At 41.8% G+C, this 72,089-nt stretch overlaps 1 protein-coding gene across 1 annotated transcript; it reads left to right on the top strand.

Moving 5' to 3' along the window:
- The first annotated feature begins 34,107 nt into the window (after positions 1–34,107).
- Positions 34,108–55,690, top strand: LOC124873495 (desmoglein-2-like). The gene is made up of 10 exons (XM_047374183.1): positions 34,108–34,282; positions 34,801–34,935; positions 38,175–38,360; positions 39,112–39,593; positions 39,682–39,824; positions 43,476–43,697; positions 49,177–49,419; positions 52,715–52,845; positions 53,022–53,312; positions 54,130–55,690. Exons 1-10 carry the CDS (start codon positions 34,247–34,249, stop codon positions 55,171–55,173), a joined length of 2,913 nt encoding a protein of 970 aa, XP_047230139.1. The 5' UTR covers positions 34,108–34,246; the 3' UTR covers positions 55,174–55,690.
- The last annotated feature ends 16,399 nt before the right edge of the window (positions 55,691–72,089 follow it).

The raw sequence follows: 72,089 nt of genomic DNA, 5'->3' as shown, positions 1-72,089 counted from the left end.
CACACTCCACACCCTACAACAGGTGGCATACTGGCCTTCGATGGCTCACGACGCCCAAATCTACATCCAAGGATGTTTGACTTGCTGTCAGTTCCAACCGTCACAACCACTCGGTCGGGCACCACTTCAGCGTAGGGGGGTCACATTCCCGTGGTCCCACCTGCAAATCGACTGGGTTGGACCAGTCCCCAAATCGGCCAGAGGTAACAAGTACCTCCTAACAGTGACGTGCAGTTTCACCAAGTGGGTTGAATGCTTACCTGCACCGAACGACACAGCTGTAACCACAGCCGTTCTTCTACTGAACCACGTTTTCAGCCGGTGGGGCCTTCCCCTGTCCATTAACTCGGACAGAGGGACGCATTTCACCTCAAGCGTCATGACATCGCTGTTTGACATTCTAGGGGTGAAAGTAAAATTTCACATTCCCTACCACCCTCAATCGTCTGGTCAGGTGGAGCGGATGAACCGTACCATAGTGGCCATGCTAAAGAAGTACGTTAGCGGCAATGGAAAGGACTGGGACATCAAACTCCCCTTAGTCCTGATGGCCATTCGGTCCACCCCCCAACGCTCTACAGGAGTGACACCCTTTGAGATGATGACTGGAAGGCAAATGACTCTCCCACTCCATCTATTGTACCATCCAGAAGATGTGAGTGTGACAACTGCCTACACAGCACACCAATCTGTCGCAGACCTGAAGGAGCACCTCAGATCAACATTCGCTTGGGCGCAAACAAACCTGGAAGCCAGCGTAGAGGGCGCAAAAGCATATTATGACCGAAAAGCAGCCCACCGTGAAAAAGTCTTTTATTTCAGATTTGCCCTACCAACCGGACGCTCCAGGAAATTTCTCCCAAAATGGGTAGGGCCCTTCGAAATTGTAGGTAAACTCTCACCAGTGGCCTACAGAATAAGAATCTCAAAATCCAAACAGGCCTCGATGTACAAATGGGTTCACGCGAACCAGATCAAACCCTACCACAGACTCTCCTCCACAGAAACAGGGCTCCCTCCTGAAACTGAGGGAGGAGAGGGGAGCGCATAGGATCAGTCAGATCGGTGCATGTAAATAAACTCCACACTAACATGCACTAACCACTAACAACTTCATCCATAAAATTTTCCCTTCTATAATCAGGATTTCTCTGTTGCAGGATGGAGGTCATCTGGATGATTGGCATTCTTATTGGCTCCACACTTGCTCTACCAACCGGCGTAGTACAGATAGGACCACCAACCGGCACAGTCCTGCAAGACACCCCCGGGCTCCTTATTACGCGCTGTAGACTCCACACGCAGAGGGTCTTCGTGCGCCTAGACCCGTGGGACGTATACCGTAAACACATCCGTCTTCCGCCACTGATGACTGAAGGAAGACCTCAGGGGACTCAAACCCCCGACACCATAGACCATGCCAAACAGGCTACAATCTATATCCTCAAACAATTGCAGAAATTCATGGTCACCGAAGAGGACCTCAGCGGCAGTAAACGCCCAAAGAGATTCCTCGGTGGATTGATAGCCTCAGCTGCGGCGCTGGGATCTCTGTTTTCCATTGGCCTTTCAGCAGCAAATTCCGTTAGCCTGAAAACTATTCAGAGACACGTACAAGAATTGGATGACGAAATGCCAGAAATCCAACAAAGACTCCTCCTCCAACAGAGACTATTAGACATACAAACCAAGACCCTCCAGGGCACCGTGGTTACTGTAAACTTAAACTCCACCCTTATTAACAATACCCTGCATGCACTACAAACCCTCACAGAAGTGGTCAGGAATGATTTGATGTACACACAGGTTGTAAGAGATTTGATGCAGGACCTGATTAGGGAAGTTGGTTCATCGGTAGACAGCCTAACTGCAGGACGGATACCCACTTACCTAGTCCCGCTGGATTTGGTGGAGAAAATCCTAAAGTCCACCACAACAGACACCTTGCAACCTCCACAAACACACCTAGCGTATAGCTTAGGCAGTGCAATCCCAATTTTCGTAAATCCGGATAACCTAGAGATAGGATTTATGCTCAATCTTCCCATCATCGAAAGAGCAAACGTATACAAGCTTAAAACAGTGTTAAATGTCGGGTTTTGGAAGGAAAACACACACGTACAACTGAAAACCCCATCACTTTTGGCTTACCACGAGGCTGACCCAAAACTTTACTTGATTCCCAATTTAGACCTGTGCACCAAAACCAAGGACCTCCATTGGGTGTGCCCGAGTAACCCATTTATTAGAGATGTCACCGATTACATGTGTGGGTTAAGGGAGGGAGCTCCCGAACAAAACTGTCAGGCAAAGATAACTCTGAAGGATGTAGGGTTAGAAACCAAGGTTGAACCGATGGCTTGTAAGCACCCCAGTAACAGAAGCCTTGCTATCCTACGATCAGCACGACACCGTTACCAGAATAAAATTACCCAACCAAACAATGTTCGTCTCCGTACCCCAAGGTGCACTCCTACATCTCGGGGACATAAACCTTCATCATCTTAATCTCGACCGATACGATACAGAAATTGAAATTATGGATGCTTTCAAGGGATATAATGTCAGCATTGACGCTAGTATAGAAAAACAACTGATAGTGGAAGGGACCAAACAGATTAAGTTCAACCTCACCCCTGCGGAACTAAGCGTCACACCTTTCCCTCGGTTTCCCCGGCGAACAGAATGGACAGAAACCCACACTATGACCGTTACGGTAGTTCTCCTTGTGATCGGGTGGGTCGTGACGGCTGGAATGGCACTCACCGCATACAGACAGGTTAAGCGTGTACAGGTCAGGATTGATGCCGTCACATTCATTCCCTCACGGTTCATAGCACCGCCTTTGCCAACGACACAACCAGGGTCCAGTGCTTAATAGAAGTTGGATGAATAAGCTATGAACCATGATTTTGTTTGTTCCTTTTATTCTTATATATACATATATATGTACAATATCTGTTATTGTTTCATTTTGTCTCAGGATTACCAAAGCTGATGACCAAAGAATGTAATGATGATGTGAATGTATTGTCCTGTATTTGTCTCATTGAACAATGTAGAAAGGGATGAGTTTAGTCAGAGTTAGTCCTGCCCAGGCTAACCTCTATCCTGCCCAGTCGTAGGTTTTGAGTAACACAGAGACGATTTTGTTTTGTTCTGCTTCGCCACGGATCACTGATTGCTCAGCAAAGGACAGAATGGTCCCAGTAGCTTCAAAGACTGCGATTCATCTCACCCTTTGAACCTAGGGGGGAATGTTGGACCACTTGTTTGCTGAGTATTGGATTATCTGCCCGTTGTTGGACGTCACTGTGCCCCTCCAATGGCATCGGCCATTTTGTACCCAGGACAGCCCGCTCCTACATATCCCATCAAGCATTGCGACTGATATGACTGGGCGTCCCCAGTCTGACGTCACAGGATGCTATATAGGAGGCGCTCATGTTTGAAAAACTGCCTTCCGCTGGAAATCAGATCCAGGATCGAAGAGCGTCACTTTAAGAGAAGAACTCTGTGAAGAGTTTCATTCATTCTCTCTCGTTGGACAACGAACTATTCATAACTGAAGTCTGTGGACTAAGAAGGCCGCAGAGTTCACTTTTGCCGATCGAAGACGTGAGTTAACACGTAACTGGAGACACGGAGCTTCGGAGAGACGAACCGCTACCGTGTTTCATTTTCAAGTCGACTTTGATGGTCAGATCATATTTTTCCTTTTTGTCAAGAAGACCGAAGGACAAAGACTGACCGTTCCCCTGAAGTTAATTGTGGACGCACAATTAACTCAACCCCACGTTTCCTCGCTCGAATTCCCTCGCTCAGGAAGAAGACGACACAAGTAAAACCCATTTCTCTTTTTTATTTCTTTATCAGAAGGCCTGGGCAGGGTCAGAGGTTGTAGAAGCGATCAGAATCGCTGGTTAGGATCTCATGTGTTCTGAATAATATGTGCATGTAACCTTGCTTGTTGAAACTTTGATGTGTTATGTAATATCGGGATCCGCCGTGTTCCCCAGAGCTGTCTGTGTTTACTATCTGAACGCAGGTGCGTTGCAAAACTGGACTGTTAAAACGACCTCATGGTAAAATTCTCCATTTTACCTTTGTCTTCAATCTCACTGTGCTAGCTTGCCGCCAAAAGTTATCAATCCTTTGTTTCAGGAGTAAAGGGGGGAAGTTTTATGATCAGAAGATCATAAAAGACACTCTAAGCTGCGCTCCAAACCCCCACCAGTCATCACCACACCCCCTTTTCATATCCTCTCCTTTCCCCTGTTGTGCCATAAACTGCTGGTTGACTCAATACATACCCACTACCGTTTGTTGATTTTGCTTATTTAGATGTGTTTACCCCTGTGTATGTAGAATTTTGCATGTTGAGTAGGTGAAAATTAATAAATATTCACATAGATAAAGAGAGAGCGTTTGGTGTTTCATTGTGTGCAAAAAGTGATGTGTCAGTCGAAATAAGGTTCAAGTTCCACACGTTTCGGCAGAAACGGTCAATTAAACAGTGACATCTCCGGCAATAGTTATTAACTATTACGGAGTATTTAACGGTTGTAATTGTCAGATTATGATTTGTAATTATAATTATTGATCAAGATTATTCAATCAATAATCATACTCCCAACACAAGGTAGCCTGTTTCTGTTCTTAGTCGTAACATATGACCTATAGAACAATGTAGACATTTTCTCTACAAATAAAAGACTGCTCTGCTTCTTCAGCGTCAGTCATCAAGGCTCACTGAAGGTTATCTAAGTTCATGTTCAACAAGTATTACTTAAGTGTCTTCACATACAGGAAAAAAAAAAATTTCATTAACTAAGGTAACATTTTATTTTTTGTATTTGCTCTGGTTGAGCAGAGCTAATGGAGTCAAAGCTGCATTGACAGGTTTATCTGTTTTTTTTTAATTATGTAGACCATCTGTGGTTTTCCTTGCAGATGAGTCATAGTTGGGAACAGGTGTGTACAACACATTGTGTGTGGTTATAATGGCTGTGGTTTTGATTTCTCTTTTAGACTGGTTGGACTCCATGTCTTCTTAGGGTGTGATATTGCACAGGATTAGCACTGTGAGCTGACTTCTCCAAGCTCAACTGTGAGAAATGTGTTACTTTTCTGGCTCTGGACTCAAAATTAACTTTGCAGTAACGTGCCATGTCTCTTCCTCCACACCGTCCCTATGACTGCGCCATCGACCTGCTTCCAGGAACCCCATTACCCTCTAGCAGATTATACCCCATCTCTCGCCCGGAACATCAAACACTAGAGGACTATATTTCCAATTCCCTAGCTGCAGGCCTCATTCGCCATTTTTCTTCTCTTCTTGGGGCTGGGTTCTTTTTTGTGAGCAAAAAGGACAGGTCTCTACATCCATGTATTGACTACAGGGGGTTGAATGCCATAACCATTAAAAATAAATACCCTCTTCCACTCTTATCTGCTGCATTTGAACCTGTTCAAGGTGCCTCTGTTTTCTCCAAACTAGAAATGCGCAATGCATACCATTTAGTGCGCATCAGACAAGGTGACGAGTGGAAGACAGCTTTTAAAATTCCATTAGGTCACTTTGAATACTTAGTGATGCCTTTTGGCCTATGCAACGCTCCTGCTGTGTTCCAGGCCCTAGTAAACGATGTCTTGCGAGATTTTCTAAACGTTTTTGTTTTCGTTTACCTTGATGATATCCTCATTTTCTGACTGAACACTGGAAACATGTTTGACTTGTGCTGCAACGGCTGCCTGAGAACAAATTATTTGTTAAAGCCGAAAAATGCGAGTTTCAGAAGTCCACGGTGTCTTTTTCGGGTTTCCTCCTGCACAGTGGTCAGTTGTGTTCCGATCCAGCTAAAATAAAGGCGGTGCTTGAATGGCCCGTACCAGAGTCCAGGAAGCAGCTTCAAAGTTCTTTGGGCTTTGCAAATTTTTACCGTCGTTTTATTAGGGACTTCAGCCGAACGGCAGCCCCCCTTACAAGTCTCACCTCCACCAAAGTGGCTTTTCCTGGACACCTGAAGCTGACTCTGCCTTTAGAGCGTTAAAGGAGAGATTTGCCAAAGCGCCAATTCTGCTTCAGCCTGACCCATCCAAACAGTTTGTCCTGGAGGTGGATGCTTCTGAATCTGGGGTAGGTGCAGTGCATGGCATCCCACAAGAGATCCTTTCTGACCGAGGCCATCAGTTCACCTTACAGGTTTGGAAGCAGTTTTGTCTCCCCTTAAATGCAAAAGTTGCTCTTTCCTCAGATTACCATCCTCAAACTAATGGTCAAACCGAGAGAATGAACCAAGAACTGGAATCCATCCTCAGATCCACTCCTACCAGCTGGAGTGAGTATCTCCCGTGGGTTTAATATGCACACAATATACATGTCTCTTTGGCTACAGGATTATACCCATTCGAGGTTTCCCTTGGTTACCAGCCCCCACTGTTTCCTGATGATGAGAAGGAGATCTCAGTTCCTTCAGTCCAACACCACATACATCGCTGTAGGAGAGTGTGGGCTAATACTGTGGCCGCCCTTCACTGCACTGTGGAGCAGAACCGTCGTTTTGCTGACCGACGTAGGGTCCCGGCACCTGAATATACCCCTGGACAAAAGGTATGGCTATCTGCTCGTGATGTTCCTCTTAAATCTCTGTCCAAGAAACTGGCACCACGTTAAATTGGACCCTATGTTATTTATTCCATTATCAATCCATCTGCTGTTTGTCTCCGCCTCCCAGCCTCTTTACGTATTCACCCTACTTTCCATGTCTCGCAAATCAAGCCGATCCAGACCAGTGACCTCTGCCCTCCAGCCGAGCCACCTCCACCCACCCGGGACATTGTGGTTCATCCTGTCTACCCCATCCGCCGTATTGTGGATTCCCGGTGACGGGGTCGCGGATGGGAGTACTTGGTGGATTGGAAGGGTTATGGACCGCACTTGGCTTCTCCGTTCTTACATCTGGGGGGGGGGGGTGTTACTGTTGGGAATTGGGACTGTTTGTTCCTGTGCTTGTCCACCAGAGGTCCTCCTGGAGCCACTACTAACCCTTCTGCAGGTGTTTCTGGTCTTCGGCTGATTGGGCTTACCTGGGAGGAGTATTTAGGAGCCTGCCACCAGTCCTTCGTCGCCTGAGTGTTGTTGCCCTAGTGGTAATCACCAAGCCAGAGAAATTTTGCCAGTCTGATTTTAGCCTGTGCTAATCCTGTTTGTTTTTCGCTGCTTCCTGTTAAAAACCTGTGAGGTGTGAGGTGTGGAATTGGGACTGTTTGTTCCTGTGCTTGTCCACCAGAGGTCCTCCTGGAGCCACTACTAACCCTTCTGCAGGTGTTTCTGATCTTCGGCTGATTGGGCTTACCTGGGAGGAGTATTTAGGAGCCTGCCACCAGTCCTTCGTCGCCTGAGTGTTGTTGCCCTAGTGGTAATCACCAAGCCAGAGAAACTTTGCCAGTCTGATTTTAGCCTGTGCTAATCCTGTTTGTTTTTCACTGCTTCCTGTTAAAAACCTGTGAGGTGTGGGCTATTACCTTCCGGAACTGGACTCGGACATCCTGCACCTTCTACTGCTGTTTGTAAATTCGGATTATTCATCTCAAGACTGTGGTACGATTCCTAACCTCCTTAACACCTGCCTCTGTGAGTACTCTGGCCTACTCTGGACCGAATATTGGACAAGCTTTCTGGATTGACTGACTCCCAAGCCCAGTGGTATGACCCTCCAGAATTACTCTGCTCAGTGATCTAAGTAAGCATTCTCCTGGAACTTTATGGATGTTTCTTCCTCCCTGATCTGAACTAATTATTGCTTCTTTCTTCAGTGGACACAAAGAACCTACCAACCCTTGTTCCGGTGGAACGCTCCCTGTGATTACAAATAAACCTTTGAAAGTTGTCTGGTTTCCTGAGTTAGTTTTGCATGTGGGTCAAACTAATTCCTAAAACAATGATGATGAAGCCATCAGTCTCTTGCAGAGAACCCAAGCCTCTCTCAGTGAATCGAACTGAAGACTGCGGAAGTGTGCATCAAACGTCCTCTGAGCATTTGCACCAGAAGATTGTGCAGTTCTGAAAGACCTTGACATTAGCGTTGACACTACACTAGTGCAGCGCAGTTTGGGCCTGCACTGGGTGACAGCAACAGACACTATCACATTCAAACTGTCAGAACTGTCAGAGGACAGGATTCAATTCACTCGTAGGGGTGTTGTGTCTACAGTCAACAGCATTTTTGATCCTTTGGGCATTCTCGCACCAGTAACCATTGAAGGCAGAAGTCTTTTAAGGAAGTTGAGTCTAGAGAACAGTGAATGGGATGCCCCTCTTCCAGAAGGAAAGCTCAAAGAATGGAAACGTGGAGAGAGGGCAAAATTTGTGGCAGCTGCAAAGAAGCTGGGATTGAGCTACAAAGGTTCAGATGTCGCAATGCAAAGGTTCCTGGGTGAACAGAACTGTTCATGGATGTTCAATCCTCCTTATGCTCAAAGACAACATTCAGCTGACCCATAAAATCTTCTCGTACTCGTACTCGCCGTCTTCCGCTTCATCCGCAGCACCCTCGACAGGGACGCCAAAAAGGCTGGGTACTCCACACTACCGCCCGGCCTGTAGGCCGAAACGACAACAACCTCTCCCCAACCCAAAGGCGCAGGAATGCGACCCTCTCATCCACTGGGGTAAAGCCAACATGAGACGGCTGAGCTGGGGGGCAAACCCAACAAGCAAACCCACCCCAGCTCGCCACCGCTCTCGACGGGCTACTGTAGAGTAGAAGAGAGTCCAGCCTCTCTTGAGGAGATGGGTTCCAGAGGCCATGCTCTGCGTGGAGGTGAGCCCGACTATTTATAGTCAATATCTCTCAAACTCCCGCACAAGCACAGGCTCCTTCCCCCCAAGCGAGGTGACATTCCACGTCCCTAGAGCCAGCCTAAGCATCCGGAGATCGGGCCGCCGAGGTCTCCACCTTTGTCCGCTGCCCAACCCTCTTTGCACCGGTCTCTCATGGTTCCCCCTGAAGGTGGTATGCCCACCAGGGGATGGCCTCGCGTTTCTCATTCGGGCTTGGCCCAGCCAGGTCCCACGAGGAGCAACCCGGCCACCAGGCACTCTCCGACAGGTACCGACCCCAGGGTGGGACCTTGGCTCCGCCGTACCATGCGACGTCACGTGCCTCGATTTTGTGTTCCTCACGAAGGCGTCTTGAACCGCTCTTTGTCTGACCCGTCACCCAGAGCCTGTTTGCCATGGGAGACCCTACCAGGGACATTAAAGCCCCAGACAACATAGCCCCTAGGATCATTCGAGCACTCAAACCCCTGCACCACGTTAAGATGAAGGTTCAATGAGGGACCATGACATCTAATTCAATTCAGTTCAATTCAATTCAGTTCAGTTCAATTCCATTCCATTCAATTCAATTCAAAAATACTTTATTAATCCCAAAGGGAAATTAAATGTTGTTATCGCTCATATTATGCAGGTTTCCTCAAAGAACCGTTGTGGATGCTGATAGCTATGGGCAGGAAGGATCTTACAGCAGATCTGAAGAAACCTCTGACTGTACAACATTCTCATGAAGAGGATGCACAAGCTTCCCCATAATGTTCCTCATTTTACGATGAATCCTTCTTCATACAATGATCTCCAGAGGTTCCAGAGAAGTGACCAGAACAAAGCCAGCCTTCTTTATTAGCTTGTTGAGCATTTTTAGGTCCCTGGCTCTGATGCTGCTACCCCAGACGATGATGGCAGAAGAGATCACACTCTCCACAACAGACTTATAGATGATATGCAGCATCTTGCTGCAAATACCGAAAGACCTGAGCTTCCTCAAGAAGTACAGTCCGCTCTGTCCCTTCTTGTAGACAGCTTCACAGTTGCATCTCCACTCCAGTCTGTTGTCCAGGTGAACACCGAGGTATTTAAACTCCTCCACCACCGCCACTTCTTCTCCCATGATGGAAATAATGTTTGACCAATTCTTGTCTCTCTTAAAATCTACAAGTATGTCCTTTGTTTTATGTATGTACCCTAATGATGGAAGTAGTTGCAGTTATAAATGTTATGCCTCTTTCCCTGTCTCTAATGATCCATAGTCACCCTCCATATTGTCACCTGCTATGATCCTCACTCAGAAAGTGGGAGTTTCCCCCAAGGAGAGTTCACAGACAAGGATTCCTCCCCCAGGAGGTGTTCCAGTCACATCTCACCTGGAGGAGGCCCAGGGGACGACCCAGGCCAAGCTGAAGGGACTTTGTCTCTTGGCTGGACTGGGAACACCTTAGGCTCCCCCCTGAGGAGCTGGAGGTGGTGTCTGGGGAGAGTGAAGTCCGGGAATCTCTACTAAGTCTATTACCCGGATAATAGTTTATAATTTATTTAAATCAGCCTAATGACGTATGGGGAAGTTGTGAAAAAAAAATGCAATCCACCGTCATACCAGCAGAAGGCATTACTCCTTTACTCTGTTCACACTTTAATTTAAAAAATGTTTGTGTCACCTGATAAATAATAAATGCAGTTTTATAGTTATACAGTTGATTAATTCCTTCCATTATTCCTTAAGTTGCACTGGCATCAGAAGCAGGAAAAGTTTAAAATATTTTACATACAATTTTATTACCAACCTGCATCTGGCCAGAGCTGTTGCTTTACGACTGCATGATTAATTTACAATAACAACCAAACACTGATGAACACACTTATTTTTCTGTTATTATCACAGGTAAACTCATATCAGAACTACAGAACATGTAAAACAATTTAAATAGAAAAACTGATAATCAGTCGAGAATTACAGGGAACTGATACATTGACTAATCATAAGCAAATATTTATATAAAGCAGAAGATGATTAGACAGTGGAGTAGAGGATGGCAGGACATGAAGAGGATCAGAGCTTCTGGCATCCAAACCTGGAACTATGATCTCTTCTACTGCAGAGCCATCTACATAAAACTATGAAAATTTTAAAATATAAAAGAGTTCTGTCGGGGATGGACTGTGGGTCGAACCAAAACGCAGAACAGAGCTCGGTAGCCGCATCATAATTTATTCCACACTCCAGGTAGTATGGCAAAAAGAAGCATGAACAAAACATAGTCATGGTACACGTAGCATAAACGAAGCATAGACAAAGCATAGACAGAAACGTAGCGTAGCATAAACGAAGCATAGACATCACCGACATAGAAACAAGGAACCAGCGAGGAACTAAACAAACAGAACAACTAAAAAACACAGAGCACAGGGAGGGGAACAAAAGGCAGGTAATCAAAGAAACCGGGAACAGGTGTGACAAGGAACAGGTGAAACAAATACAAAGACTGAAGATGGGTGAAAGGACTGAAACAGAAAACACAAACTAAGCAAGAGAATAAATCAGAGGAGGAAATAAAGAACTAGAATAACTATGAACTAAAGTAAACAGAGAAACTAGAGGGGAACATAGAAACAATAACTTAAGAAATAAACAAAGAGCCATAAGGAGAATCAAAATTACAAAATAAACCAACAAGTCCAAAATGTCACTCCATGACATAACCCCCTCCTCAAGGTTGGATTCCAGACAACCACTTGGAGACTAAAACAAAAGTTCAAAACAACCCGACCAGGGCGGGCGGAGGGGGCCCCGGAAGGAGGGCAAGAGTCCAAAACACAAACCACCAAACCAGGGTGGGCGGAGGGGGGCCTTGGGAGGAGGGCCAGAGTCCAAAACAAAAATAACTCCCAATAAACAAAACAACAAAACCAAAGTCCATAATCTCCAGGGGCGCATAACAAAATCCAGGAGGCCGATGATCCGGAGGCCGGCAGTGACGAAGTAGCCATCGAAGTGGTTGATGATCCGGAGGCCGGCAGTGACGAAGTAGCCATCGAAGTGGTTGATGATCCGGAGGCCGGCAGTGACGAAGTAGCCATCGAAGTGGTTGATGATCCCGAAGCCGGCAGTGACAAAGTAGCCAGCGATGAAGGAGCCGATGTCTCGGAGGTTTGCGGCGAGGATGCAGGCGCCTCGGAGGTCTGCGGCGAGGATGCAAGTGCCTCGGAGGTCTGCGGCAAGGATGCAAGCGCCTCGGAGGTCAGCGGCGAGAATGCAAGCGCCTCGGAGGTCTGCGGTGAGGATGCAGGCTGCCTGGAGTCCGACAGCGGAGATGCCAGGCAAACCCACGAAGCGAGGAGTCAGGCAGTGTATGACGTGGCGAGATCCTCAGAGACTTGGCCCTGGCATCCAACTTGGACCCAGGCAGAAACCCTGAAGACTTGGCCCTGGCGTCCAACTTGGACCCAGGCAGAAACCCTGAAGACTTGGCCCTGGCGTCCAACTTGGACCCAGGCAGAAACCCTGAAGACTTGGGCCTGGCGTCCAACTTGGACCCAGGCAGAAACCCTGAAGACTTGTCCCTGGCGTCCGGTTCGGAGTCAGGCAAAGAGTCAGGCAAAGAGTCAGGCAAAGAGTCTGGCAAAGAGTCAGGCAAAGAGTCAGGCAAAAAGTCAGTCCGTATCTCCAGTAACACCCCCCAGAGGAAACTGAGCAGGTGCTCAGGACCAGGTCTTGGAGACAGCCCATCCATGGGCTCCACCGAAGCATGGTGTGGGAATGGAGGCAGCCCGCCCACGGGCTCCTCCGTTTCATGACGAGGCTCTGTAGACCCGGCGGCGGCCGGCTGAGGCTCTGTAGACCCGGCGACGGCCGGCTGAGGCTCTGTAGACCCGGCGACGGCCGGCTGAGGCTCTGTAGGCTTAGCTGCATGCTGTGAGTCCAGAGGCATGGCTGCCTTAACGGCCACGAGAAGAGGATCGAAGGGACCTCCAGCGGAGAGTGGAGCTGGAGCGTCTAGCCATCCCTCTGCAAGAAACTCACCTAGTAAGATAGTGTGCACGTCATCCAGATCCTGAGGATTGCTAATCAAGTGAGGAACACACTCTAGGCAACGTGACTTCATAAGTTCCTTCTTGATCTCCTGCAACCCGGCCTGAACCCATGGCGGAGCAGGAGGTCGCACCGACGACCGGAGACCAGCAGAGGGCATGACGAGCTCAGGTGCTGCTACTGCTGCTGCTACTGCTGCGGACGTGGCAAGCTCAGGCGCTGCTGTTGCTGCAGCTGTGGACGTGACGAGCTCAGAAGTTGCTGCTGCTGCGGACTGCTTGCGGCACCGGCAACATCTCCGACGAGATGGGGCAGGCTCCGAACTGGGAGAGTGCGCTGCAGGCAACTCTGGCTCCAAAATCGAAGAGGAAAAGTAGACTGGAGCCAGTGACTTACTCCGGGGATGAGGAAAGGGACTGTGATGCAGCGGACCGGTACCCGAAGAGGCCTAGCCAGTCTTGTGCCCCAAAACGGTGACCGCTGCTCTCGCTCCTCTGCAGCCTGACGTGCGTTCTTCTCCGCGGCACGTCGGAAGTACTCCAACAAGGTAATCATCTCTGGTTCTGCTTGGTCCTCTTTTTGGCTGGTTCCTAATGTCGGGGATGGACTGCGGGTCGAACCAAAACGCAGAACAGAGCTCGGTAGCCGCATCATAATTTATTTCACACTCCAGGTAGTATGGCAAAAAGAAGCATGAACAAAACATAGTCATGGTACACGTAGCATAAACGAAGCATAGACAAAGCATAGACAGAAACGTAGCGTAGCATAAACGAAGCATAGACATCACCGACATAGAAACAAGGAACCAGCGACGAACTAAACAAACAGAACAACTAATATACACAGAGCACAGAGAGGGGAACAAAAGGCAGGTAATCAAAGAAACAGGGAACAGGTGTGACAAGGAACAGGTGAAACAAATACAAAGGCTGAGGATGGGTGAAAGGACTGAAACAGAAAACACAAACTAAGCAAGAGAATAAATCAGAGGAAGAAATAAAGAACTAGAATAACTATGAACTAAAGTAAACAGAGAAACTAGAGGGGAACATAGAAACAATAACTTAAGAAATAAACAAAGAGCCATAAGGAGAATCAAAATTACAAAATAAACCAACAAGTCCAAAATGTCACTCCATGACATAACCCCCTCCTCAAGGTTGGATTCCAGACAACCACTTGGAGACTAAAACAAAAGTTCAAAACAACCCGACCAGGGCGGGCGGAGGGGGCCCCGGAAGGAGGGCAAGAGTCCAAAACACAAGTAGTTAATTATTAATTACCAAAAAAACTTAAAATGTCACAATTTCTGGTGAAAAAATATTCTGTTGTATTTTCTGGTACTTGCAAAAATGTACCTACAAAATGTTTCATATTCACTTTCAGCCGCCACAAACAGTTAACAGGATGTGTGCCGGGCAGAGATCAGGCAGCGGTTAATAGGGAAGTCCCAGTCCAACTGCCTGGTTAGCTTAGTTTAGCGACCAGACCAGCCTGTAAGCAGAGCTCCGCTGCTCCGAAAACTCTGAAAAAATATATGAATGTTGGCTCATTCTGGATTAACCGACTGCACAGATGAAGTTTTGAGGTCTACTATCTCACTTTGGTATAAAAACCCAAAAGATGTATTTGTGCATTAACCTCTGCCATTATTTAAGCTGCTGGGGCCATGCCTTGCTGCACACAGCTTCGCCCCTTTAACAAATCCCGGATAAAGCTGAAAGACCTACTCTAGAGAAACATTTACCCGTGTAAGTAAAGCCCCGGGAAAATGAAATTACCTGGGTAAATCTGTATAGAAACATCACCTGGGCTTTTCAAAGGCCTGGGGCTTTGTGCAGGCAATGCAAAAGGGGCTTATATTAGTTACACCCTGCCCACTTGGCTTCCACATTGCTGATTATGTGGGCTACATCACATGTAATCTTCACAGTACAAAACTACAATTACCTGCTTTGTCAACTATATTTGTATTGATTAAATGTATTTAATACATAATAGAATAATAAATAGGTCCCAAAGTGGGGAAATTTGGGTGTGTCAGCACCAAAGCTAAAGGCAATAAATGCATCCATGTTCAGACTTTTACTAAAACCATGGAAAAAGTTACCAGACTAAAATCTATAAGAACCAATCAGGAAAAACAATCAGGCTGTATAGTAAAGGAGAATAAAACCCCTATATTACTGATACCTGCAATTCTGTGACATTCTTCTTTAATTACTTGCCCACAGTTTTTCAGATTGCAAAGCCATTTATAAATATCCAAGAGGCTCTTGTTTAACATAAAATATAACTAAACATTTTTGGTACTGATTTAACCCACATGCAGAACACACTCAGGAAACAGGAGAATGTTTATAATGTTTATTGTAACTGGTTTGATAAGTGAATCAGGAATCCGCGACAAGGAACAGAGAATGAGTCTTTAACTGCACATGGAAGAGGACAGGTAAGATTAGTAATGATGCTGGAGGATATTGGAAGTTTGAGAAGGGAGAATGTGCTAACAGCGGGGTCTGGGAGTCAATGATCAGCCAGAGGAGAGTGAAGTTGATCCAGGAGGAAGATGAGCTTGGCGCAGCGTATGGGTCTTTGCAGGGCGACTTAGAAAGTGAGCAGGGTTCGATCACAGATGCGTCCAAGGAAGAAGGAGTCAGTTCGCTGCCAGACGGAAATTTAAGTCCAAAGGAGACCTTTTGAATTCATGCAGGTAAGTTCAGGAACCAGGAAACGAACTGCAACGGAATTCAGAACACAGAGGCAACCTGAGGGAGAACGGCGTTAGTAACTGCATTACTTTTTCGGTAACGGAGTAATCTAACTAATTACTTGTTATGACATTTATAATGTAACGAAACGCATTACTACAACTCAATAAGCGGCGTTTAATAGGAGCACATTCTGCTGCGGCAGAGTAATCTGCTTTTCTCCCGCAGCTGCAGTGACTGTTTTTTAAAACTCTTCAAGGAAAAAGCAGGAGATGGGGGACAGGGGGCATGAACCAATGGCGGCATACGTATGCCGAGTGGCTGAGAAGGTATCAGCAGGCTGGTTTTCACCACACAGAGCAAACCAACAGCAAGAAAGAAACATGACGATGGAGAGGAGAGGAGTCTTATATGTCAATATGTCACGTTCACTGAAATTAAAGGCAAAAATGTGCATGTGATTTGCAAGTTATGTCCGGGAACAAAGAAATGATCCACATCTGTAAGCAGCAAATCCAACCTTTGAAGCACCTCGCATCATCTCTAGGGTGACCAAATGTCCCAACATGTGTGAGACTGTGGCGTATTTTTCAATCTTGTCCCCAGTGTCCCTCAAACAGAAACAATGTCCCGCATTTGACTGGGTCAGATTCTGATAAGTCAAAAAACTATCCCACTGGAGCTTTTCTGAAATGTAAAGAAAGCAGAGCTGCAGTCATCATCACAGAGCTGCATCAGTGTCCCACATCATGTCCTAGTGGCACGCAGGTAAAATAAAACAAGAAAATTAATTTCTGAATATAAATTACAGACTATAAAGTATGTCACGGAAAATAAAAGGGATTGTTATTAAGTTTACCAAAGTTAAAGCGGATCATGATGTGAAGCGACACAGTAAAAGTGAGTTGCACAAGAAATGCACAGCTGAAAATCCACCTACTGATCTATGGACTCATTTTTACTCAAACCCAGAGATGACAAGGTAACAGCAGCTGAGATTACCAGTGATAAACTTTAAAAGCTTGTAATGTTTTTTCAAACTTGAGCTAATTCATTGTTTTGCACTAACAAGCAAAGCAGAGATTGATGAATGTAATGAGAGATCTTAGTAAAATTTAAATTTATGACCTCATTGTAGTGTTGATAATGTGTCCCATCATTGGCATCCTTGTTGCCCCGCATATCTGGTCACCCTACTCGTCTCGCCCTTCCACGTTACTTGTGGCTAACAACCCTAACCCTGCTGCGGCCAGTTCCACCATCCTACACCGTGCAAACAGAAAAGGCTTGAATTTTCTGGTCAGAAACTGGTAACTTCGTTTTAGTTTCTAAAAGTAACTGAATAGTTACTTTGCCTAGTAATTAGTTACTTTGATAGTGCAGTAACTGAGTTATTAACAGTAACTAGTAACTATAGCTAGTTACATTTTTAAAGTAACGTTCCAAACACTGACTTAACCTAAGCTATTTGTGTCTGATGATAGTAAAATAAAACACAACTTCATTACAACCTCCGTTGGGGATCGAACTGTGATGGAAATTATTTTATTAAGTGTTCCAAAGTGTGTGACCTTTGGGTTACCTCACTTCTGTGAACATCTGTGTTAGGGAGTAAGCTGTAAAAGCCATTATCAGAAGTTTAATGGTTAAAACCCACAGTTAGGATGATGTGTTGGGAAGGACAGATGGGTTCCCAGATAACTTTGTCACCTCTGAACCCGAGAAGGGTCCGGGGTCTTAAAACACAGACTCTTTGAAGTTGAGATAACACTGTCATGTTCTGGTATAAATACTGTGTGTAAATGTTGATCAGGGCTCTGTTTCACTGACTAACCTCAGTGACAGAGTCATTCAAACGCTGAATGCCTTTGAATAAAACTTATAAAGACAAAATCCGGATTTTCTCTTGTTATGAGTCAACTTCTACCCACTTTGATAAGAAAATTCCACAACAATTTTAGCGTCACGAACCGGATCTAACGTGCCAGAGGAGACCGCAGGAGGGGACACGGACACCTGGCCAGCCTGAGAGTTGTTCTCAGTCCACTTCCATTTTACGGAGGGGAGTTCTGGTGCCCGCCTGCGGCTTCTGGCGGATTGGATCCGAACTATTTGTCTTCAAATATATCTGGGTGAGAAGTTGCTCTGTATGATATAATGTATATTATTATTTTTATTACACATTAACCATCATCTCCTAACTAATTAATTAGGTTCCAGAGTTGCGAGAGGGAGGACATCAGCTGAGGGCCCGGTCACCCTGTTAAGGAATTGTTCTCATTGGTAACGATGGGATAAAGCAGAACACAGGGTTTTGCGGGTGGTTTTTAGCAATTTTCTACACCTCATAAAGGAGAAAAGCCAGACGGCAGACGTGCCGCTGAACGGGTAAAAAAAAAATATGGTTCCGGAACCTTGAGGCATCAGGGGTGTCTCCTTCTTCATACTCTGATTTATAAAATAATATTTCTTTGTGCAAAATCTGAACCTATACTAAACTTTTTCTTCTGCCTCTCACACACATATACACACATATATGGGATTTGAGTTCAACATCTGCGTTTTTGAGTTTGGATTTTAGAAACCTGCCCTTCTCCATGGCTACTCCACCAGAGACGCTTCTCCAGCACGGCCTGAAAGAGAGAGATCTGCCTTCCTGTCTGCCTGTTTGTTGAAAATCGCAGTGTGAGTTTCTACAAAAAAAAACAAAAACGAAACTCAGAAGAACTCTGGACCCACTGAGATGGACAACGATCCATGCTGTTTGCAAGAGCCAGAAGAGTGATACACTGGATTTATATTGAAAGCACATCTTATGCGGGCAGAAGAGAAACCGGAGCAAAGTTTCTTCTTTCTCCCTCCTGGAGAAGTTAAAGTGGACAAAGAATGATTGAATGTCCCACCAACAGACCTGGGAAGGGCCTGGTTGTTTTTTGGACTGATGGAGAACTGTGTGTGTGACTCTGGAGCGATTTAGAAACTGATGGGGGTAACGTACAAACACACACACATTTGCATAAATCTTTTCCTATTTTCTGCAATGAAGAACGCTTATTAACCGCTGCTCATGTGACGCTTGCTTGACATTGACAGATATAGCGGGTTAAAATATTATTTTAGGGTTAGAAAAGTATCTTCAAAAGGGTGATAACTTAACTCATTTGATACTTTCCAGTTAATTCTTTTAGAGAAGCAAGTTCTCTTTCGTCGTGGAATATTCAGGGTCAATTATTATAGTTATTAAAAGTTATTAAAAGCAGAGGAAGTTACAACATTTCCAAAACTCAGCAGTATCCATGTGTTTCTATGTTATTTTCAGGAAAGTTCTCATGAAGGAGCATTTTTATAAAACCCAGTGCATGCGTAACACCTGATGGGTCTCTTTCAGGTATTATTTTCTGTTGTCAGAGTTTGTATTCCATAAATCTAATGGGTAGAGACCTCATTAAAACAGGCTTAGTTCTACTGCAGATGGTCTTCATACAGTCTCTGACACAGTATTTACAGTTTGGTGCAGTTTTTGTCCGCAACTGCTAACTGACGCTTATGGAAAGTACAAATTCATTGTTTTTCACAGCAGCTGCTGGGAAGAGGTTATATTAGGTTTTTCTTCCCTCTTCTGATTCATGCAGCGTGTTGATTTACACTGTACCTTATATCAGGTCCTGACAAAAACTATGAAAGGTTTGGTTCTGCAGGTTCTTTTTTCTCCCTTTGGAGAAGGAAAGAGAAACCTGATCAGTTCTGTGTTGCATAGGAATCTTAAACCACTTGTTGTTTTCTAAGATTTCAGCAGCTAAAAACTTTTAAAACTTTTGAGAGTAATTGGTTTTGTTAAACACATTTTCCTTGGTAAAACAAACCTTTAAAATGAGTATGAAAAATGGGGTTATTTAGAAAGAATCTGATTGGACAGTGGTACCACACAAACATTAAACGAATCTCATGCTTCCTAAAAGACTCTGCATGAAAAGGCCTTCAGAACCGTGGAGTTATTTTCCACCACAGTACCAAGTTTTTTAAGCATGCTTTTTCTTTATTTTAAAACAGATCTGTATTTTTGTTTGTTTTGTTTTTGGCTTTTTAGCATAATGTTTGTCTGAAGCTTCTTATGAACTGGGTTAGAAGCAAATATGATCTGAGGTAAATTAGGAGCTGTGAACTAGTGATTTTAAATCTGATTATTGTCCAAGCAGAAATAATATATTTAGCCAATCCTTCAATCTCTGCAGAAAGTTAACACCATTGTTCAATGCTGTAGTACTCAACTTGTGGTTCCTGGACTCCTGAAGCCCGTGAGCCATAGATTTTGGGTCCATAAAATTATAATATTTAATTAAAGGTAGACCGATTACCTATTAAAATAGATCTAAGCCAATGATGAGTTCCAGTCATTTGGTGGCTTTGAAATGCAATAATACTCAAAATTTCTACTCTGGGGAACACAGATTGGGGTTGAAGAGTTTAGTTTTGGAACCAAGGTTAGGATTTTCATAACAGAATCAAGACAAGTAAAATCCTTCATTTTAGGAAAAGAAAAGAAATAAAGGCTCTCAACACTAAAGAGGATGATCGGCTCAAACTCCAGTCTCCTTGTTTGATTTCTTAGGGTTTAAAGATTAAAAGAATACATAGGAGTAGAAAGGTACACAAGGTGATTTCAGATTACTAAGAGATAAAATATTGGAACATTTATCAGCATTTGGATTCTAAAAGAAGGGTTCTAGTAATAAGTTTTCCCCAACTCTCAAAATGTAAATAGCCCAAATTAAAGAAAATGATGCTTGTTCTTTTTGAAACACTATTTGGGAAAAAGTCCAGTTTGGAGACAAGCTTCTTATCTTAATTTCTGATTAAGTCAAACACTGCAGTATTGTTTAGTTTGGGTATACCATAAAAATGTCAATGCCAACTTTTCTAATTTCCCCTCGGGGATCAATAAAGTATCTTTGAATTTGAATTGAATTGAATTAAAATACTTCTTTGCATTTAACCTGAAATTCTGCAATACAGCTGCGATCAAATTGAGCCAAACAAAAAGAGAATTATAACAATAACTCTCAGGATTGTAGTTATTATTACAGAGTTACAGTACAAAGAATTGGCAAAAGGTTTCAGCATCAGTAAATTTGGATTCATTTAAGAGAAAACTGTTGCTGTGCTTCTAAATACTTTGAGATTTTTTCGACTATGTGCACTCATCTAAAAAAAGGATCCTGACGATTGTCATAACAAAATTGATCAATTATAGCATTAAAAGATATAGTTGAGAAAACATATTCTGAAAAGAGATTGTTAAACATTTCTTTGAATTCTTGAAGCTTCAAATTTGGCCATTTGTTTGTCTTTGATGTTTTGTCTTTGTTTTGATGGAATGAATGTTTGTTTATATGTTGCATGAAACAATAATTCATGTTTAGAATACTGTTTCTAATTCCCAGATTGATTAAACTTTGAGTTTTCAGGAGAGTTAAGAAGCAGCTTGTTTCTTAGGTAGGTGCATGTTAACAGTTTTGCAGTTTAAGGTTCACTAAGATGGGTTGGAATTTAGAAACTGTGGGTCCGCCCATAGGCTGCCAATCAGAGGTTAGTTCTGCCTGACTCCGCCCACCTACCAGGTTGGTTCACGCCTTTACTGTCATGGTAACGCTCAGCACCTCCCTTCCTGAGTTTTAACACTGTTTAAGAGACAATAGAATCAAAATGCTTGTAGTGATTGTTGCCTTAATAACATGTTTTTTTTTTTGTATAATAATTAAGGATGTAGCATGACTTTTAAATTTATGTGTTTTACTATTAAAAGGTTAATGAAATAGTTTAAACTAGTTTGAAGAATTAGTTTTGCATTCAGAATCATTGGTGATTTATTAGATTGGAAGTTTCCCTGGTACCATTAAGCTAGCTGACAGTTCAAGATATGCAAAAGTAAGGAATATATTTTTGATAAAGAATCTGAGTCATGACTTTATAGTTGGTGGGAATTATTTATTAGATTCAAATTTGTAGGGTTTATGCATCTGAATTACATTAGATGTCCATTAATCTAATACTCATCTTCTTACAAGACAAATCAGGATGATATGTGACTAATTTCTAAGTGAGACATTGATGAACTGACTAATTAAAGTTTGTGTTTTGTTGTTAATGGAACTGAATTGCAGTTGAAACATCTGAATTTTTTTTATGTTGCTTTCGTTAAATTCATAGTGACATATAGTTATGTCAGAATTCATTTCTTTGGTTCTATGTAATGTGATCTTGGTTACTAGAACATTTTTGTACAAACCTTTTGCTGGATTGTCGCATGGGTTGGACCCTGCGCCAGGAGAGGGGATTGTCAGAATAAAGTAACATGGGGTTCCAAATGTTTTAGCACTCATGGGAAAAAGGGTAGCTCAGACCTCCAGTGAGGACTTAGAGACAATGCGAAAGAGACATACTTTGTTTATAAATGGTGCATAGCTCCCTAAGACCACATTCTGAAAACCTCTCTGAAAGTATGGTGTAGTTAAGCACTTAGGTTTGAGAATGGGACTTTGAATTGAAAATTAGCCAAGTGTTGTGAAGGCTCTGTTCTCACTTATATGAGATTGAGACAAAGGACACAGGCAAATCTCAGTCCTTTTGAAGTGCTGTGTGGCCGGTCTCCTAATTTGGACATGGGGATATTGCCAAGATAATTTTCTTCCACATTTATGTGTGAAGATAGGATGTTGTTTTACTGTCAAAACCTGTCCACTGTGTTTTCTCAAGTTTCACAGACGGTGAAGGCTGCATTACCAGAAACAGCCACTTCCACCCTCCAGTCCTTTATTCCTGGCGACTGGATTCTGGTCGGAGAATTTAGGAGAAAACACAGGAAGTCCAGGGCTGGTATGGCCCATATCAGATCCTACTAGACACCCAGGAAAGCTGCAGGAAAGCTCCAGCTCCTCCAGCTTCATCTGGCGTCCAGGACACAAGTCATCTTCCAACTGGATTATCCACGGCTTGGTAGGTTTGAGGACAGCGGACCACCACAAGACAAAGAACTGTAAGCTGATCACTGGCGAGTGATTGAAGAGGTGGTTGAAGAACACTGTTCTTACAAGGGCACAATAATCCCTTGGGCAGTGCAACGTTATTTCAGAATCTACTTAAGGCCATCGCATTGCCTGAAAGTTAGAAATCATAAGATCATTTGCCTCACTGCACAAACACCACAGTGAGACACATAGGAAACATACAGGGAAGACCTCTACACATTTGCACATAACCTTTCTCTGGATGATGGACTGGCGACGTCTGCAACAGAGAGACAGTCAAACATGCGCCATGATGCTTATTCAGAATCAGAATCAGAATCAGAAAAGCTTTATTGCCAAGTACGTTTTTGGACATACAAGGAATTTGTTTTGGCGTAGTCGGTGCAATACAGTACAAATTAAACAGTACAAACATATCTACAATATAATATAAATATAAGTGCACAGTTTTAAGTGAGTGAGAGTAAATATAGAGCAGTATAAGATGCAAGAGCAATACAACAGTGCAGATGATCATTGTGCAAGTAAAGCAGGAGTCCAAGCTGAGCGTTAATGTAACGCATAGAGTTACAGGTTACAGGTGTCCTGTCAGCAAAAAAAGGGGGGGTGTGGGGGAAAGGGGGAATGTCAGGGTGGTTTCCGGGCTTTGTTAACCAGGCTGGTGGCAGATGGGAAAAAACTGTTCTTGTGGCGTGAGGTTTTGGTCCGGATGGACCGCAGCCTCCTGCCAGAGGGGAGAGTCTCAAAGAGTCTGTGACCGGGGTGGGAGGGATCAGCCAGAATCTTCCCTGCCCGCTTCAGGGTCCTGGAGGTGTACAGTTCCTGGAGCGACAGTAGACTGCAGCCAATCACCTTCTCAGCAGACCGAATGACACGCTGCAGCCTGCCCTTATCCTTGGCTGTAGCAGCGGCGTACCAGATGGTGATGGAGGAGGTGAGGATGGACTCAATGATGGCTGTGTAGAAGTGCACCATCATAGTCTTTGGCAGGTTGAATTTCTTCAGCTGCCGCAGGAAGAACATCCTCTGCTGGGCTTTCTTGATGAGGGAGCTGATGTTTGGCTCCCACTTGAGATCCTGGGAGATGATGGTTCCCAGGAAGCGGAAAGATTCCACAGTGTCAATTGTGGAGTCACAGAGGGTGATGGGGGCAGGTGGGGCTGGGTTCTGCCTGAAGTTCACAACCATCTCCACTGTCTTTAGAGCGTTCTCCTTAATTTCTTAATATTTGGTGGCTACTAGGGGCTCCTTTGCCTGGACAGTGAGGAGGAGCTTCCTACGACCGCCCACCTGTACCAGACTGGTAACAGGGCAGCTTGAAGCCACTCAGGAGAGACAGCAGGATTTTTGTTTTTTTGTTGTTTAAGTTGTGTTAATAATTTGTTTTCTTTGAAAAAAAACGGTTTGCTTTCAGTACCAGAAGAAAGGACATTCCACTTCAAGGTCACGATGCAGCTATATGGAAGATGGTCTGTTCTGATGCTAATGATTGGTATTGCAAGTATTTTTATAACTCTTGTGTTCATTTTGGGAAAGGTACAGCAAAGACAATGTGTGGTTAATCTGACTAATAATACTCATCAGCGGATTCGAAGAGAGATTCATCACTTTTCTGACTACTATGATCATGCTGATAATGTTTGGTGGCAACTGATGCATCAAACTGTGAGGAAGATTAGAAATGACAGTTGCTTTGTTTGTTGTTTGATTTCACGTGTTATTAATTATCAACCATTTTTAGTACCTGTTCTTATTAATACTACTTTCTTTCCAGATAGGCAACATAACCAGCTGGTGGAGGTAATTTTTCCTTGGGTGAGGAATTATATTGTACGGGAAAGCAGAAATGTTAGTAGATTTTCTAATGAGACTAATTTAACATGTGCTTCTACAGGAACTCTTTATAGAATTCGGGGTAATAGAAATCCGATTAAAGATCCAGATATTTGTATTACACAGGAGGAAAGTACACCTTATTTCCTTGGAAAGACGGTGGGTTGTAAAACTATTATACCAGTTTCATGTGCCTTGACCCACATTAATACATCTAGACCTTGTCTTGTCAAAACTGATCCTTATACTATTTCAGAATCTTTGGCTCCAGATCCCTTTGTGTTAATTCTTAATCTTACAGCCTTACCGGATGGAGGTTAATTGTATGGCATGGCAGGCAAATTAACCAGGGTTCTTGTTACTTTTCCTAGTAGAGATGGGTTTTCGTGTCCTAAGAACATGGGTTGGATGTGTGGAAATAGATCATATCTGTATCTGCCTGCTAATTGGTCTGGAGTATGTTATCTAGCTCATTTACTACCTACAGTCACGACTTATGATTCAATCAGCCCATTATTAGAGAGGAAGACAGTGCTCAAACGGCAAAAGAGAGCTAGGATCCCACATTGGAAAGGGATTTTGGGTACAATTCTTCCTAGTTATGGTGCTGCTAACGCCGCCCATAGGATTAATGAGTTGTCAGTTGAGTTAGAAAATCTTACTGCTTTATCTGAGGAAGGTTTCACTGTTCTAACTACGGAGCAGCAGGCTATAAGAACTATGAGTTTGCAAAATAGAATGGCTTTGCATTATCTGTTAGCTGACTTCTGTGAACATCTGTGTTAGGGAGTAAGCTGTAAAAGCCATTATCAGAAGTTTAATGGTTAAAACCCACAGTTAGGATGATGTGTTGGGAAGGACAGATGGGTTCCCAGATAACTTTGTCACCTCTGAACCCGAGAAGGGTCTGGGGTCGTAAAACACAGACTCTTTGAAGTTGAGATAACACTGTCATGTTCTGGTATAAATACTGTGTGTAAATGTTGATCGGGGCTCTGTTTCACTGACTAACCTCAGTGTCAGGGTCTTCAAATGCTGAATGCCTTTGAATAAAACTTATAAAGACAAAGTCTGGATTTTCTCTTGTTATGAGTCAACTTCTACCCACTTTGATAAGAAAATTCCACAACAGAACCCTGGTGTCCCGCGAGACAGGTAAGGACTCCAGGAGTCCTTACCTGTCAAGTAAGTTCTGGGGCTCATACTTATCCCAGAACTTACTCTTGAGTTCTCACTGACCTTGCTCTCTAAATGAGGCCCTGAAGGTGAATCTTGAATGATCCTTTAAGTATAAAAACAAATCAACTTGGCTCTGCATTGGTTGAACCATGAACTGAAGGATGGGGCCAGTCAGTTCAGCACTTGGCACAAACTGATCGTATCACTAGACAGTGAGCGATTTTAAAATGAAGACATCAATAAAAGAAGCAAATGGATGTCCATGTTCTTTTTACAACTGAAGGTAGCCTGTTTCTGTTCTTAGTCATAACATACGACCTATAGAACAATGTAGACATTTTCCCTACAGATAAAAGACTGCTCTGCTTTTTTGCGTCAGTCATCAAGGCTCAGTGAAGGTCATCTAAGTTCATGTTCAACATGTATTACTTAAGTGTCTTCACATACAGGAAAAAAAAAAATTCATTAACTAAGGTAACATTTTATTTTTTGTATTTGCTCTGGTTGAGCAGAGCTAATGGAGTCAAAGCTGCATTGACAGGTTTATCTGGTTTTTTCGTATTATAGAGAACATCTGTGGTTTTCCTTGCAGATGAGTCATAGTTGGGAACAGGTGTGTACAACACATTGTGTGTGGTTATAATGGCTGTGGTTTTGATTTCTCTTTTAGACTGGTTGGACTCCATGTCTTCTCAGGGTGTGATATTTCACAGGATTAGCACTGAGAGCTGACTTCTTCAATGAGAAATGTGTTACTTTTCTGGCTCTGGACCCAAAATTAACTTTGCAGTTATTGAAAATGTATTTATTGCTTTAAAATAAGATAAGATAACCTAAGATATAAATAGCATATCAAACTGAAAGTGATGTAGTCAGATAAAACAAAAAACTGCAAACAATACCTCACTACTAGTGCTAGATAGAAGCACTGAGGCCTCTTCTGCAATAATGCAGGCACAGCTCCGATATATTACGAAAAAGAAATAGCCGAGCCAAAACGGGAAGCTCTTCATTTACCAGTCTTTCATCATTCTGACCTTCACCTTTGGCCGTGAGATATGGGTCACAATTGAAAGAACGAGATCCCAGATACAGGTACCTAAAATAAACCTCCTTTATAGGGGTGCAGACACAGCCTTAAAAAAAGGGAAGTAAGATTAGTCATCTGAGGGAGCTTCACATACAATTGCTGCTCATCCTTAATAAAAGAATTCGGTTGTGGTGATTCAGTTATCTTTTTAGGATGTTTCCTGGGAAGGTCTCCTTTTGGAAGTCTTCCAAGAATATTCCACTTCGGGGAGACAAGTCCAGTGCCAGAACTCGCTGGAAGGACTATATTTCCCTTCTGGTCTAGGATTCCCCCAGAATAAGAGCAAGTGTATTGCTGAGGAGAAGGATGTCTAGTTCTAACTCCTGGACCTGTTCTCTGATGGACCAGATCTTGAGTAAGTGGAAGACAATGGACTGATGAAGTGTGGTGCACATATATGCTGGTAATGTATATCATCAAATGAATGATTTCATATTTTCAAAGCTCTTTAATCAGTTTGGCATTTTTACACAACATGATCATACAGGCAAGTTGCGTTTCGGTGTCGTTCCAGATATGAAATGGTAAAGCTGGGCTCAAACTGACAGCGGTCCAGCCGGCAGACAACACCCCTTTTGGTACAGTAGTAGTAAAATATTAGTTTGTCAATGATGTTGAAGCTGTATGTTGTCACGTGTTCCAATGAGCTGCACTACAGAGAGTTTAAACCAGGTCAGGGACACAGTCCCTTTTTACGTACTGTTTTTTGACACTGAATGAGGAACTACATCGAAATGTTTTTGCACTTTTTGGTACTTAAATATAATTTTCATTGTATGCAGAATGTATTTGGTAAACTGTTGAGCATCACAATAACCATAATTTATTTGAACTGTACAGTTCATACCTACACACAACATAAGCCCCATTCAGTGTTCTGTGTGTGCCAGAAATACATCAGTCTCAATGAATGTCTCTGTCTACACATTATTGATAAGAAATGTATCTGAAAAAAAATGTTGGAACATTGAAACAAAGTTGTTTTCTTTTTTTTAAATAAACGTTAATAAAACAATGAGCTCTGGTTTTCTGAGAGCTTTATTTCAGAAAATGAAAGCTGTTGTGCTGTCGTAAAATGGGAGTTTTTACTCTCTTTCCTTGCTGTGCACCACCGGGTCCGTTTCTCTCCAGTTCCGAGACCCAACCTCTAAAACCAGCAAAGTATTTACCTTGTAAAATAATGAGAAATGGTTAAGTATAAAATCAAGATTGCATATAAAATTAATCCGTGTACAAAATATGCCAATGGACAGATACAGTGTGACATTCACCTTCAGTACCGGGCTCCACTTAGCACATCTAGGATGAGCCAAATGAAGCCAAGAGCAATGCTTGAGTCCTGCTTTTATCTATGCCTGTTTTTAACCTTCCTAAAGGGTGTCATCCTCTTGTATCAGTTTATTCTTGACTAGGTTATGGTGTGTAAGCGTGTAGCAGTGAGCGGAGCAGCAGATAAACAACAAGGGCAGACATCTTCAACTAGGGCAACAAAGAGAAAATTAGAAAAGGCCACAGAATCATACATCCATAATTCAATTCAGTTTTTCAATTCAGTTTTATTTATATAGCGCCAATTCACAACACATGTTGTCTCAAGGCACTTCACAACAGTCAGGTACATACATTCCAATTAATCCTAACCACTCAACAGTGCAGTCAGAGTTAGCTTTTTATTCAAATTGGATAAAAAGTTTTTCTATCTAAGGAAACCCAGCAGATTGCATCCAGTCAGTGACTTGCAGCATTCCTTCCTCCCAGATGAGCATGTAGAGACAGTAGACAGTGACTGGCGTTGACTTTGCAGCAATCCCTCATACTGAGCATGCATGTAGCGACAGTGGAGAGGAACAACTCCCTTTTAACAGGAAGAAACCTCCAGCAGAACCAGGCTCAGTGTGAGCGGCCATCTGCCACGACCGACTGGGGGTTTGAGAGAACAGAGCAGAGACACAAAAAGAACACAGAAGCACTGATCCAGGAGTACTTTCTATGGGAAGGAAAAGTAAATGTTGATGGATGTAGCTCCTTTAGTCGTTTCACCTAGAAAGAAAGAACAGATAAAGTCTGAGCCAGTTTTTAAGGTTAGAGTCTGAAAGAGAGCACATAGAGTTTGTTACAGTTAAGCTCAGTCAATCGCCATGTCTAGGAGAGAGAAAGGGCTAAAAGACAGGGCTATGTGGATCATCGGTTGAGGGTGAGCATTAAGTTGTTGCCAGCAGAAGCTCTGTTGATTCCCCTCTCCAGAAAGGTGTAACAGGTAGACACAGAGTCAGGCCATGTGTAGCTTCTATGAAGAGAATAGAGAACAAGGTTAAAAGCTGAAATAACAGCAAATAATGCAAAATTGGAGAGTAGTGTGAGAATGTAGCGGAGAGGGTGAAAGTGGTCCTTATGTCCTCCAGCAGCCTAAGCCTATAGCAGCATAACTACACAGATAGTTTCAGTTCAGATTATTTAGTTAAACGGCCCTTATTTACAACAATGTCGTCTCATAACAGTGGTGATTCATTCTCTCCATGAAGCCAGTATAATTTTGGCATCCGGCTGTTATCTGCAGATAATTCCGCGTTTGATCCTGTATGTCTGGGAATCTGTAATTAACAGGCTTCTAGAGAAGTTACAAACACCACACCTAACTTACCTTAGGGGCGTGGACTATTTGGTACTCTGTGTGATTGTTGGGTCACTTCTAGTTAAAGTCTCCTTCCTAAATCTCATCGGATCAGACGAGCAACAAGCGCATCTGGACTCCGTGGGTTTACTGAAACCACTGGACTTCATCCGGTTATCATGATTCAATTGTCCTGGTTCTTGTTGGTGTCACTTTTGTTTGGGGTGAGCTGAATTTTGTGTATTTCAGAGGTACTTTTAAAAACAAAATCCCCATTTCCTCAGGTAGAAACTCGCACCTTTGCTTTTCAGTACAATAATAATTTATTTGCTGGGGGGTTTGAGGACCTTTAATGGAGCTTCGATCAGGATCCTGAGCAGACAACCCTAATAAACTCTTTACATTTTAAAGTCATAATGCTGACACTGGGCTTCCATAGTGGCCCCTTGTTATTTGTGATTGATTAGTCTTTCATATTATCTTCATCAACGATGCCTTTGATTACTCAACTGTTCTTATTATGAATGGGGTTTTCTGCCGCAGTAGACAATTTGCCATGCTGTATTTCTTTGAAGATGTTAAAATAATATTGAGATTTTGTTTACACTGAGAGGACTGGTTGGGATTTTACCCATTGGTCAGTATGGCTGTTATACCCACAAGAATTGCTTAACTATAAATAAGAAAAACAATGTGAGAGTTTGAGTCAAGTATCATTGTTCAAAGACACTAAGAGCAGGTTCAGGGTTTGTGTTATGTTTACTTGAGGCTAGAAATATTAAAACCAGCTTTGGGGGGCTTATTTTAGCCAAATCCATCCAACCATTCTGAACATGGTTCTCAGTGCTTTACACATCCGACTGATGCCAAAGCATGCAATTTAGATTCAATTCAGAATTACTTTACTAACCACAATGGGAAATGATCTTCAACTCATATTATCAAAGCTTCTTCAGAGGCTGTGGGCAGGAAGGATGAGTACTCATGATATGCAGGCCGTATTTGTTCTGACGCTAAGGAGACTGTATTATTTAGCTGTCAGGGTTGTTTATGTCAGGCTACAGGATGGCGCAGTTGGTAGCACGGTGGCCTTGCAGCAAGAAAGTCCTGGATTCAACTGGGTCCTGGGTTCCTATTTTATGGAGTTTGCATGTTCTCCCCGTGCATGCGTGGGTTCTCACCGGGCACTCTGGCTTCCTGCCACAGTCCAAAAAAATGACTATTAGGAGAACTGGTCTCTCTAAATTGCCCTTAGGTGTGAATGGGTGTGTACGTGGTTGTTTGTCCTGTATGTCTCTGTTGCTCTGTGATGGACTGCTGACCTGTCCAGGGTGTACCCTGCCTCTCGCTTGTAGACCACTGGAGATAGGCACCAGCTCCCCCTCAACCATTTTCGGAAGAAGCGGATATAGAAAATGGATGGATGGTTGTTTATTTCCTGGTTCTGCTAGAAAACATCTCTCAAAATGATATCACCCATTTCTGTTAAATAACGTACAACCTGAACACTGATGAAGGGTCTGTGGCTGGAGGATCACTTTCTGTATCCTCCTGTACATTTTCTGAAGTCTTTGTTTTTTTGTAACTGTGGGTGGAGCAGCTTACCTGTGGATGATTCCAGGTCTTTTTTATAGTAAATAAAATGGTGGAGTCTGTCATGATTGCTGTTTGTAAAGAATGACAATAGATTTGGCTTCAGTGAGGAATATACTTTTTCTCAGTTGATTCCATTAGCCAACACATCAAACCCAGTGGTGCTTATACAAGCTTATGAAAATAAAACTGTTAATGACAATTAAAAAGTTGAGGTAACATCCTAGCCTCTTGTTCAATAAATTTACTTAAGTATGTAAGAACCTTTACTTACAGAGGAACTAAACCCAAAGCCAACTATTGTTTGCAAATAAACTGTATAAATGGCGCCTTAAGGGAGCTATCTTTATGTTACTGTGCAATGTTTCTTAAATTTCATGTAAACGTTTCTAATTCTGGAATATCTGTCCTAAAACCATCTTTGTGCTGCTCTCTTTGGGTTGAACGGTGGTTACTGCAGTTGAATTTTTGTGTTGGTTCAAATGGTACGGCACGGTATATGCTTGTTTCACAGCCCCCGCGTTCGGGTATAAAATCGTCTTACTCAGACACGCCCCCGTAGCGAGTCAGGAATTTGAATTGCTTCTCCAATGCCGCGGCTGCGCCAACTTTGGGCATCGCTGAGTCAGTGCCTTTAGCCAGCGGCTGGAAATGATTAGGCTCAGGCCAACTGGGCTCCTTAAAGGCTTTCTCGACCTCCGATAATCGGGATTAGTTCCACTTTAAAAACACATCCAGACACCCTGCAGACAGAGTTAGGGTCAGAGGAGCAGCTGCTTACCCGGGGGTCACCAGATTTCACCTGAATCTTTATTAGTTTTAATTATGAAATAAAAAAGAAAAACTCCTTTCAGTTGACTTCTTCATTAGCTATGGAGGATAAATGTAGAAGAGGATAAATGTAGAAGATTAAGAAGGCTTAATTATAATACAAGCTGATGTCATTTTAAGTTTTTTCACTGTTGATAAGAAACATTCCAGTACCTACAGAGGTGGACAGAAAATTCACACATTTCGGTCCAAAGCTGTGTGCTCATCTCATTGTAAGGCAGATCTTTTTAAAAATACGCTTTTTTCTTTTTTTTTTTACAAAATATGCCCTTGGCTGCTTTCCCTGAACTAGTTTAAATTGGATCAACAAATCCTGGCAGCAACATTCTGAGGTGTCAATATCAGCAAAGGAAACAACACCAAAAAAGAAGAGGACTGAACTAAAAAGCCCTTTTACATTATCATTTACCATTATCACTTACAGACCCATTCAGTAAATTAGAATATTGTTGAAAAGTTCATTTATTTTAGTAACTAAGCTCACTAAATGAAACACATTATATAGATTAACTGCATACAAACTGAAGTTTTCAAACCTTTATTTCTGTTAATTATGAGGATGCTGCTTACAGCCTAATGAAAACATGATATTCAGGATTATATTACATCAGAGCAATAAAAAAACTTTTAACATGATACAGAAATGTGGGGCTTTTGAAAGGTTTGTATTTGACCTGGTCAAAGGTTATTTTAAAAAAATACTCTGACAAACTTCATTGGAACACATATTCTACGTTATTGAATATGACTGCAACGAAGCAGAGGGCTATCTTCATTAATTATTATTACTATGTACTGATTCATCCATTCTGTGTTTATTAAGTAATATTGTGACCATAACATGTCCTCAGAAACCAAATAAAGAAATCTCACTGATTTGTGTTTCTATGACTTGTGTGCTTCCCAATCTAAAACAAATGTTTTCTGTCAAATTTCAGGCTGCTGTGGTGATAAGAGCTCATTCTGGAGTTAATCTGGTGCGACATAAAAGAGACTGGGTTTCCCCTCCAAAATCTTTGAAGGAAAATGTTGACTACACTCAACTGGAGTATATTGCCAAGGTGAGTGACTCAGAGCCAATTCACTGACACAGAAAATCTGGTTGTGGTGGAACATGAAGGACAGAATTACAGTTAGACCAGGTAAATTAGATTCATTCGTGTTGCTTTGTTTTCTCAAATTGTAATAGATGTTTGACAGTTAGAGCAGGCACTGCTGCTGCTGAGTGGACTGGGGGCCACTTTCAGCAGGTACAGTCATCACATGAAAACCATGTCATAGCAGACTCAAATAATGAAACAAAAGATCGAAGGTCATTATTAGCATTAGCGCTGGGTGTAAGATCAGGTACCAGCTGTGTGTGAGGTATTTACATGCAGAACCATCTTCAAAGTGTCTTCAGTGGTTCTCCTTTTCGCTCCAGTGAAATCATCGAGTCTCCTTTTGTTTCAGATCCGTTCAGAACAAAATGATGGGATAACTGTTCTCTACTCCTTAGAAGGTATTGGAGCAAACCAGCATCCTTTTCATGTGTTTGTGGTTGACGCTCATACTGGAAACGTTCGAGTGACCAGAAAGCTTGACAGGGAGCAGATTGACAAGTACCAGGTAAGTTTCCGGCTGTAATTCCAAACACATGGTTCTCTGTGAGAAATGTGAACAAAAAAAAAAAAAGATTTTCAGATACAGTACAACAAGAGACAATAGAGCTCCAATCTTGTTCAGCATTAGTTGAGCTTTACCCACATTAAATACGCTAATGACCCCACACAACATACTGAGAACATTTCTATCACCAGCTGAACATGTGGGGGTGAAGAACAACTGCAATGAAGTCAAGTAAATCCTGTGCACCTTCTGCTGGGCAATCTCATTTTAATACATTCAAACTTTATGTATTCTTAGTATGTGTCTGTGATTAATTTTTATTTTTGTTTGTAAGCATGACAGGTAACAGCACTATGATTTATCGTTTCAGTTTGAAGGTTTTGCTAAATTCCCAAATGGCACTGAAGCAGAGAAAAAAATCGACCTCGAAATTAAGGTTATTGATGAGAATGACAATCCTCCGATCTTTGATTCATCACTGCTGAGAGCTTCGGTGGACGAGAACAGTGCTGCAGGCCAGTGCAAATATAAAACTCACAAATCAATAAAAATCAAAATGGAACTGTTTCTAAATGGATTAAACTGATATCACAGAGTATCACAACTTGTTCTGTTTAAACAAACGCTCAAGCACCTTGTGATCCACATTTTATTACTCAATTAAATACATTTTAAATGTATCATTCTCAAACTCTTTATTATCTCTTAAACCACGTATTATCCAGAGTAAAACATTTTTTACGTTGGTTTAATTTAAATCTGTTTTTACAGAGACGTCAGTTACAATAATCGAAGCCACTGATGCAGATGAACCAGGGACGAACAATTCTAAGATCGCCTACTCCATCATAGATCAGAAACCCCACCACTATTTCGGCATTACCAAGGATGGCATGATCTTTGTTCAGAATGCTATGTTGGACAGAGAAGTATGAACTCCACCAGGAACTGCTTTTTTCCTGTTATTTTGGTATTTTGTGCATCAGTGTGTTGTAAACATAACAGACCTTGAGCAAACAAACAGTTCATTGCAAAGAGGTCACAGAGGTTTGCATTGACACTTTACTGTTTGTCCCAGAAAAGCTGCCTTTATATAAGAAAACATTTTCCACATAACTGCTCACATGGGTGCCAGTTATGGTCAACATTTAGTTTATGTGCTCTTTAGCACTGAAACAGACTCCCTGACAACCTGAGATGTGCAGAAACAGTTGGTTATTTTAAATCAGGACTGAAATGTCTTGTTTTACTGCAGCTTTTGATCAGAGCATCTCATTAAAGTGTTTCCTTGATCACTGACTAATGGTAGAATTGGTAATTAAATTTAAATTTTAACATTTTATTGTTTGAATGTAGTGGTTTTGGGTGTCTTGTGTGTGTTTAGGGTTTGAGTATTAAACTTGTCTTACCTTTGTTAGGCTAGCAATGTATGCTATTTTTCTTTCAGGAAGAAGACACATATATTCTAACAGTGACTGGTAAAGATCTATATGGTGCAGAAGGGGGAAACATTGCAACAGGAACTGTTACTATCACCATCCTTGATGTGAATGACAATCTTCCAACTTTGGAAAAACCACATGTAAGCTTTTATCATGTAAAAATGTTTCAGTTAAAACATGTTGCTGTTTAGTGGAACAGCTAACCTGAAGAATTGGGCACTTTGTGATCCAAGCATAAAATCTGGTACAGTTACAGCCAAAGGCATCCCAGAAAGATGTGCATATGGAGCCATCCTGAATTTTCAACATGGCAGCCACTTTTAGAACTGGCCACCAATAATACCCGATTTATGACCAACTTTTTTATCAGGGATGGATATTTAATTATATCTAAGATAAATTTATTCCAAATTATCTATCATACACAGTTTTTAGAAATTGCAACATGAATGATAAAATTTTCAAGATGGCTGCCATTAATTGCTGTGAAAATAGTTTGCAATCAAGTTAATAGATTTGCCTAATTAGGATGATGTTGGTGTCAAATCCTACATTTTTTTTAAGATGGGAAATTCAAATTTAAAACTGAAATTGCAGAGAAGCGTCCCTCCATGTCACACTTTAAGACCACCATTTTTATTCAATGTGGCGATGACCAACATTTAAAGAAAAACATAATGTAATTTCTACCAAATAAGTTAAGGCCGCTATACTCATAAATCCCTAAGTCTGTGAAATGAAGACTTTTTATTGTTAGAGTGTTAAAGTATTGTAGAAAATGTAATAGATAGTAGGTGTTGAAGCATAGCCAGGGCACACTGGTGACACCACTCAGCATGGGGTTCAGTGTCAGCTAAATACACTTATTCTGTTATTTCTGAAGTTATTGAAAATCTACTGCTTGTGGGAATAGTTTAGTGAAAATGTAGTTTCCTAAAATCTATCTAATGTTAGCCCCACATGTAGTGAATATCATGTAGATGTAGTTGGATAGACAGGATGTGCTACCGCGGGACAGCCGAGCCAAGGGTAACGGGGCTTTACTTGATTTTCAAATAGTTACCTGGATGGTGTACAGATCGCACATAAATGAAATGGCACTGGATGAATGATCGGGCTAGCTGTAGGTCAATTTTCATATCCGAACCAAGTTGTATCCCATATCTGAATGTGTATCTCTCAAGTAAAAGGTGGTAAAAGGATAACCCTTCTGCCATTACTGCCAGACAAAATGTCAAAGTGTTTCAAACTTGTTATTATTGATGGTCAAGGGCCATCAGCGTCTTGTACACCAGTAGACTGACTGGAACCTTTGTATTATGTGCCAATAACACAAGGCAGAGACATTAACATTTCCTTTGCAGTCCAAGCGAATTGACAAGGGAAGTGGATACAGTTCACTTGCAGAACATTTGATTCAGTTCAATGAACTTGGCCAACTCCCTTCCACACTCCTACTTGAAAGACTGGATGAAGGCCAAGGTATTGAAGCAGCCATGGTTGCGAACAAAGTTCATTACCATAAAACATGCAGGCTGAAGCATAATACTAACTAAGCTTCAAAGAGCAGAAAAGCAAACACTAGGAACAGGCAGTGACAGTCATGAACCACAGAAAGTATACAAGCGCACAAGGTCCAAGTTACCAAGTACTTCTGAAATAAGACAAGACATCTGCTTCTTCTGCAGAAAACCTCCTGGCCATGGTGGCCTGCTTCAACACTTGAATTGGACCAACGAGTGCGTAATTGTGCAACCTTACTTCAAGACACAGAATTACTGCAGCAACTTAGTGTGTTATGTTGACTGTTTCCAGTTTAAGTTTCACATTTACATGAAACCTAATTATATTACTAATGTGATCAAATGCCGTTGTCAATTCAAGTTTCAAGAATATGTAAAATGTAGAGTAAATTGTAAACAGTTATTTTACACATTGGATCAAAACATTCCACACAAATCCATATTCTAGATTTCAAAGAAAAGAAAAAGAATTCTGACCCAAGTCCCGCCCACTTCTGTTTTAAACCCCTGCTCTAAGCAACATACTTGTCAATATTATGGTAGACAAACCAATCTGGCCTTAAATATTAGTAGATATATATCACTGATCAGAAAATTTATAAGAAACCAGTTGTAATGGCGGTCATTTTGAATAATGACTGTCATGGGCGCCATGTTGAAAATTCAGAGTGGCTCCATATCAACCTATTTTGGAATGATTTTGTCCATAAATTTACCAAATTTTGTGCTTGTATCACAAAATGCCCAATTATTGTGAAATGTCTAGCTAAGCTGCTCCAATAATTGAGGTTTTCAGATGTTATAATTGTTGTGGACTGAGCAGCAGTGTTAATATTACTGTTCTATGTGTTTCAGTAACTAACCTTCTTTAGGTGTCAGGTTTCTAATTAGCTATAACTATTGTTAGAATCACTTGAGTCTATGACCAACTTGTTCCTGTTAGTCTTTGGGACATTGTCGCCTATGAGATATTCACCAACCTGACCAACATTTTGGGTCCTTCTTCCTCATTTCGTTAAGATGTAAAGGCTTAAGAACCTTCTCCAGGGACAGCCTGGTCCTGAGGTGTTCATCCAGCCATGACTCAGACTTAGTTTATGGAAACCTGGGTTTCAGCGGAGCTGCAGCTTTTACTAGAGTCTGGCAGGTGGAATGAAACCAAGAGCTAGGGTAATCTGTATCAGGTCATACAGTCCCAGACAGGACATGTTTTTGATTGAAGAAGTTAGTAAACAGGACTGCAGTGGAAGGGTTAATAATCTGGACTTGGTGAACAGAAGCGCTAGATTAAAAGTGTTACCAGGAATTAAAATGTCAAACAAGACAGGCCAAAGGTCTAAAAACACAGCGTCACAGATCTGCAAACTTGGAACCAGAAGGCAACACAAGGCACTGACAGCCCGAGGAGCTTTGCGGAGAAGTCACAGGTTTCCCACATTTCACCCTGCGATGCTGGAGAACTTCTCAAGTAGGACTCTGTTGTCCACTGAGCCCTTACTTAAGAACCTGGCTCTTCTGTGATCTGTCCACTCCTTGCTGCTGTAGACTGGAAACCTCAGAAAAACATTTTTCCAAAACAACATTTCAGTGTCCTAAATACCGAGCAATACACCTAAACAAAGAGATTCACTGTAGGACCATGATAGAGCTCTTGAATTATTCTTGACATTATAGGACTGTCATCAAGCACCTGGAACAATTGTGACACGGAATGAAAATCCACGCTATTTCTTTGTTACATATGCAGGTCACAAAAATTGTGATGAACAACTGTTCTATTTTACGTAATTACAATAACAATAATTATTATAATGAACCCTCCTACCATCATGTTGTACTGTACTGTCTTTTTGCAGTATGACGGAACAATTGAGGAGAACACATTTGGTGTTGAGGTGATGAGGATCAAAGCACAGGATCTGGACCTTAAGAACACAGACAACTGGGAAGCGGTTTTTGACATAGTCAAAGGCAATGAGGCCGGATATTTCAGTATAAAAACTGATCCCCGGACCAACGAGGGCATCCTAATGCTTGAGAAGGTATCATACTTTTTTTTTTTTTTAAACCCAAAATTATTCAGACCCCTGGCAGATTTAGGTTTAAGGTAATCTTTTCATTTGACTAATATGTTTCTTCTGACAGGAAGTAATATTAAAGTTTTCGAGTGACCCAGCCAAAATCTAGACATGAATCTGATAGAGAATCTGTGGAGAGAGCTAAAGATTAGGGTGATGGCAAGGAGGCCTTCCAAACTTAAACAGTTCCAAGTCTGTGAAAAGCTGCTCAGTTATAATAAGCAGGCTTTGCTGTAATGTCAGTAAAGAGTTTTCTATTGATTGATTAAGAAGGATATAAATAATTAACATGCTTCTTTTCATAAAATGCAAAAAACATTCAATATTGAAACTTCTTTTACATTGCTTCATGATCCTTGGAGAAATGCTTGTCTCATTTACTGTCAAAGACAAACTTTTTGGTCGAATAAGAATCAGTTTAAACCTAAACTTGCCAGCGGTATGAATAATTTTGGCCAGAATTCTATGTGGGATTCTCTGTTTAAAGGCAAACATGAACTCCTGAACCACTGCCAAAACATGTCACTATGTACAGCAGAAACTGCAGATATTCTCGCTTAATCTCTATGTTGACATTTTTGTCTCTAAATTGATACCCAAGATATTTATATATGTTAATGATGAACTGTTAGCAATTACTTGATCATACAGTTGCTGTCTGAGTTGCTGACATTTTGTTTCAGCCAAAATGTTATTTTTCTGTATCCTTTTTTAGCCTGTGGACTACGAGGATATAAAAAGCCTGGAACTAGGGCTAGCAGTGCGGAACAAGGCTCCACAGTTTGATGGATCAGGCTCAAATGGAGCTAGTATAGGTTTTGGAGGAGGGGCCGGAGGGGCCACTGGCGCCAGTGGTGCCAGCGGTGGCAGTGGCACGGGTGGTGCCACTGGTGCCACTGGCACCAGCGGCGGTGCCGGCGGCGGGGTCGCCGGCGGTGCCAGCGGCGGGGCCGCCGGTGGTGCCAGCGGCACCAGTGGCAGTGGCTCGGGTTCAGCCAGCGGCACCAGTGGTGCCAGTGGAACAACATTTAAAACGTACCCAATCAAAATCGCTGTAAAGAACCAGCCAGAAGGACCACAGTTTGATCAAGCAGTTAAAGCTATTCCTGTCGTAGAAGGAGGCGATATTGTTAATAAAGTGATTGGCCGTTATCCTGCAACAGATAAAGACACTGGGAAACCAGCGGAGAATGTCAGGTCAGTTAATCACACAAACACAAGGTTTATAAAGATAAAGCTTCAGTTTTTCTTAACTCATCTAATTATTCCTTTATATTATTTGTAGATATGTAAAAGGCTCAGACCCTTTTAACTGGTTTACAGTTGACCCCGAGACAGCTGAGATCAAACTGAACAAGATACCTGACAGGGAGTCTCCATTTCTGGTCAATGGGACATATACGGCTAAAATACTCTGCATCACAAAAGGTACAGTTTTATAATTGTAGGTTTAATATATTAGGACACAATAGAAAAACTTTGGAATTGCTAGATGTATTAATAACTTTGTTTCTTGTAAATGCTGAAAACTTGAGATGCAGGAAATTGCTATTTATCAAATATCCACCTGCTGTACGTTCAAGTTGTCAAACAACATTATATCTTACTCAAGTTCAGTAAAACTGTCTTGAACTGGTCATTTTTCCAGGACATCTGGTATTCCATATAACACACAAGTGCACCCATGTGCCTTATGTATCTGGTGTTGTGTTTTTGTAAGACTCATCTCCATGTAGATATTAAAGGCCACTAAACACCGTATAGCAGTTATCTTAGTCACTGAAGATGAGTTAGAGATGAATGTTTTATAATAAATTTTTCAAGAAAAAAAAAAGTATCAATTTCTATGTAAAATTAATCTCATTAATACTACATTCTTCAAACCTCACACTAGGTTTCAAAATGTGTATGCAACTCATCATTGGTCTCTATTTCGGCAAACATGTGAATCAAGCTGTGCTAAAGAATTACTCCATACTAGTACAAAGTCAGGATTAGCAGAGCAGGATTTCAGGGGATTTGTTTATTGTGAGTTTTTGTTTTCTTTCAGCTTCTTATTTGATAGGATGAATAATCATGAAAGAACATGCTTCTGAAATAGGAATTATCTTTAGCCAGAGAGAGAGTTTTCCTGACCCTAGACCTCGCATAAGTCTAGAATGGAGGGAAGGTCAGCCCTGAGGATTCTCTCTGCAGACCTGATTGTTCGTTGCTGTCCTGTTTTGTGGATGAGCCAAACCACACTGAGATGGAAGAAGACAGGACAGACTGAATGATGGCAGTGTAGAAGATCTGGAAGGTTGAACAGTCTCTGCTGGGCCTTCTTCTGAACATTATCTATGTGTGAGGACCATCTCAGGTTTCGAGAAATGGTGGTTCCTAGCAACCGGAAGTGGTACACAGCAGATACAGTGTTGTTGAGGATGGTGAGGGAGTATGTGGGGGTGGTGTTCTCCGAAAGTCCACTATCATCTCCACATCCTTGAGTGGGTTAAGTTCCAGGTGGTTCTGACCACACCAGTGTACCAGCCGATCCACCTCCTGTCTGTATGCAGACTCATCACCGTCCTGGTTCAAGCCAATAACAGTGATGTCATCTGCAAACTTCAGGAGTTTCACAGACGGGTCTGCTGAGGTGCAGTCATTTGTGTAGAGAGAGAAGAGGAGTGGGGAGAAAACACACCCCTGGGGGTCACGGGTGCGGGAAAAGATGTTCCCCAGCCTCACCTGCTGCTACCGGTCCTTCAAGGAAACTAGTGATCCACTGACAGGTGGAGGCCAGGACTTTGAGCTGGATGAGCTTCTGGTGGAGGATGTCTGGATTGATAATGTTGAAGGCCGAGCTGAAGTCCACAAACAAGATCCTGGCGTATATCCCTGGGTGGTTGAGGTGTAGCAAGATGAAGTGTTGAATTCATCCTGTTTATTAAGTTGACAGCATCATCTGTCAACCTGTTTACCCAGTAGGCAATCTGCAGGGTGTCCAGCAAGGCCTGTGATGTCCTTCAGGTGCTTCAACACTAGTGGCTCAAAGAATTCCATGACCTCTGATGTCAGGGTGACAGACCAGTAGTCATTTAATCCTGTGATGGGGGGTTTCTTGGATGATGGTGGAGCGTTTGAAGCCGGAGGGAACCTCACACAGCTCCATTGACTTGTTGAAGATCTCAGTGAAGATGGGGGCCAGTTGGTCGGCTCAGGCTCTCAGGCATGATGGGAAGACATTATCAGGTCCTGAAGCCTTCTTTGTTTTCTAGCGCTGAAAGATCATATTTACATCTTCCTTTGAGATCCGTAGTGCATGCAGGGGGTCTGAAGGTAGGGTGGTGGTGGGTGTATGGCAAGAATTTGTGTCTGAATAGGATGTGGAGGAGTTGGGTTACAGTGTGAACTGCTGCTTTTCATACCTGCAGTAGAAGCTATTCAACTGATTTACCAGGCGAGGATTCAGCTCAGGGTTGGGGTGAAGGTCTCCTGTAGGCAGTCAGGTTTATCAAACCATTCCATACAGTAGAGGTGTCTCCATGTGAGAAGAATTTCTTTAGCTTCTCTACGCTGCTTTGATCTCCTTGGTCAGTTTTGCCCCTTTTCCACTGGCTCGATTTGGCCCGTCTCGGCTCCATTTGGCTTGCTTCGTGAGCATTTCCATTACTGTTATTTCAGTACCGGTACTTCCTTCTTAGCAGGGCTAAACGAAGCCGAGTCGGTACTGTACGTGACGTGAACAAACGACTGTTCACTGATTGGCAGTGGGCGCGGCCAGCCGTAAGAGTTGACCAGCATAAAAAAAACAACCACCATTTTCAAACGTGGATTCAAGCGAGTGAGAGAAACATATGATGGAGTCCGGACAGTTATCCAAAAAAGTCACCCCCTGTGTGCAAGCTTTTCTGGCGATCATAGGAAACTGCAATATTCAGTGGCAGCTGGATGGGGCAACAAGGAATGAAAAGGTGTATGCTGATGTAGCCGATGAAATGGCCTGCCAAGGTTTTCACCGCACATCGCGGCAGTGTTTCATTTGCTGTTATACAGCATGACACATGATGCTTTAAAGCTGCGCCTCCAGGAAGTGTTCCCTTCAGCGGAGCGAAAGCGGGTCTATGGAAATGCAACACACAACGTGCAGAGCCATGTGGAGCTGTTCCAGGCTGGCCAAATCGAGCCAGTGGACAAGGGGCATTTGTTCCTGGCCTGCTTACACAAGGCTCGGTCCTCACTGCTGTGAGCCTCTTCCTTATCCCTGCGGAGCTTCTTCTTCTCTAGATGAAAAGTAAACCAAGGTTCATTGTTGTTGTATTGGTCTGGTCTCCACACAGGTGTCCTCACAGAAACTGATGTATGAGGTCACCACCTCAGTAAGTTGGTTTATGTCTGAGGAAATGATCAACTGAGGAAATGATCAACAAAATAGACGCTTTACGAGTTGGGGTAGCATTGCCTGAGAAAGACCTACTGTATTAAAAGTTTCTTTCTTGGGGTCAGTTAGATTTAGCTCAGAGGTTCTTAAAATGGCAGAATCTACATCTTCTTTCAGATCATGGTTCCAGATAATGCATAAAACATGCAACCACAAACCTCCCTTCACAAATCACTGTCCATTAACATCATACAAATAATTTTGATAAATACATTTAACATGTAATATATTGAAAAATTTTACAAGATGTTAGAATAAAATATAATCTGGTTTTAACAGAACAAACAAAGTCATCGACATTCAGATATGCACATCCACCACAGAAAAATAAATGTTAAAATCGTCACTCTTTACTGATAAATTGCATGACAAACATCTGATTTCTGTGTGTTTTTAAGGATATTTGTAAATTTACATTGTATGCACCTGTTTTACTAGCTAGTATGGTTCCTACTTGTTCTCCGCGTTTACTCTATTATCAAGTTTTTAGAAAAAAAACTCCAAAACAAATTTTTATCCCAATAAACAAAGGAGCTTTATTATGGGGAAATAGCACATTATTTGTAGGATAAAGATTATGTCCTTAACTGCGTTACTGAGGGCAAAATAGAGCAAACCAACACTGTGAATTATATACTGTTTTTACTTTTCCATGACAGACATGCCAGCTAAAACAGCTACTGGAACTATAGCCATCCAGGTAGAGGATTTTAATGACAACTGCCCCATGCTGACCAGTGACTTCCAGTCTATGTGCACATCAAAGGACAGTGTCATTGTCGATGCTAAAGATGAAGATCAACATCCTAATGGAGCACCTTTTGAATTTACCATTGTCTCAGAGGACAGAAGGGGAAATTGGCAAGTGGAGCACTACAATGGTAAGGGAATTTATTAAAAGTTCTTCACCATGAAGAAAATTTGTATGATGCAACTATTGATGGAAATAACATTATGATGTGTTTTGAGATTTTCAAAAGTTTTTATTTTATTTTAAAAAATGTCAAATGAAAAAGTCACAACATGGGAAAACCTGACTTTTTTCAACTGTCAATAGTAGGATTAGGCTTTTGCAAAGAAAAACAAGCTTACAGTCTGCAGTGCTCACATGTTGCCATTGTGAAAAAAACAGAGACATAATGTCAGCTGTGTAAACGGTGATTTATTATGCATACAATAATTATTAAAAAGAATGGTGTGTATCTAGAGTCTGTCCACACAGTAAGTGTACAGCAGTGGTACTCAACCCTTTTACTGAGAGTCTTTTTTCTCTTTTAATCAGTCTGAAGAATCTTAAGGGCATCACAGCTAATTATATGTCTTTATTGCCACACTTCCTTTGAGAGGCAGGCTCTGTGTAAACTCAGTAAAACCAGACTTAATTAAGTTCCAAATCATGTTACAAAACAGTGCTAGAAGACTCACAAGTTTGACATGTTTTCATATTTTTTTTTCTTCAGGTCATCTACAGTGTTTCATTTGAAGGCTGCATCAGCCTGTAGATTTCAGTGAGGCCGATGAATATGTTTTATTATGAAAACATTTGTCCAATATAGTTAATACAATGTTTTCCTATAGTGTATTTTAGTCCTCTATTAAAATATATAAGTGTATAATGATTAGTAACTCATTTAACTAAGCAATTCTTACCAATGGGAGATGAACGTCTTTTCTATTAAGTTGTCAGTTATTATACATTTAAAAAGCCCAGTTTTTCAGCATAATGACTTCTTTTCAACCAACAACAGGAATGTGCCAGTTACCAGTTGAATCTAATAAACTGATATGTATCTACACACATTTATTGATTAGAAATTATAACTAATAAACCAAATTAGAATAAAAATCAAGATGAAAAACAAAGAACATATAAACTACTCCTACAAAGAATCAAAGGGTCTGATCATGAGAGAACATTCAGCAAAGCTGAAATGGATTTTAAAAAGCTGTTGTCTCAGTTGAGACAACCGGTTTGGTCTTTCAGGTTTCAGGTGTAGCAAGGACAGGAGTCCAACCTTTTTCTCTCTATTTTGAGGGAGTCTGGACCAACGTCCCTGGGGCTGGAGCAGGTGATCAGATCCCAGCAAGCACCTTGTGTTAGTTTATAACAGCTGACAAATTAAATATCACTTATCCAGTTTTGTTAGTAATGAATGCTGAAAAGGGGACACAGAATCACACAGAATAATCTTGTCAAGAAGGCTGGTAGAAAAATAACAGGGTTTTTGGAGTGCAGCAGGGAATGATGCCGATAGGCGGCAGCAGGTGATAAAAACTACATACAGCAAGATAATTTTCTCAGGCAGTCTGGCTCAGTCCATCAAGATGGCACATAGGCTCTTTTCTTCTTCATTGTTATTTTTCATCTGATGGATTGTTTAGGTGTCCACTTTTTAATGTCCTCCTCACTTCCTGGAATGTCCCACCAAATCAATAGTAGGTGATGTGTATTTCAGGAGACACATATGAAGAATGTGGAGATATTCCCCCAGAAATCTCATAAAATTCTCCAAAACACTTAGGAATACATTACAAGGTGTTATGACCTCGCTCAAAGCCCACAACAAAAAGGGAGACACGTTCAACAAAACTATAGTTATAAATCAAAAGTTTCTAATATGAAGTCAGTTTAAACAGTGGCGGGTGTATGGTGTGCATGAGTAGAGAATAAATGTGAAAGTGTTGTCCACACAAAAACATTGCTGCACAATGTTTTACGCACAACTTGGCATGTACAAAAATGAACGTTGCATGAAAGTTTGCAGAAATCCAGGCACACTTTCAATCAGCAATAATAAATCACCACTAAATACACTGAAATATGATATTCAGTTTTATTGAATTCATGGATCATCAAACCTGATGTTTTTTCATGAGTTTGACCTTTTTTGGTTTAAACCCTAGTGATGAAACTGAATCACATTTGGCCTCATACAATAACGTAACACGCCTCAAAAAATGATGGAAACAACTTCAGTCGGATATAAACTGTAAAACGTCCTCTGTTTCTGTCACCTGTAGATGTTAATGCTCATCGATCTGTCCGCTGAGGAGCAAAAAATGATCATAAAAGAATCATTTTCATTCTCACTGAAAAATAAAACGGTGTCGGATCAGCAGATTAATTCCTAACAAGTCAGGTTTGATGATTACTAAGGTGGACAAGTTGTAGACAAGCACACGTGTCCATAAATAGCTGTGTAAACTTACGCGTTATTGTGGAACGATGGAAGCTTTGGCTCAGCTCCAGGACATCGCCAATGGAAGAAGGTGGAGGGAGCGTTTTTTTTTCCTGGCACTTGATGATGCATGGCTTATTAGCTACTTCAGATTTCCCAGGGTAATTATTTGGAGTTTAGTGTGGAGCTGGCCTCAGTGCTTTAGATGGATACCTGGAGGAACCGTGCCAGTTCAAGTTCTCATGCTGCGAGCTTTTCAGACGGAGCTGACTGACAGGTCGGGTATTCAACAGTCTTCACTCAGATATATAAAGTTATCCTAAACTGTGGCTCTTATTTGCGGCCAAAGGCCGATTTGTGGCTGTAATCAGAGCTATGGACTGCCCTCATACTGCTATAAGGGCACTAACTGTGAGTGAATTTTATTTTATTTTTTGTGAATAGAAAGCATTTTTATTTAATATATGTGCAACCTATTTGTGATGCACAAATGCACTGGTATGAAGGCCTCCTCAACTCATGATTCCTTTATACTATAAAAATAATTATAATTAATCTAATAATAATATTTGGGAACAAACCTCAATTAGGCTCCGTGTGTGATGGCTGGCTTCTTGGTAATTTTTTTATATTTTTATGAGGCGTCCTTGTTGTGACAGTCTTCCTAATAGAAATATGGGAGGAATATTCAGGTCATTATTATAATCAGCATTGAGCTATGACTAAGCTTAGTGCAGCAACTAGGCAGCACCACTTGGATTTGATGCAGACCTTGTAGAACTAAACGGGTTTGAGCCGACAAACGATTTATTTTCAGTCAGATTTTAGTTGCTGATGTCATTCAAAAAGTTGTTGATTTTCTGTAATTTGCTTCAAAAATCCCTCGTGGTGTTTTTCCACTAAAAAGAATCGTCACGGACTGTAGCAGCAACGTTGCCATGGTTATTTGTACTACTTTGCATATGTGCTTATGGGCAGAGACCGGGCGGTCCAAGCACCACGTGCAGAATTCACATTAAAGTGGGATGTATGAAAGCTAAGTGTGCGGTGACATGTCTGCACACAGTTTGTACATCTAAATTATTTCGAGCGCCACAAGTTTCAGAATCTCTCCCTACTGCAAACATTTAGAATGAAAGCTGCGCAATCTTTAGTACATGAGGCCCCTGGTCCTCAGGTGTCCCACATCAGCAATCAATGTTACACATAGGAGGCAAATGCCCAACCCAACCACAAGGGTGCGTAACACACTGGAACATTATATTTGTAACCATATTAATATTCAAAATCACTATAATCCATAAAGATTGAATGGCCACATTAGATAATTATTTCACAGTTTAGATTTCAAACACAATCATAAAGAGAAAAACATTGAGCCCAGAGTCTTCTCTGGATAAAATACAAAAGCTCCAGCAACTCCTCCATTAATTTAAGATCTAAGCTGTGTGTGTATAACAGAAGCGAACAATTGACACTAGTCTAATGCTGTTTTACCTGATTTTAATTCCATTAACACATTCTTAATAGGAAGATGTATGTGTAAAAGCATATGATGCAAATAATGTAATTGTTATTAATACGTCCTTCAGCTGATCGTCTTAGTGTGATATTATTTTGAATATATGTAAAACTACCAGCGGCCTGCAGGGTCTTTCTGGTACCCCAGGTTGAGAATCACCAGTCTACAGGACAGCAATACTTCAGCTTTGGCATCCAGAAAAAAATAGTAGACATACACTCACCGGCCACTTTATTAGGTACACCTTGCTAGTACCGGGTTGGACCCCTTTTTGCCTTCAGAACTGCCTTAATCCTATGTGGCATAGATTCAACAAGGTACTGGAAACATTCCTCAGAGAGTTTGGTCCATATTGACATGAGAGCATCACACAGATGCAGCAGATTTGTCGGCTGCACATCCATGATGCGCATCTCCCGTTCCACCACATCCCAAAGGTGCTCTATTGGATTGAGATCTGGTGACTGTGGAGGCCATTTGAGTCCAGTGACCTCATTGCCGGGTTCAAGAAACCAGTCTGAGATGATTCGTGCTTTATGACATGGCGTGTTATCATGCTGGAAGTAACCCATCAGAAGATGGGTACATTGTGGTCACAAAGAGATGGACATGGTCAGCAACAATACTCAGGTAGGCTGTGGCGTTGACGCAATGGTCAATTGGTACTAAGGGCCCAAAGTGTGCCAAGAAAATATCCGCCACACCATTACACCACCAGCCTGAACCGTTGATACAAGGCAGGATGGATCCATGCTTTCATGTTGCTGACGCCAAATTCTGACCCTACCATCCGAATGTTGCAGCTCAAATCGAGACTCATCAGACCAGGCAACGTTTTTCCAGTCTTCTATTGTCCAATTTTGGAGAGCCTGTGCGAATTGCAGCCTCAGTTTCCTGTGCTTAGCTGACAGGAGTGGCACCCGGTGAGGTCTTTTGCTGCTGCAGCCCATCCGCCTCAAGGTTCGAAGTGTTGTACGTTCAGAGATGCTCTTCTGCATGCCTTGGTTGTAAAGAGTGGTTATTTGAGTTACTGTTGCCTTTCTATCGGCTTGAACCAGTCTGGCCATTCTCCTCTAACCTCTGGCATCAACAAAGCATTTGCGCCCACAGAACTGCCGCTCACTGGATATTTTCTCTTTTTCGGACCATTCTCTGTAAACCCTAGAGGTGGTAGTGTGTGAAAATCCCAGTAGATCAACAGTTTCTGAAATACTCAGACCCGCCCGTCTAGAACCAACAACCATGCCATGTTCAAAGTCACTTAAATCACCTTTCTTCCCCATTTTGATGCTCGGTTTGAACTACAGCAGATCGTCTTGACCACGTCTACATGCCTAAATGCATTGAGTTGCGTGTGATTGGCTGAATATAAATTTGCATTAACAAGCAGTTGGACAGGTGTACCTAATAAAGTAGCCGGTGAGTGTAAGTCATGCCTAAAATAATGTGTCCAGCTTGAGTTTGTCTGCCAGAAAAGTATATCTAACAAAGATATTTTTTATAGTTTCATCTCAGTTTGGAGCTGATTTGATCCTCACTAACTATATGTGCTTTGTAATCTACTTTGTATATTTCTATTAGCCTTACATGCACTTCACTGAAAGTAAATTAGAATGTGAACATTTCAATAATGCATATCAAATGTCTTGTATCTGACAGAGACTGCAGCTATTGTGAGGGCGCAGGAGGAGATGTGGCCTGGTGTCTACAACCTGCTGTTTGTGGTGAAAGACCAACAGGGACTTGCCTGTCCAAAACCACAAAAAATGACAGTCCATGTCTGTGTCTGTGAGGATGGAGTTGTCTGTGCAAAACGAGATTCCAGCAGTCAATTTGAGCGAAACACAGAGTTAGGAGCTGCAGCCATCGGACTTTTTTTTCTGGGACTGATGCTTTTAATAGGTAAGTGTAACTCCGTTTTAATTACAATGAGGGATCATGCTAAACCACATTTAACAGCTCTAAGCTGTTAAATGGGAAATGGTGTCTTGGAAAAATGAAACATTTATAGAGGTTTCTGATCCTAATGGTTTGCATTGTTACAGGTTTTCTGCCTAGGTAGGACATGTGAGATATTTAGATTAAAAACAAAGGAAAGACGAGAGCAGGGTGGTGCCATGCTTCAGAGGAAATGCAAAAACTAGCACAAGGATACAGACATTATCACACTGCTTAGTTATAAATAGCACTGAGCTGAACAAGCTGAATGAAAGAATCCTAAATCCTTTTGTAGAGAGATTGAAATTTGTAAGTCAGTTTTTTTCAATAGGCCCTTTCTCAGATAAGTCACATAGTGCTTCACAAAGAGAAAACATTCGTATTCGTCGTCTTCCGATTTATCCGGGGCCGGGTCACAGGGAGCAGCAGACTCAGCAGAGACGCCCAGACGTCCCTCTCCCCAGACACCTCCTCCAGCTCCTTCCAAGGTGTTCCCAGGCCAGCCGAGAGACATAGTCCCTCCAGCGTGTCCTTGGTGGTCCCCTGGCCCTCCTCCCGGTGGGACGTGCCTGGAACACCTCCCGAGGAGGGCGTCCAGGAGGCATCCGATATAGATGCCCGAACCACCTCAACTGGCTCATCTCGATGTGGAGGAACAGCGGCTCTACTCCGAGCCCCTCCCGGATGGCCGAGCTCCTCACCCTATCTCTAACGGAGTGCCCGGCCACCCTACGGAGGAAGCTCATTTCAGCCGCTTGTACCCGGGATCTCGTTCTTTCGTTTCATGGCCATAGGTGAGAGTAGGAACGTAGACCGATCGGTAAAAGGAGAGCTTCGCTATTCGGCTCAGCTCTCTCTTCAACACAACGGACCAGCACAGTGCCCCCATTACTGCGGCAGCCGCACCGATCCGTCTGTCGATCTCCCGCTCCATTCTTCCCTACTTGTGAACAAGGCTCCGAGATACTTGAACTTCTCCACTTGAGGCAGGAACTCACTATGAACAGGACCGGTGACAAAGAGCAGCCCTGCTGGAGTCCAACATGCACTGGGAACAGGTTCGACTTAGTGCCGGCAATGCGGATCAAACTCCTGCTCCGCTTGTACAGAGACCGGATGGCCCCTACTAATTGAAGCCCTGATTCCATACTCCTGGAGCACCCACCACAGGGCACCACGAGGGACACAGTTGAATGCCTTCTCCAGGTCCTCAAAGCACATGTGGACCGGTTGGGCAAACTCCCATGAACACTCGAGTACCCTGTAGAGGGTATAGAGCTAGTCCAGTGTTCCACAGTAGGGACGAAAACCACACTGCTCGTCTTGAAGCCGAGGTTCAGCTATCGCCCGGACTCTCCTCTGGAATACCTGTGCAAAGGCCTTACCAGGGAGGCTGAGGAGTGTGATCCCTCTGTAGTTGGAACACACCCTCCGGTCACCATTCTTATGAAGGGGGACCACCACCCCAGTCTGCCAGTCCAGAGACACTGTCCCCGACCGCCATGCAATGTTGAAGAGGCGTGTTAATCCATGACAGCCCTACAACATCCAGATACTTGAGGTACTCAGGGCGGATCTCATCCATCCTCTAAGCCCTGCCACTGCGGAGCTTTTTAACTACCTCTGTGACTTCAGCATGGGTGATGAAAGAGTCCAGCCCTGAGTCCCCAGCCTCTGTTTCCCCCAGGGAATGCGTGATGGCAGGATTGAGGAGATCCTCAAAGTACTCCTTCCACCGCCCGATAATGTCCCCAGTTGAGGTCAGCATCCTCTCACCTCCACTGTAAATAGTGTTAGCGAAGCACTGCTTCCCCCTCCTGAGGCGCCGGACGATTTACCAGAATCGCTTCGAGGCCAACCGGTAGTCCTTCTCCATGGCCTCACCAAATTCCTCCCAGGCCCTGGTTTTTGTGTCTGCCACAGAACTGGGCCGCAGGACGCTTGGCCTCATGGTACCCGTCAGCCGCCTCAGGAGTCCCACAAGGCAACCACAGCCGACAGGACTCCTTCTTCTGCTTGACAACGTCCCTTACTGCCGGTGTCCACCACCGGGTTCGGGGATTGCCGCTGCGACAGGCACCCCAGACCTTAAGGCCGCAGCTACGGGCAGCAGCATCGACAATAGATGCGGAGAACATGGTCCACTCGGACCCTATGTCTCCAACATCTCCCGGAATCTGTTCAAAGCTCTCCCGGAGGTGAGAGTTGAATACATCCCTGGCCGAGGTCTCTGTCGAATGTTCCCTGCAGACCCTCAATATGTGCTCGGGCCTGCCAAGTCTGTCCGGCTTTCTCCTCTTCCGGTGGATCCAACTCACCACCAGGTGGTCATCAGTGGACAGCACAGCCCCTGTCTTCACCCAAGTGTCCAAAACATGCGGCCAAAGGTCTGACAATACGACATCAAAGTCGATCCTCGACCTCCTGCCTAGGGTGTCCTGGTGCCAGGACACCCTAGGCAGTGTACTGGCACCAGGCACATGTGTACTGATGGGCACCCTTATGATTGAACATGGTGTTTATTATGGACAATCCGTGACTAGCACAGAAGTCCAGTAATGAAACACCACTCGGATTCAGATTGGGGAGGCCATTCCTGCAGATCACGCCTCTAGATGGCTTCAGAGTTGCATCATCACTCCAGTCTGTTGTCCAGATGAACACCGAGGTATTTATACTCCTCCATCACGTCCACTTCTACTCCCATGATGGGAATAGTTAACCTGTTTCTCTTGAGATCTACAGTCATCTCAGTTGTTTAGTTTTTTTCCACATCATGGCTACCACTCGGTAGCCTCAAAGCAACCTCGCAGGGCTTCTTCAGCCTCCTGTGACCATCTTCTCACAGTTCGTTTTAGCAGAGAGTGAGGTGTGGTTAAAATGATCAAATATTGCCATAAATGCATTGGGGTGTCATAGACACAGCTAAGCTGATGATGTCACATGCAGTGTCAACAACAGCAGATGGAGGAATGTGTACATTTGCCAAAATAGCACCGGTTAACTCTCTTGGTAAATTGTATGGATTAAAATTTATTGCTAACAGTTTAACATCCTAGCACAGCATGTCCTGGATTACACCATCTGTTGTTTACTGCTAATTTGCACCTTTGCTTTTGACGCTTCTCTTTAATTTCTATCTGCTTGTACTGTCAGAATGCTGGGCAGAAAGATGCTGGACATGGAGATATGATCCTATTTGTATGTATATATAAACTGTTGGTTTGCTCTTAGTTGAATAACAGCTTTTTTCTTACAGTCATTCCGCTTCTGGTGTTCGTTTGCAAATGTGGAGGAGCTGCAAAATTTACCGACCTCTTTACTGAAATGCCTTTTCCCACAAAGACACATCTCATTAATTACCACACTGAGGGCCTTGGAGACAATGTGGTGAGACAAACATGTTTAGAAACATGTTACTTTTGTGAGCAACAGTCTTGTATCTAGTATTTTATTTGTTTTCAAAAATATTTATTGGAAAGTTGTTTATTGAGTTTCTGAGTTGATTTAACAAAAATATATATAAACATTCTGCTCTAACAATTGTATCTTTGACCTTTTTATAGGAGGTTCCTTTGTTGAATGTGCCACCTCCGGGGATTACTGGCATAGCTCAAAGTCCTATAGGAATGATATATGGGGGGGGATTGGAAGTGCAGCAATCTGTTGATTCCATGAATGCGGGCATGTTACAAGGTTTTTCTTCAAGTGGCCACAAAGAAGGAATGTGGGGGATGAACCAGTGGGTGAGCAGTGCCTTCAACTCAGAGTCTGGAGGCAGAGAGTCAAGAGGAGGAGGAGGATTTCTTAGTGGCATGGCCTTGCCAGAAAACTTCCTGAATAAATACTACAACATGGTGAGAACCCAGTTTTCCATGTAATTTTAAATAATTTGCATGTGTGACTGACTGACAGTAGGACAATTGTGGATAAGGGCAAATCGTTTCACAGTCTTTCCTGCTCATGGACCCACTTGTGATATTCTCATGCCTTTGTTTTAACATGCACTGTGAAAACTGTCTCTGCACATGAACTTCAGTTCTTTTATTAGTTGGTCAAAGAGTTTAGTTTAGGATGTTTGTGGACAAAATGTGCGTCACAGGCTTTGCTGTTGAGTGGATTCTGAAGCCATGAATGGCCTTAAAATAACACTGGTTATAAAAATCTAAACCAGTTTGACATTAGTGACTTGCTACTGAATAACATGTCATGTAAAGTTTAATAATGTAATGTACCCATTAGTCAAATCAACATAAACATTAGCAGGTAATTTTAATTACCATGAATTTGTTCTGCTAGTCAGAACTTTGAAAAAAGGGAATATTTGTAAAAAAAAAAAAACAATTTTATCAATTTCAACATTAAATATCTTGTCTTTGTAGTGTATTAATTTGCATATAGGTTGAACAGGATTTGCAAACCATTGTATTCTCTTTTTATTTACATTTTACACATTGTCCCAACATCTTTGGGATTGGAGAGGAGAGGTTTTGCCAGTGTTAGGTTAAGCAGTAGATGAGCAGGTCTATCTCTCTTCTGTTTATCAACAAATCCAGATGAAGGTTTCATAATTTAGGGAAATGTTTTCATTTGTGCATTTAGAAGGTTAATTTTGTTTTTCATTTTTATATGACTGTTAATGTGAAAACTAATTAACTCTTATTTTACCAACAGGTGACCAGTGGAGATGATGGCAAACTTGGGTTAAAAGATGGCCTGTTGGTGTATGACGATGAAGGCCAGGGCTCCTCCGCTGGTTCTGTTGGCTGCTGTAGCACTTTGGAATCAGACACTGATCTGCATTTTCTTGATGATCTTGGAATAAGGTTTAAAACACTTGCTGAGATATGTGAAGGCAAAACAATCCAAACTGAGATTACACAGGTGGACACTCCTCGACCTAATGCTCCTGTAAACAAGATTCAAATGTCAGAGCCAAATTTGGTGACAAGCCAAGAGATGTATTATTCATCTAAAATACAACCGGCTAACTCCAGAACCGAGCAGACTTTAGTCAATGAAACAACTGAGCATTCTAAAATAAGGGATAACAAGGCCGCAGTAAGGAAAGGGATGACCACAGTGCAAACAGAGATGGCACATCAGAACCAGATGTTAGTTTTAAACCAAGAGCAGCCTGTCTACTTCACCACGACACCTGTGCTGCAGCCCATGCACTATGTTGTTCAGCAGCCCCTTCAGAATGCCATGATGGTAGCTGAGGCACCTATCCCTAATCTTCAGCCCATGGTAGTGTTTAATGGCACTGACATTGGGTCCTCACAGGTTATTGTTCAAGGGCAGACAATGATGCCCAATGCACAACTCCAGAGCCTTGGGACTGTGCTGGTGGACAGCAGGGAGATCCAAGGAACTAGTGGATACTTGGTCTCTGGGTCCCAAAATATGATGTTTCTTAAAGGCAAGGTCCCAGCAGGATCACTGAAAGTATTAAGTGGGAACCAGGCTACCCTCATTCAGGGTGGTACTATACTAAATGAGCAGTCAGGGTCTCAGACAATCATGAATATTGGGGAATCAAACACCAGAGGGCATCAGCTTCTGGAAGGAAGAGGTGTCTTCCAAAACACTGAATCTGAGTCTGGGATTCAAATAGTTCATGACATCAGTGGTGGTGCATATAGTGGCTCTCAGGGTAGCACCTCTTTCAACATACTTAGCAAAGCCCCCACCATTCAAAACACTCTGCAGAAGTAATAAGAAATTAACTTAAATATTCTGCCTGTAAAGTGGTTAACATACACCACTAATGTGGTCTACGCTGATGGGAGCTTATTGTTGTCAAAAGTTGAAATGTAATAAAACAAAATAGAAGGTTAGAAGGTTCTACCATGGCCCCGGGGTTCTCCTGACTTAAAGAAGATATAAACAACAACCCATAAAGAAATGGCTTTTCTCACCAGTGTCAACAAAGTTAAAAATCAGCAGTCTATAAAATGTCCAAACCTGATGTCATATGCAACAAATGCTGATGTTCAAACTTTTACTTCATGCAATTTTCTTTTTGCATTTTCAGCTTTTGAAATGTAAAAGCAAAACCACAATCTTACCGAAACTCTTGAAATAGTGTGTGGAAATTTAAAGTTAGGTCAAAATGGAACGTCAGGCACAAATTCAATTCGGTTTTCAATTAAATCAATTCATACAGATTTTCATACAGATTGGCATTGAGTGTAAAGACATAGCAATATTTTCTCGTAACCCTGTACTGTCTGACCATTTCTTAATAACCTTTGAGTTTAATTTAACCTTGTACTCCACACCTGAAAGAAACTGTATGACCCCTTCTCTTTTCCAATGGTTATAATCAGTCTGACAAAGAGAGGTATCCCAATCCTTGTGGTTTTTAGTATAACAATGACCATCAATGGGACCCTTTGTGGGGTGCCTTGAGATGACATTGTTGTAAATAAGTGCCGTCTAACTAAATAATCTGAACTGAAACCATCTGTGTAGTTATGCTGCTATAGGCTTAGGCTGCTGGAGGACATAATGACCACTTTCACCCTCTTCGCTACATTCTCACACTACTCTCCAATATTGCATTATTTGCTGTTATTTCAGCTTTTAACTTTGTTCTCTCTTTTCTCTTCCTAGAAGCTACACCTGGCCTGGCTCTCTTTCAGACTCTAACCTTGAAAACTGGCTCAGAGTTTATCTGTTCTTTCTTTCTAGATGAAACGACTAAAGAGCTACATCCACTAACATTTACTTTTCCTTCCCATAGAAAGTACTCCTGGATCAGTGCTTCTTTGTTCTCTTTGTGTCTCTGCTCTGTTCTCTCAAACCCCCAGTCGGTCGTGGCAGATGGCCGCTCACACTGAGCCTGGTTCTGCTGGAGGTTTCTTCCTGTTAAAAGGGAGTTTTTCCTCTCCGCTGTCGCTACATGCATGCTCAGTATGAGGGATTGCTGCAAAGTCAACGCCAGTGACTGTCCACCGTCTCTACATGCTCATCCAGGAGGAGTGAATGCTGCAAGTCACTGACTGGATGCAATCTGCTGGGTTTCCTTAGATAGAAAAACTTTTTATCCAATTTGAATAAATAAATAACTCTGACTGCACTGTTCAATGGTTAGGACTAATTGTAATTTATGTACCTGATTTTTGTGAAGTGCCTTGAGACAACATGTGTTGTGAATTGGCGCTATATAAATAAACTAAATTGAATTGAATTGAAGTCAGGTACATACATTGCAATTAATCCTAACTGTCGAACAGTGGAGTCAGATTCAGTTTATTATTCAGATTGGTTAAAAAGTTTTTCTATCTAGGGAAAACCAGCAGATGGTATTAAGTCAGTGACTTGCAGCATTCACTCCTCTTGAATGAGCATGTAGAGACAGTGGACTGTCACTGGCGTTGACTTTGCAGCAATCCCTCATACTGAGTATGCATGTAGTGACAGTGGAAAGAAAAACTCCCTTTTAACAGGAAAAAACCTCCTGCAGAACCAGAAACAGGCACAGTGTGAGCGGCCATCTGCCACGACCGACTGGGGTTTGAGAGAACAGAGCAGAGACCCAAAAAGAACACAGAAGCACTGATCCAGGAGTACTTGTAATGGGAAGGAAAACTAAAATGTTAATGGATTTAGCTCCAGAGTATGAGTATGAAAGAGAGCACATATAGTTAGTCACATTAAAAGCTCAGTCAGTAGCTATGTCTAGGAGAAAAATAGGGTTAAACACTGGAAGACAGGGCCAAGTGTTTCATTGGTAGAAGGTGAGCATTAAGTTGTTGCCAGCAGAAGCTTGGACGATACCCCCCTCCAGGAAGGTGTCACAGGTAGACACAGAGTCAGGCCAGGTGTAGCTTCTAGGAAGAGAAAAGAGAGAGAACATAAAGTTGAAAGCTGGAATAACAGCAGATAATGCCAAAGTGGAGAGTAGTATGAGAATGTAGCAGAGAGAGTGAAAGTGGTCGTTATGTCCTCCAGCAGCCTGTCAATCAATGTACCACAGTAAGTCAGCAAAGGGAGCTGTCCAAATTTAACTCCAAATCAAATATAAAGCTTTGTCTTATAAATCTTTTTACATAGCTAATGGTAACGGTAGTGGAATTTCACTTTTGTATGCTGCTGAAAATAATGGTAAAGACTGTAAAGACAAAAAGCTGATCCCACCTGGTTAATCCTAATAAATACACCACATTATATTCATTCAATTAAAGCTATTGCATTTGTACTTTTTGTGTTAGCTTAATACTATCTGAGGTACTTTTTCTGTGTACAAATATCCATGCTGTCATTCATTAGCTCAAGACTGGGCCTTGGCATAGACATACACACACATGCACACACTCACACTCAGACAGGGTATCATATGGGACAAAAGTATTTCGTTTAATACTGTTTTTTTTTATTATGCACACTGAATATTTTTCGGGCTACAGAAATCTCTTTTATGTTCATTAGCCATAAGACTGTACTATTGGGTGTAAAAATTCCAATATTATTAAACAATCTAAATGCTGGAAATGGTGGTGTTCCTTTTTAAAATAATGGTCAAGATGTTTTTATAAATGATGAGACTTAAAATAAAGAAATGTATGTCTGTCATGTCTGTAAAGCCTGGTTGCAGCTAAAGTACAAGTTTGATAATAAAGGTGATTTTACTTTTCTGTTCAGTTTAGTTCTTCCTCAACTACAATACACTGTGATTTTCCTGGGATTAATGTAAAAGTAGCAGGTGTCCACACCATTTAATGTCTAAATGTGGAAAAACTGGACTCCTACCTTTGTGCTGGAAAAAAGCTTGTGAACACTCTCTAATATTTGCATACTTGCTTCTTGGTCAACGTAGACAGTTGCTAGACAGCACATATAGGAAGCGGGCTTTATTAACAAGTCGCCCTTGAACATGTTAGCCTCTTCACAACAATAACGTGCTACATAGTCCTACAGTTAGAATCAGAATTAGCTTTATTGCCAAGTTTGTACAAGGAATTTGACTCCGGTATACTTTGCTCTCAATAATAAAGAATATCTTTTGAAATCTACATATATACACAACTGACTTTACAATAAAATATAGTGTGAGATCAGTCCAGGTATGCATGGTCTTCTAGAACTCTGTCCAGTGTTAATGAGAGAAACAGCCTGGGGAAAGAAACTGTTTCTGTGGCGGCAGGTTTAGCAGACAGCGCTCTACAGCGTCGACCTGAAGGTTAAAGCCTAAACAGTTTGTGTGCAGGGTTTGTGGGGTCTGCAGAGATTTTAGCAGCTCTTTTACTGACCCTAGACCTCTATAAGTCCTGGATAGAGGGAAGGTCAGCCCTGATGATTCTCTCTGCAGACCTGATTGTTAGTTGCAATCTGGACCTGTCCTGTTTCGTGGATGAGCCGAACGACACTGAGATGGACGAAGACAGGACAGACTGAATCACGGCAGTGTAGAAGATGACCAGCAGCTCCTGTGGAAGGTTGTGCTTCTTGAGTTGCCTCAGGAAGTACAGTCTCTGCTGAGCCTTCTTCTGAACATTGTCTATGTTTGAGGACCAACTCAAGTTTCGAGAAATGGTAGTTGCTGGGAAACGGAAGTGGTCCACAGCAGAAACAGTGTCGTTTAGGATAGTGAGGGTGCATTTGGGGGTGGTGTTCTCCAGAAGTCCACCATCATCTCCACAGCCTTGAGTGGGTTAAGTTCCAGGTGGTTCTGACCACATCACTGTACCAGTCAATCCACCTCCTGTCTGTAGGCAGAACTATCACTGTCCTGCATCAGACCGATAACAGTGTCATCTGCAGACTTCAGGAGTTTAACAGATGGGTCTGCTGAGGTGTAGTCATTTGTGTAGAGAGAGAAGAGGAGTGAGGAGAGAACACACCCCTGGGGGGCGCTGGTGCTGATGGCTCTGGTGCGGGTGAAGATGCTCCCCAGCCTCACCGGCAGCTACCTTTTCTACTGGAAGCTGGTGATCCACTGACAGGTGGAGGCCGGGACTTGAATGAGCTCCTGGTGGAGGATGTGTGGGTTGATAGTGTTGAATGCCGAATTAAAGTCCACAAACAGGATCCTGGCGTACATCCCTGGGTTGTCGAGCTGTTGCAGGATTAGGTGTAGTCCCAGTTTGACTGCATAATCTGCCGAGTTGTGACTTTCCTTTTTGATAAAGCTTATAGTTAGAGTGGCTTAGGTTATCCTGAGCTATCTCTGTACTTATGCTGCTATATGCTTAGGCTGCTGGAGGACATAATGACCACTTTCACCCTCTTTGCTACATTCTCACACTACTCTCCAATTTTGCATTATTTGCTGTTATTTCAGCTTTTAACTTTGTTCTCTCTCTTTTCTCTTCCTAGAAGCTACACCTGGCCTGACTCTGTATCTACATGTGACACCTTTCTGGAGAGGGGCATCGTCCAAGCTTCTGCTAGCAACATCTTAATGCTCACCCTCTACCGATGATCCACATGGCCCTGTCTTTCAGTGTTTAACCCTTTCTCTCTCCTAGACATAGCTACTGACTGAGATTTTACTGTGACTAACTATGTGCTCTCTTTCAGATTCTATCCTTGAAAACTGGCTCAGAGTTTATCTGTTCTTTCTTTCTAGATGAAACGACTAAAGGAGCTACATCCATTAACATTTACTTTTCCTTCCCATAGAAAGTACTCCTGGATCAGTGCTTCTTTGTTGTCTTTGTGTCTCTGCTCTGTTCTCTCAAACACCCAGTCGGTCGTGGCAGATAGCCGCTCACACTGAGCCTGGTTCTGCTGGAGGTTTCTTCCTGTTAGGGAGTTTTTCCTCTCCACTGTCGCTACATGTATGCTCAGTATGAGGGATTGCTGCAAAGTCAACACCAGTGACTGTCCACTGTCTCTACATGCTCATCTGGGAGGAGGGAATGCTGCAAGTCAGTGACTGGATGCCATCTGCTGGGTTTCCTTAGATAGAAAAACGTTTTATCCAATTTGAATAAATAACTGATTCTGACTGCACTGTTCAATGATTAGGATTAATTGGAATGTATGTACCTGACTTTGTGAAGTGCCTTGAGACGACATTTGTTGTGAATTGCCGCTATATAAATAAACAGAACTGAATTTAATTAATTTTTACATAACATGAAACAGACATTCATTTCACAAAAACAGACAGACAAAACGGACAGACATTGGCCACATAAAAGTTTGATTACCCTGTTTGTAAAATAATTGAGAAAAGCTTTCTTATGTTTATCAGTATTTTCAACACAGGTAGAACCGTTGTTATCTTTACATGATTTTGGAAAAATTCTGGAAACCTTATTGAGATAGAAGTTTGGCAATGATCATCAGAACATCAGAGCTTTATTAGCGCTTTTAAGGTCCCTCAAAGACGCTCTATAATGAAATCAGTACTTCCCATTCACACACATTCACACACTGACAACTTTTCCCCATGACTGTCATGAATATCCCCTTGATGGTTTTTATGATTTTGTGTGATGACTGATTTGCTGTTGTAATGGAAAATTCTTTTAAAGTGCTCTGATATTCCCTTCACCTCTCTCATTTGATTCTGTGTTTTATCACCCACAGGTGACCTTCCATCTACCTCTCACCTCTGACCTCTGTGTTTTGTTAGTGTTCTGTTTTTTAGAGCAGATGGACTCTAAATTCCAATGCTGGAGAGTTTAATGGTTAAGACCCATCATTTAGGATGATGTCAGGAAGGGCAGTTAGGTCTGTTCCTAGATAACCTTGTCACCTTTGAACTCAAGAAGGGTTTGGGTCATAAAACACAGACTCTTGGAAGTTGAGATAACACAGTCATGTTCTGGTATAAATACTGTGTGTAAATGTTGATCGGGGCTCTGTTTCACTGACTAACCTCAGTGTCAGGGTCTTCAAACGCTGAATGCCTTTGAATAAAACTTATAAGACAAAGTCCGGATTTTCTCTTGTGATGAGTCAACTTCTACCCACTTTGATAAGAAAATTCCACAACAATTTTAGCGTCACGAACAGGATCTAACGTGCCAGAGGAGACCGCAGGATGGGACACGGACGCCTGGCCAGCCTGAGACGTTGTCCTCAGTCCACCTCCATATTACGGTAGTGGAGTCCTCATGCCCGCCTGCGGCGTCTGGCTGATTAGATCCGAACAATTTGTCTTCAAATATATCTGGGTTAGAAGTTGCTCTGTATGATATAATGTATATTATTATTTTTATTACACATTAACCATCATCTCCTAACTAATTAATTAGGTTCCAGAGTTGCGAGAGGGAGGACATCAGCTGAGGGCCCGGTTACCCTGCAAAAGGAATTGCAGGGAGGTTCTTATTGGTAACAATAAGATAAAGCAAAACACTGGGTTTTGCGGGTGGTTTTTAGCAATTTTCTACACCTCATAAAGGAGAAAAGCCAGTGGGCAGACGTGCCGCTGAACGGGTAAAAAAAAATGGTTCCGGAACCTTGAGGCATCAGGGGTGTCTCCTTCTTCAGACTCTGATTTATAAAATAATGAAAGGAAAAAGTGGGGATGATTGTGTTAAATGTGCTTTAATTTGGAAGATAAGTTTGGTTTTTCACAGCGTGGACGTTTGAGTGTAAATAAGTTAAATAGTTTAAAAAGTTTCAAGTAAAACAGTTGATGGAAAAATAAAAAAAAACAAGAAAAGATTAAAAAGCACAGAGTGCATCAATTAAGGGGTTAAAGAGTTAAAACTTTCCTGAAGGAAGTTTTGTTTGTCTTAAATATTGCGATCAGTCGGTAAAGAAGGTAAAAGTGAAAAGGGACATTAGAGATGCGAAAAGAAAGTTGTTTTAGAAAGGAGTATAGTGCATGTTGTGGAAGGAAGTGACAGGCAGGGGGACAATTGACTGACTGACTGATAATATTTCTTTGTACAAAATTTGAACCTATACTAAACTTTTCTTCTGCCTCTCTCACACACAAATACACACATATATGGGATTTGAGTTCAACATCTGTGTTTTTGAGTCTGGATTTTAGAAACCTGCCCTTCTCCATGGCTACTCCGCCAGAGACGCTTCTCCAGCACGACCTGAAAGAGAGAGATCTGCCTTCCTGCATGTTGAAAATCGCAGTGTGACTTTCTACAAGAAAAAAAAACGAAACTCAGAAGAAAATCCGGATTCTCTGAGATGGACAACGATCCATGCTGTTTGCAAGAGCCAGAAGAGCGATACACTGGATTTATATTGAAAGCACATCTTATGCGGGCAGAAGAGAAACCGGAGCAAAGTTTCTTCTTTCTCCCTCTTGGAGAAGTTAAGTGGACAAAGAATGATTGAATGTCTCACCAACAGACCGGGGAAGGGCCTGGTTGTTTTTTGGACTGATAGAGGACTGTGTGCCATGACAGTCTGACTCTGGAGCGATTTAGAAACTGATGGGGGTAACGTACAAACACACACACATTTGCATAAATCTTTTCCTATTTTCTGCAATGAAGAACGCTTATTAACCGCTGCTCATGTGACGCTTGCTTGACGTTAACAGATATAGCGGGTTAAAATATTATTTTAGGGTTAGAAAAGTATCTTTAAAAAGGGTGATAACTTAACTCATTTGATACTTTCCAGTTAATTCTTTCAGAGAAGCAAGTTCTCTTTCGTAGTGGAATATTCAGGGTCAATTATTATAGTTATTAAAAGTTATTAAAAGCAGAGGAAGTTACAACATCTCCAAAACTCAGCAGTAACCATGTGTTTCTATGTTATTCTCAGGACAGATCTCATGAAGGAGTATTTTTAAAACCCAGCGCATGCGTAAAACCTGATGGGTTTCTCCTTCAGGCATTTTCTGTTGTCAGAGTTTGTATCCCATAAATCTAATGGGCAGAGACCTCATTAAAACAGTCTTAGTTCTACTGCAGATGGTCTTCATACAGTTTCTGACACAGTATTTACAGTTTGGTGCAGTTTTTGTCCACAAGTGTTAACTGACGCTTATGGAAAGTACAAATTCATTGTTTTTCACAGCAGCTGCTGGGAAGAGGTTATATTAGGTTTTTCTTCCCTCTTCTGATTCATGCAGCGTGTTGATTTACACTGTACCTTATATCAGGTCCTGACAAAAAACTATGAAAGGTTTGGTTCTGCAGGTTCTTTTTTCTCCCTTTGGAGAAGGAAAGGACACCTGATCAGTTCTGTGCTGCACAGAAATATTAAAACACTTGTTGTTTTCTAAGATATGACCAGCTAAAAACTTTTAAAACTTTTGAGAGTAATTGGTTTTGTTAAACACATTTCCCTTGGTAAAACAAACCTTTAAAATGAGTATGAAAAAATTGGGTTATTTAGAAAGAATCTGATTGGACAGTGGTACCACACAAAAATTAAACTAATTCCTAAAAGACTGCATGAAAAGGCCTTCAGAACCGTGGAGTTATTTTCCACCACAGTACCAAGTTTTTAAGGATGCTTTTTCTTTATTTTAAAACAGATCTGGTTTTTGTTTTGTTTTTGGCTTTTTAGCATAATGTTGTCTGAAGCTTCTTATGAACTGTGTTAGCAGCAAATATGATCTGAGGTAAATTAGGAGCTGTGAACTAATAATTTTAAATCTGATTATTGTCCAAGCAGAAATAATATATTTAGCCAATCCTTCAATCTCTGCAGAAAGTTAACACCATTGTTCAATGCAGTAGTACTCAACTTGTGGTTCCTGGACTCCTGAAGCCTGTAAGCCATAGATTTTGGGTCCATGAAATTATAAGACTTAATTAAAGGTAGGCTGAAATACTTATTAAAATAGATCTAAGCCAATGATGAGTTCCAGTCATTTTGGTGACTTTGAAATGCAATAATACTCAAAATTTCTACTCTGGGGAACACAGATTGGGGTTGAAGAGTTTAGTTTTGGAACCAAGGTTAGGATTTTTATAACAGAATCAAGACAAGTAAAATCCTTCATTTTAGGAAAAGAAAAGAAATAAAGGCCCTCTTAACAGTAAGAGGATGGTCGGCTCAAACTCAAGTCTCCTTGTTTGATTTCTTAGGGTTTAAAGATTAAAGGAATACATAGGAGTACAAAGGTACACAAGGTGATTTCAGATTACTAAGAGATAAAATATTGGAACATTTATCACCATTTGGATTATTAAAGAGGGGTTCTAGTGATAAGTTCTCCCCGACTCTCAAAATTTAAATAGCCAAATTAAAGAAAATGATGTTTGTTCTTTTTGAAACACTATGTGGAAAAAAGTCCAGTTTGGAGACAAGCTTCTTATCTTAATTTCTAATTAAGTCAAACACTGCAGTTTTGTTTAGTTTGGGTATACCATAAAAATGTCAACGCTGACTTTTCTAATTTCCCCTCGGGGATCAATAAAGTATCTTTGAATTTGAATTGAATTAAATTAAAAATACTTCTTTGCATTTAACTTGAAATTCTGCAATGCAGCTGCGATCAAATTGAGCCAAACAAAAAGAGAACTATAACAATAACTCCCAGGATTGTAGTTATTATTACAGAGTTACAGTACAAAGAATTAGCAAAAGGTTTCAGCATCAGTAAATTTGGATTAATTTAAGAGAAAACTGTTGCTGTGCTTCTAAATACTTTGAGATTTTCTGGACTATGTGCACTGATTTTAAAAAAAACAATCCTGAAGATTGTCATAACAACATTGATCAATTATAGCATTAAAAGATATGGTTGAGAAAACATATTCTGAAAAGAGATTGTTAAAAATTTCTTTGAATTCTTGAAGCTTCAAATTTGGCCATTTGTCTGTCTCTGATGTTTTGTCTTTGTTTTGTTGGAATTAATGTTTGTTTATATGTTGCATGACAATAATTCATGTTTAGAATAATGTTTCTAAATCCCAGATTGATTAAACTTTGAGTTTTCAGGAGAGTTAAGAAGCAGCTTGTTTCTGAGGTAGGTGCATGTTAATAGCTTTGCAGTTTAAGTTACACTAATGTGGGATGGGATGAAGAAACTGTGGGTCCGCCCATAGGCTGTCAATCAGAGGTTAGTTCTGCCTGACTCCGCCCACCTACTAGATTGGTTCATGCCTTTGCTGTCATGGTAACGCTCAGCACCTCCCTTCCTGAGTTTTAACACTGTTTAAGAGACAATAGAATCAAAATGCTTGACCTGTAATCAGACCTTCCTCAAACATCAGGTAACATTTTTGATATTCAGAATATTTAGCTGATGGTCACTGCTAGTATATCAGGTGAAGTCAGAAGATCAATTATTTGGATTTTGTTGGATGTTTTGATGAAGTTCATGTAGTTAAGCACTTAGGTTTGAGAATGGGACTTTGAATTGAAAATTAGCCAAGTGTTGTGAAGGCCCTGTTCTCACTTATATGAGATTGAGACAAAGGACACAGGCAAATCTCAGTCCTTTTGAAGTGCTGTGTGGCAGGTCTCCTAATTTGGACATGCGGATATTGCCAAGATAATTTTCTTCCACATCTTTGTGTGAAGATAGGATGTTGTTTTACTGTCAAAACCTGTCCACTGTGTTTTCTCAAGTTTCACAGACAGTGAAGGCTGCATTACCAGAAACAGCCACTTCCACCCTCCAGTCCTTTATTCCTGGCGACTGGATTCTGGTCAGAGAATTTAGGAGAAAACACTGGAAGTCCAGGTGCTGGAATGGCCCATATCAGATCCTACTAGACACCCAGAAAAGCTGCAGGAAAGCTGCAGGAAAGCTCCAGCTCCTCCAGTTTCATCTGGCTTCCAGGACGCAAGTCATCTTCCAACTGGATCATCCACGGCCTGAAAGGTGTGAGGACAGCGGACCACCATAAGATAAAGAACTGTAAGCTGATCACTGGCGAGTGATTGAACAGGTGGTTGAAGAACACTGTTCTTACAAGGGCACAATAATCCCTTGGGCAGTGCAACGTTATTTCAGAATCTACTTAAGGCCATCGCATTGCCTGAAAGTTAGAAATCATAAGTTGGACTATGGAAGCCTAACTTCAAGCAGGTTAGAGTTCCTGTTTCTAAACATATTTCTAGAGGAGCTTCCAACGACCGCCCACCTGTACCAGACTGGTAACAGGGCAGCTTGAAGCGCAGAAGCCACTCAGGAGAGGCAGCAGGATTTTTGTTTTTTTTAAAGTTGTTTATAATTTGTTTTCTTTGAGAAAAAACTGTTTGCTTTCAGTACCAGAAGAAAGGACATTCCACTTCAAGGTCACGATGCAGTTAAATGGAAGATGGTCTGTTCTGATGCTAATGATTGGTATTTCAAGTATTTTTATAACTCTTGTGTTCATTTGGGAAAAGGTACAGCAAAGACAATGTAAGGCTAATTTGAGGAATTGTGTTAATAATACTCATCAGCTGATTCGAAGAGAGATCCATCACTTTTCTGACTACTATGATCATACTGATAATGTCTGGTGGCAACTGATGCATCAAACCGTGAGGAAGATAAGAAATGATAGTTGCTATGTTTGTTGTTTGATTCCACATGCTATTAATGATCAACCATTTTTGGTACCAGTTCCTATTGATACTGCTTATACTCTAGCTACTTTCTTTCCAGATAACCGGTTGGTGGAGGTCATTTTTCCTTGGGTGAGGAATTATGCTGTACGGAAAAGCAGAAATGTTAGTAAATTTTCTAGTGAGACTAATTTAACGTGTGCGTCTACAGGAACTCTTTATAGATTTCGGGGTAATAGAAATCCAATTAAAGATCCAGATATTTGTATTGCTCAGGAGGAAAGCACACCTTATTTCCTTGGAAAGACGGTGGGTTGTAAAACTATTATACCAGTTTCATGTGCCTTGATCCACAGTAATACATCTGGACCTTGTCCTGTCAGGACTGATCCGTATACTATTTCAGAATCTTTGGCTCCAGATCCTTTTGTGTTAACTCTTAATCTTACAGCCTTACCGAATGGAAGTCAATTGTATGGCATGGCAGGTAAATTAACCAGGGTTCTTGTTACTTTTCCTAGTAGAGATGGGTTCTCGTGTCCTAAGAACATGGTTTGGATGTGTGGAAACAGATCATATCTGTATCTGCCTGCTAATTGGTCTGGAGTATGTTATCTAGCTCATTTACTACCTACAGTCACGACTTATGATTCACTCAGCCCATTATTAGAGAGGAAGACAATGCTCAAACGGCAAAAGAGAGCTAGGATCCCACATTGGAAAGGGATTTTGGGTACAATTTTTCCTAATTATGGTGCTGCTAATGCCGCCCATAGGATTAATGAGTTGTCAGTTGAGTTAGAAAATCTTACTGCTTTATCTGAGGAAGGTTTCACTGTTCTAACTACGGAGCAGCAGGCTATAAGAACTATGAGTTTGCAAAATAGAATGGCTTTGGATTATCTGTTAGCTGAGAGGGGTGGCGTTTGTCATTTAATTGGGGAACAATGTTGCACTTTTATTCCCGATGTGTCTAAGAACATGACGAGTATCCATGATAAGTTTGAGGACTTGCTGACGACCCAACAGAAGGAGAATATGAGTTCCTCTTGGAATCCTTGGTCTTGGTTCTTTACTGGTGGATGGACATCTTGGTTAGTAAAGATTGGAGTGATTCTTTTATGTTTCTTTTTGATTTTGATGTTTCTTTCATGTTGTATTATTCCAATGGTTAGGGGAATGGTGATGAGACTGGTACGTTTTTCTGTGTTGCCTGTTGATAAGGATGTGAACTTAATTTCTTTTTGTCATGATTGTGATGATTCTGCATTTAAGGTGGCAGATGGTATGGATACCGATGGATTTTATGTTGCTTGAGATGCTTTAATGATGTGCTAACTCTAAAGTGTTTGGGGAGTTATTACTGATGTTCAGCATTTTAGTGGTATATATAGAGATTTGGAGTTTTTTTTTTTAAGTGTTGTTATCCTTATTGTTTTAGCTTTGTCTTGGTTGTAATTTGAGAACAGTAGATCTTAGAGGAAGCCATGACATAACACATGTATTTGTTATGTATTCTTTTCTTTTATTAGTTTTACTTTGATTATAAGCTTTGGGTGATGGTTTTGTAGAATTTTCTTTTAGTTTTGTGATTATCTTGTAATCAGAAGAAAGGAGTGTAATGGAAAATTCTTTTAAAGTGCTCTGATATTCCCTTCACCTCTCTCATTTGATTCTGTGTTTTATCACCCACAGGTGACCTTCCATCTACCTCTCACCTCTGACCTCTGTGTTTTGTTAGTGTTCTGTTTTTTAGAGCAGATGGACTCTAAATTCCAATGCTGGAGAGTTTAATGGTTAAGACCCATCATTTAGGATGATGTCAGGAAGGGCAGTTAGGTCTGTTCCTAGATAACCTTGTCACCTTTGAACTCAAGAAGGGTTTGGGTCATAAAACACAGACTCTTGGAAGTTGAGATAACACAGTCATGTTCTGGTATAAATACTGTGTGTAAATGTTGATCGGGGCTCTGTTTCACTGACTAACCTCAGTGTCAGGGTCTTCAAACGCTGAATGCCTTTGAATAAAACTTATAAGACAAAGTCCGGATTTTCTCTTGTTATGAGTCAACTTCTACCCACTTTGATAAGAAAATTCCACAACACTGTGTACTTGATTGATGTTTTTAAGGATTTTATGTTTTTATAATGTAAAGCACTTTGAATTGCCCTGCCGCTGAAATGTGCTATATAAATACATTTTTACTTACTTACTTACTTACTTCTCTGTCAGAGCAATTTCATTTGCAAAGATTTGAATATAATTTTATTTTTATTTTCTTAAAATAGACATTATTTCCTCATAACCCTTTTTGTTTCCACTAGGACTGTTTTGAATGCTTCAATTGTTTTCTGTTAATAAGGTGGTCTTAGTCGAGTCCACCTTGAAGTTGTTTGTCCGGTTCGTCCAGTCTGGAGAAGTGTCATGTTATCATTGTCAGGTCAGTGAGGTTCATAAGTCAGTCAGAACCTTGGTCTTTTGGTCTGTGCACATAATGTTTTATAGATCCAGCTTATGATTAGTGAGCAAAACTTGATTGTTACTAAATGAGCTGCATTTCCTAGGAACACTGCATCCCATTGTCTTCCTCCTGGATGAGCATCACTTTTTGAAAAACACTCATCATTGTATTAGTCAGTTTGTTTCACATATTCACTCAGATTTTTATATTATACCAGTAGGTAAAGTTGTTAGTATCTCATGTAGACTGACATATACCGTTGCATTTGGAGAGGATCTCAGATTAAATAAACCTAGTTAGAGCTTCAATCCAGGTTAATTTTGTGTCTGCAGTCTTTAGCCAATTTTTCTTTTTGTATACATAGTTCTGTTAGCTCTCCATACTAACCCATGAGATGCTAGTTTGAAATCCTGCACCAATTTACGTTTTACTCCCATTCATCTTTCAACTTCCCCTGAATCTTTATTGGAGAAAATGAGTGCCATCGTCAGATCCCATGATTTCAGGCACTCCCATGGTGTGATTTTCTCCTCTTTCCCTTTTTAGAAGACACATTTTCCTTCAGTTTTGTGTTCCGCTCCCATCTTAGGGAAATCAATCATTTGCTTCCATGGAGCACTGTGGACTGGAATGCTGCTCAGTCCAGCTTTTAATGAAACCTTTTGATTAAGCTGATTGCAGATTTCACACGGTTGCACAAAATATGTTGTGACATTTTTCAAATTATCCTTCAATTTATGACTTTTGAGAAGTGGGACCTGTTGCTCTGAACCAGCACAGTAATGTCTGCTGAGAGAAAGGTTATCATATCAAGGGTTCTACTTCTAGAGAATCACATAAACTTCTGGTAGGCCGGTTTTGGCCCGTGGGCTTTGAGTTTGACACATGCAAGAGACATTAAGGACATCCTTCAATCAAACGAGGTGTGAAAATTTTGACAGGTGGGCGGGACTTCTGGTGGCTGGGACATCCTAGGGCGGGACTTCCGGTAGCTGGGGCTTCCTGTGATGTAACCGGATATCATCATTAATCGGATGTTGTCATTAGCCGGATATCATCATTAATCGGATGTTGTCATTAACCGGAAGTTGTCATTACAAGGAAGCGAATCTTTCTAATTGTATGTTTTTAGATGTTTTTTACATCTAAAAACAAAACATGTAGTTTCTCCACTTTAAAAGGTCACTCAATTTAATGCAGGCACATCACACGAAATTCTGATAAGAAGAGAGAACTTGACAGATTGTAAATTCATTTTGTTTTAACACAGGGGTTTATTTAGATGCTATTTAGAAAAGAAGGATGAATTGGCTTCTGTTGTAGAGATGATCTAAAACAGAGAAACCAATGAACTGAAAAAAATTGTTATGAGTGCTCAGCATCCTGTTTCCAAATTAGAAATGGATTCTACAGCTAAAAGACTTTGTTTGGAATCATGAGAGACTCCATTTGGTAAAATGGATGATAATTTTACTTATCTTAAGCTTTTCTTAACCCTAACCCTGGGACGGGACAGGATTTGTTTTTTATTTTTTTATGCTGGCCTGGATTGGGATGGTACAAGACATTTTCTGTGGGAGCGGGATGGGACAGGAGAGAAAATCCACTCCCGTGTCACCCTCTAGTCCTCACTAAAAGTTAGAAAGTGAAGCACATCACCCCAGTTCTAAAGTCATTACATTGGCTCCCCAGTGCAAACTACAAAATGTTGGCACCCCTCTCTCTTTATTTATACATGCTGGTTCACACACAGTTCAACAAACATTCAGGGTGTGTGTGTGTGTGGGGGGTCAGAAAGGTTAGGGTTCATGTGTCTTGATTATAAACAGAGAGGGAGTGAGGACTGGTACCAGTCCCTAGATGTTGCTGATAAAAGCATAACTCACTCTTGTCCCCATCTCCCTTCCTGTGGCATGTAAGGAGGGAAAGGCACTTAGAGCAGACATGAGTGATAAACAATACAAAAGTTTTCAAACCCTAACAGTCCTCCCTTTTTTTATCACGAATAAGTCATGATTAAATACATGTAAAAGAAAACACTGTGTGAGCACAAACCCACGGACGGAAAGCAGATTATATTGTGGGAAACACTCACACAGTCCCTCCGCTCTAGGCAACCACCAATCATGGCAGAGTGAAACAATATAATAAAACAGTCAGTCATTTTCTACCGCTTATTCCATAGTGGGTCACGGGGGAGCTGGTGCCTATCTCCAGCAGTCTATGGGCAAAAGGCAGAGTACACCCTGGACAGGTCACCAGTCCATCACAGGGCAACACACATACAACCATACACACACTCATTCATACACCTAAGGGCAATTTAGAGTGACTAATTAACCTAACAGGCATGTTTTTGGACTGTGGGAGGAAGCCGGAGTACCCGGTGAGAACCCACGCATGCATGGGGAGAACATGCAAACTCCATGCAGAAAGACCCCAGGCCGGGAATTGAACCCAGGACCTTCTTGCTGCAAGGCAACAGTGCTACCAACTGCACCACCATGCAGCCCAACATGTCATCATAGTCATCTGTTTTTGGGTCCAGTGCGGTGACGACTTGAATCAATGCTGCATATGCGACTGTGACTGATTGAGTTACTATCCTTTTTACCATGCATTTGCAACCTGGGATAATACATATTGACAAGGTGCACAGGATGATCAGGAATGCTGCTATGGCAAATAAGAAAGTCTTAACCCAATCCATCCACCCCCCTCGGAGCATCCAGTCTAGCCAAGAGGAGCTGGGAGTCGGGTGTCATGACAGTTTGCAGGTTA

The sequence above is a fragment of the Girardinichthys multiradiatus genome, chromosome 9 (assembly GCF_021462225.1).
Source record: "Girardinichthys multiradiatus isolate DD_20200921_A chromosome 9, DD_fGirMul_XY1, whole genome shotgun sequence".
Taxonomy (NCBI): domain Eukaryota; kingdom Metazoa; phylum Chordata; class Actinopteri; order Cyprinodontiformes; family Goodeidae; genus Girardinichthys; species Girardinichthys multiradiatus.
This window is presented reverse-complemented; position numbering and strand designations above follow the sequence as displayed.

Excerpts from the sequence above, each read along its gene's own strand:
- LOC124873495 (XM_047374183.1), top strand. The coding sequence starts at position 34,247 with ATGATCTTTGTTCAGAATGCTATGTTGGACAGAGAA. Across the intron at positions 38,361-39,111 it reads GCATCCTAATGCTTGAGAAG|CCTGTGGACTACGAGGATAT; the intron begins GTATCATACTTT and ends ATCCTTTTTTAG. Across the intron at positions 39,825-43,475 it reads AATACTCTGCATCACAAAAG|ACATGCCAGCTAAAACAGCT; the intron begins GTACAGTTTTAT and ends TTTCCATGACAG.